This window comes from Triticum dicoccoides, chromosome 2B, assembly GCF_002162155.2.
Source record: "Triticum dicoccoides isolate Atlit2015 ecotype Zavitan chromosome 2B, WEW_v2.0, whole genome shotgun sequence".
NCBI lineage: Eukaryota > Viridiplantae > Streptophyta > Magnoliopsida > Poales > Poaceae > Triticum > Triticum dicoccoides.
The window spans coordinates 603,831,634-603,903,722 of NC_041383.1; the positions used below are offsets into that span (position 1 = coordinate 603,831,634).

At 45.8% G+C, this 72,089-nt stretch overlaps 1 protein-coding gene and 1 pseudogene across 1 annotated transcript; both read left to right on the forward strand.

Moving 5' to 3' along the window:
- Nucleotides 1-36,839: 36,839 nt before the first annotated feature.
- Nucleotides 36,840-39,591, forward strand: LOC119368100 (SUMO-conjugating enzyme SCE1-like). Its single transcript, XM_037633448.1, has 5 exons — nt 36,840-37,041; nt 37,155-37,238; nt 38,835-38,981; nt 39,077-39,190; nt 39,299-39,591. Exons 1-5 carry the CDS (start codon nt 36,970-36,972, stop codon nt 39,359-39,361), a joined length of 480 nt encoding a protein of 159 aa, XP_037489345.1. The 5' UTR covers nt 36,840-36,969; the 3' UTR covers nt 39,362-39,591.
- A 2,117-nt stretch (nt 39,592-41,708) lies between these two features.
- On the forward strand, nt 41,709-52,209 carry LOC119361043 (annotated as a pseudogene).
- The last annotated feature ends 19,880 nt before the right edge of the window (nt 52,210-72,089 follow it).

Here is a 72,089-nt window from a genome sequence, read left to right on the forward strand (position 1 = left end):
GTATCTGCAGCAAAGTATTTAGTAGCAAAGTAGTATGATAGTAATGGTAACAGTGGCAAAAGTAAAGATAATAGTTTTGTAGTAATTGTAACAGTAGCAACGGAAAAGTAAATAAGCAAAGCACAATATGTGAAAAGCTTGTAGGCATTGGATCAGTGATGTATAATTATGTCGGATGCGATTCCTCATGTAATAGCTATAACATAGGGTGACACAGAACTAGCTCCAGTTCATCAGCTCCAGTTCATCAATGTAATGTAGGCATGTATTCCGAATATAGTCATACGTGCTTATGGAAAAGAACTTGCATGCCATCTTTTGTCCTACCCTCCTGTGGCAGCGGGGTCCTAGTGGAAACTAAGGGATATTAAGGCCTCCTTTTAATAGAGAACCGGAACAAAGCATTAGCACATACTGAATACATGAACTCCTCAAACTATGGTCATCACCGAGAAGTATCCCGATTATTGTCACTTCGGGGTTGTCGGATCATAACACATAATAGGTGACTATAGACTTGCAAGATAGGATCAAGAACTCACATATATTCATGAAAACATAATAGGTTCAGATCTGAAATCATGGCACTCGGGCCCTAGTGACAAGCATTAAGCATAGCAAAGTCATATCAACATCAATCTCAGAACATAGTGGTTACTAGGGATCAAACCCTAACAAACTAACTTGATTACATGGTAAACCTCATCCAACCCATCACCGTCCAGCAAGCCTACGATGGAATTACTCACGCACGGCGGTGAGCATCATGAAATTGGTGATGGAGGATGGTTGATGATGACGACGACGACGAATCCCCCTCTTCGGAGCCTCGAACGGACTCCAGATCAGCCCTCCCGAGAGAGATTAGGGCTTGGCGGCGGCTCCGTATCGTAAAATGTGATGAAACTTTCTCTCTGATTTTTCTCCGCGAAACGGAATATATGGAGTTGGAGTTGAGGTCGGTGGAGCATCAGGGGGCCCACAAGACAGGGGGGGCGCACCCAGGGGGAGGGTGCGCCCCCCACCCTCGTGGACAGGGTGTGGGCCCCCTGGCCTTGATTCTTTTGCCAGTATTTTTTATATTTTCCAAAACTTATCTCCGTGGATTTTCAGGTCATTCCGAGAACTTTTGCCTTCTGCACAATAAACAACATCATGGCAATTCTGCTGAAAGCAGCGTCAGTCCGGGTTAGTTTCATTCAAATCATGCAAGTTCGAGTCCAAAACAAGGGCAAAATTGTTTGTAAAAGTACATACGTTGGAGACGTATCACTAAGCTAATGAATGGGTCTTGTCCATCACATCATTCTCCTATGGTGAAAGGATCGAGAAGAGGTGTCTAAAGGGGGGTGAATAGACTCTAAGTAAGAAAAGGTGCAGTTTTTAATCTCTTTAAGTTGAAGTGGAGTTTTGGCACAAGTTTAACATTCACAATACATATCAAGCAAGCTTGACAAGAGTATATGAGCAGCGGAAAGTAAAGCATGCAAATTGCAAGAATGTAAAGGGATGGGATTGGAGTATGCAAATGCAATTTGGAGACACGAAGATTTTTTATCCGTGGTTCCGATAGGTGGTGCTATCATACATCCACATTGACGAAGACTTCAACCCACGAAGGGTAACGGTTGCACGATTCCACGGAGGGCTCCACCCACGAAGGGTCCACGAAGAAGCAACCTTGTCTATCCCACCATGGCCGTCGCCCACGAAGGACTTGCCTCACTCGGGTAGATCTTCACGAAGTAGGCGATCTCCTTTCCCTTACAAACTCCTTGGTTCAACTCCACAATCTTGATGGAGGCTCCCAAGTGACACCTAGCCAATCTAGGAGACACCACTCTCCAAGAAGTAACAAATGGTGTGTTGATGATGAACTCCTTGCTCTTGTGCTTCAAATGATAGACTCCCCAACACTCAACTCTCTCTCACAGGACTTGGATTTGGTGGAAATAAGATTTGAGTGGAAAGCAACTTGGGGAAGGCTAGAGATCAAGATTTATGTGGTAGGAATGGAATATCTTGACCTCAACACAAGTGTAGATGGTTCTCTCTCAGAAAATGTATGTTGAAAGTGTAGGCATGTTCTGATGGATTTCTCCACAAATGAAGAGTGGGTGGAGGGGTATATATAGCCTCCACACAAAATCTAACTGTTACACACAACTTACCAAACTCGATGGGACCGAATCGTGAAACTCGGTTAGACCGATTTAGTTCATAATGTGACCGTTAGGCATTTCGGTGGGACCGATATGATCAACTCGGTAGGACCGATGTGCTAGGGTTAGGGTAAAGCCTCAACTCAGTTTGACTGATTACACAAACTCGGTGGGACTGATTTGGGTAATAAGCAAAATAGAGAGTTGGCCAGGAAAACTCGGTGGGACCGACTGTTTATCTCGGTGGGACCAAAAATATTGCAATAGGAAACATCGAGTTTGCAAGCCCATCTCGATGAGACCGAGATCCCATCGGTGAGACCGACTTGATTAGGGTTTCTGGCAGTGGCTATGTCAAGAGAACTCGGTGGCGCCGGATAGAAAGATTCGGTAGGGCCGAGTTTGACTTTTGGTTTGCGACATATGTGGATGTGAGAAAGTGGTTGAGGGCTTTGGAGCATATCACTAAGCACTTTGAGCAAGGAAGCCATTAAGCAACACCTCATCCCCTCTTAATAGTATTGGCTTTCCTATGGACTCAATGTGATCTTGGATCACTAAAATTAAAATGTAGAGTCTTGTCCTTTGATCTTGAGCCAATCCTTTGTCCTTAGCATCTTGAAGGGGTTCCACATCCTCTAGTCCATGCCACTCCATTGTTGAACTTATCTGAAACATACTAGGTAAGAGTATTAGTCCAACAAAAGATATGTTAACATTAATTACCAAAATCACCCAGGGAGCACTTGTGCTTTCAATCTCCCCCTTTTTGGTAATTGATGACAACATACATCAAAGCTTTAGATAAATATATAGAGAATAACAAGTAAAGCTTTGGAAAGACATGTAACATGCATAGGCTCCCCTACATGTTTGCAATCATGTAAATATGGAATATAGGAGCATGTGAATGCATAAGCTTGATAGAGTAAGCAATGTGTTACATGTATCTTGGCTATATGCATCAGAGCAAATGATGTGAATATAGGAAATGTACCTTCATGCTCATGAGTCCTTCTTGCAAACAGTATGTACATCAGCAAGAAATCCTCACACACATAACTATGATGCATATACTTACCTTGTTGTCTTGAGTTGTCTTAGGAAGGAATGAACCTGCGTAAACAAGGTTAGATAACACAGATACACCTACTAGCCGGAGCAACCAAAAGAAACCACAAGAGTGCCAAGACTGGGATGACATGTAGAGAGTGAGTACTGAGTACCCCATTGGACATAGACATGTCCCCAAAGGTAAAGATGTGCAATGAATTCAAGGATTTCCTTCCCTTAGATGTCTTGCTCCCCCTGAATCTAGCATGGGATACTGGGAGAAGATAGGGAACAGAAAATCAGAGCAAAGAAAAGAAACAGAGCTAATGCGAACAATCAAATATGAACATGTCTTTCCCCTCTTAAAGACATGTGAGTTCTCTCCTCTTGAAGACCAAGCATCTAGGGTCTCTCTCTCTCTCTCCCTGAGTATTCTCTCCCCCAATAGAAATGATTAAGCTTTGATGTGATCTCTCTATCCCCCTTTGACATCAACTTCCAAGAAGGGTTCTTCTGGATTTTTGTTACAAATGGGTTTGGTCCTTGAGTTGCAGAACAAGGCAGCAAGTCAAATATGATGCTGGTAGAGGACACGAATCATTGAGTGGAGCTGGATTAAAAAGAATGCTGGAACAAATGGCAAGCTGTCTTTCCTGCAGTGAAATTAGTGGTACCGAGTTGTGTGCTTCAGTTGCACTGAAAGATTTCGGTTGGACCGAAGGCAACAGACCGGTGTGACCGAGTTCATCACAGAGAAAACACTTGTCACCGCAGCTCACTACTCAAGTAAGATCTCACAAGGATTTGCAAGGAATTAACTGAAAGATTTGCAAAGAATTGGATGCAGGGAATGCAGAACAAAAAGAAACAGAAAAGAAATCTAGATGAAGTTTTTTTTTTGAAAGGGGAAACAAATATGCATGAGACAAATGCAAGAGCACAGAAAAGAACACAAGAGAACTTCATCTAGAATTGGTCGGCGATAATGTCACCTATGTTAGAGTATATTGACTTAGGAGTCAAGTGATATCACTTGATCATAGGTCATACTCATCGTTTAAGCTCAAAATGGGGTTACCATTTTTCTTTTAAGCATTTTGATGTATTCACATCTTGTTGGATTGCTTTGACTCATGACTTGGAGTAAAGATTCTCTAAGACGGAATAACATACCTTGGGTGGTGGTGTTGATCGTGATCATGTAGTTAAACTTTTGTGGGTTGCTCAAGGTTGATGTAGCTCATCAAGAGTTGGGAGCTCCACTTGGAATTTGAGTTCATCTATCTACATGGGTTAGTCTTGAAAGGAAGAGCACTTGTGTATCCAAAATGACAATCATGAAACTCAATATAGAATTTGTCAAAGGATATGTTTGAAGGGTTTCGTGCTTCCTTGTCTTCAGCCACCATTGTGTAGAGACTTGGTGATGTAGAGATTTGCTCAAGATGTAAGTGGGTTGCAATCTCATAGATTTAGATTCATCCAAGTACCTACAAGGGTTAGATGACATGCAAGGGTGCAAATATACCCAAAACATATAAATAGCAACATGAAAGAATTATCAAGGATTAGTCAAAGGCTCATGCCTTGCATGTATCCAAATGGAGTTCCTACTCCAAGTGTGAAGCATCAATGATGTTCAATTCACCTCTCAAATGGCAAAAGACTTTCTCATCAAGCGGTTTGGTGAATATATCCGCTAATTTCTTATCGGTGCCAACATGCTTAAGATTAATGTCCCCTTTGGCAATGTGATCTCGAATGAAATGATGACGAACTTCAATATTCTTAGTTCGAGAGTGTTGCACAGGATTGTGAGCAATCTTGATAGCACTTTCATTGTCACAAAGCAATGGAACATGTTTCACATATATCCCATAATCTTTAAGAGTTTGGGTCATCCAAAGTAATTGAGCACAACATGAACCAGCGGCAATGTATTCCGCTTCGGCGGTGGATAAGGATACCGAGTTTTGTTTCTTGGAGGACCAAGATACAAGAGATCTACCAAGAAATTGACAAGTACCCGAAGTGGACTTTATATCAACCTTGTCACCGGCATAGTCCGAATTAGAGTAACCAACAAGATCGAAAGAAGACCTCTTAGGATACCAAATGCCAAAATTTGGTGTGTGTATTAAGTATATCACTATCCTTTTTCACAGCCTTAAGATGACATTCTTTAGGAGCCGCTTGATATCGTGCACACATGCACACACTTAGCATAATATCGGGATGAGAGGCACATAGATATAACAATAAACCAATCATGGAGCGGTAAACCTTTTGATCAACCGGTTCACCATCTTTGGTCAAATCAAGATGTCCGCTAGTAGGCATGGGTGTAGTCATACCTTTGCATTCTTGCATATTGAACTTCTTGAATAAGTCCTTGGTGTACTTTATTTGAGAGACAAAGGTACCTTCCTTAGTTTGCTTGATTTGCAAACCGAGAAAGAATTTGAGTTCACTCATCATAGACATTTCAAACTTCTCCGACATTAGTCCAAACTTCTCACTAAAGTGAGGGTTACTCGAGCCAAATATAATATCATCAACATAGATTTGGCACACAAATAGTTTTCCATTAACCCTTTTAGTAAAAAGAGTAGAATCATTTTTTCCAATTTCAAAGCCTTTTTCAATAAGGAACTTGGTCAAGAATTTATACCATGCTCTAGGAGCTTGTTTAAGACCATAAAGAGCTTTATGAAGTTTGTAAACATGATTAGGTTTCTTAGGATTGACAAAGCCGGGAGGTTGCTTAACATAAACTTCCTCCTCTATTTCACCATTTATAAAAGCACTTTTAATGTCCATTTGGTACAAGGTGATATCATGGTGATTAGCATAGGCAAGTAACATGCGAATGGACTCAAGTCTAGCAACGGGGGCATATGTCTCACCATAGTCCATACCTTTGACTTGAGTGTAGCCTTGGGCGACGAGACATGCTTTGTTGTGAACTACTTGTCCATCTTCATCTTGCTTGTTGCAAAACACCCATTTGGTACCAATGATGTTGTGGTTGTTGTCGGGCTTCTCGACCAATGTCCAAACTTGATTTCTCTCAAAGTTGTGTAGCTCTTCATGCATGCACTACTAGGGAAAAGCCTATACACGGAAAGTTACTAGTAGCGAGGCTTAAAAACCCTCGCTACTGCTACTTACCAGTAGCGCAGGTTTTTAAACCTCACTACTACTAAGTTGATAGCAGTAGCGCGGGTTTTTAACCCTCGCTACTACTAAGCGGTCTCTACCGTGCCCCCCGGGACATGCCATAGTAGTAGCGCGGGTTTTTAAAACCTCGCTACTACTAAGTTTGATAGCAGTAGCGTTGGTTTTTAGCCCTCGCTACTACTAAGTGGTGCCATAGTAGTAGCGAGGGGGTAAAAAACTGCGCTACTACTAAAGGTCCCATTTTCAAACTCTACCCCCCCCCCCAGTGGATCGCCTTTTCAGTTTTAAAAAAAATAAAAGAAAATGATGAAAATGTCAAAAAAATAAAAGAAAATAAGTTTCCCATGTGATATGTGGTCTAGTTGTTGGGAAAATTTGCAAATATGAATTTCGACTTTTTTTGCAAAATCTCTCGAGAATTTGTAAAAATGGGCATAACTTTTGCATACTAACTCGGATGAAAAAGTTTTTTATATGAAAAATCATCTACTCGAAAAGTTACATCCAAATTTAATCGGGGGAACCCCGTTAAACATTTTCAAAATCCTCAAAAACCTAACAGAAAAAAGTTACGGGGCTTTTAAGATCTAGAGTGGAAAAAATCGAAAAAAAATTCAAACTGTGTGGTCAAACTATGGTCAAACAATGGTCAAACTAATTATTCTAGAATATTAGTGTTACTAAATAATTATTTTAGTTTTTTTGAATTTTGGTCAAATATGGTCAAATTGTGGTCAAACTATGGTCAAACTATGGTCAAATTGTGGTCAAACTAATTATTCAAGAAATATTAGTGTTACTAATTTTTTAGAACAATAGTTTCAAACTCAAATAGTGAAATGTGTGACTTCATGCTCAAGCTAAATTCCTGAGGTTAATAGGATTGACATCTTACTATTGTCAGGAAAACAACAAGTGTAGACTTGGAAACGAGGGAGAATAGAACCCGGAAGTTAAGCGTGCTCAGGCTAGAGTAGTGAGAGGATGGGTGACCGTCTGGGAAGTTAGATGATTTGGAATGATGAGGGGTGATTAGAGATTAAATTGAGCAGCCATGAGGGGTGATTAGAGATTTGAGGTTTAAATAATTCAGAAATTTGAAAATTAGGGAAAAAACTGAAATATTTTGTCGAAAAAATTCAAAAAAACCCGCGCTGGTAGTAGTAACGCGGGTTTTTACCCACGCTACTACTAAAGGACGTAGTAGTAGCGCCTTATTAGTAGCGTCGGCCCCCGCGCTGCTAATAGGCCCAAAACCCGCGCTGCTAATAGGCTTTTCCCTAGTAGTGATGGCATTTATCCAATCCAGATCTTCCAATGCTTCTTCAACCATCATAGGTTCAATGCTAGAGATGAATGAATAATGTTCACAAAAGTTAGCCAAACGAGTTTTAGAGCGAGTGATTCTCCCGGTTTGGATATCATTGTAGATTTTCTCGACGGGGTGGTCTTTGGCGACTCTTGCTCGAACTCGTGAAAGCTTTTGCTCGGATCCGGGTGGAACATCTTATTCATCTTGTTCTTCTTCTTGGCCTTCTTCATTGTTGACGTTGTCGTTCTCTTGTCGTGGCGGAGAAGGAGGTTGTTGATGTTCATCTTTGTGTACTTCCTCGTTTTCTTTGTCTTGGTGTGTACCACTTGTGGATGCTTCTGTATCAACTCTTGGTTCACCTTGTCGTGAGGTGTAAGCTTCCACTTGGACGGACGAGGTACTCTCCTTCACCTCCGTTGGACTAATCTTGCCAATAGACAAGTCTTGCATTGCTTCCGAAGGGTCTTTGTCTCCTACATCAATTGGCAAATGCTCTACTTGCGAGCCGTTAGATTCATCAAACTTCACATCTACCGTCGCTTCAACCTTTTGGGTGAAATTATTGTAGACACGGTAAGTGTGAGAATTTGAGCCATAACCAAGTAGGAACCTTCATGAGATTTAGGAGCAAATTTAGAACGATGATGCTTATCAAGAATGTAGCACTTTGAGCCGAATACTCAAAAGTATCCAACTTGGGGTTTGTTACCGGTGAGGAGCTCGTATGCCATCTTGCCGAGTAGCTTTTGAAGATACAAGCGATTTGTTGCATGACAAGCTGTCTCAACCGCTTCCGCCCAAAAGTGCTTTGGCGTCTTGTATTCATCAAGCATCATTCTCGCCATTTTGATGAGAGTCCGGTTCTTCCTCTCAACAACTCCATTTTGTTGAGGTGTGTACGTAGCCTAGAATTCATGTGAAATCCCTTCTTCGTCAAGAAAGGTGTCCACATTTGCGTTCTTGAACTCCGTTCCGTTGTCGCTGCGAACCTTCTTGATCTTCACTTCAAATTGATTTTGGGCCTTCCTAGCGAAGTTTTTGAAGATCTTTTGGACATGCGATTTATCATCGAGAAAGAACACCCACGTAAATCTCTAAAAATCATCGACTATGACTAAACCAAAATAATTTCCACCGAGACTTTTGTAAGCATTGGGACCAAAAAGATCCATGTGAAGTAGCTCGAGCGGCCTCCTTGTGGTCATGATGTTCTTCACGGGATGCCTTCCTCCAACCTGTTTAACTGCTTGACAAGCGCTGCAAAGTCTATCCTTATCAAATATGACATCGTTAATGCCGAGGATATGATTACCACCTTTAATAATCTTGTCAAGGTTTCGCATGCCCACATGACCTAACCGTCTATGCCACAACCAGCCTTTAGAGGATTTAGCAATTAAGCAAGTTCTGGGTTGAGCCTTTTTAGTGAAATCAACAATGTAAAGATCACCTCTACGTATACCGGTAAAGACCATTTTATGATTGTCTCTTTGAAACACTTGGCAATCTACTTCAGTAAATAGGACATTGAAACCGAAATCAACAAGTCTAGATACTGAAAGTAAATTGTGCCAAGAGATTCAATGAGCATGACATTTTGTATGGAGCTATCATGTGAGATGGCCACCTTACCGAGGCCAACCACCTTACCCTTTGAGTTGTCACCAAAAGTGACATACTTTCGAGGGCCGTCGTTTTCAGCAAGCTCACGAAACATATCCTTATCTCCGGTCATGTGATCAGTACATCCACTATCAAGAACCCATTCCTTTCCTCATGCCATGTATCCCCGAATATTTGCCATAGGACCAAAGTGTCTCATTGCATCATCAAGATCAAAGTCACTATCATCATCCTCATCATAGTATCCATGTTCAACATCGTCATGTGATGGATCAATACCTAGAGAGGGTGATTAATTAGAATGAGTTTGACAATGATCTTCTTTATGAATTCTAATAGCTTCGGAAATAATATTGCTAACAATTCCAACATCTCCTTTGGCACGCATAAGATTTGTAAGCTCAAATAGACAATCACCAAACTTAGGATCATTGGAATTCATCTTACTCAAGGCAATAGACTTATGGAGAATTTCATATAGATTTTGCAAGGAATAGTTTGGAAAACATTCCTCAAGAAATTTCCATATGGTGTAGGCACACTTAAGAGTAGGCAAGCAACCTATCAAGTTTCTAGGCAAACCTCTAGTGATAAGATCAACAGTTCTAAGATTGTGAATCATGTCAATTGACTCATCAAGGGTAGGATGCATAGGATCAACATGAGGTGCACAAGGGCTAGTAATGTACTTGTTCAAATGATATTCATTGAAAATCACAAGCATCTCATTTTTCCACTCATGAAAATACTCTCCATCAAGTATAGGAACTCTATGTCTAAGACTCCCCAAAGTAGACTCATCCATCTTCCTCCAATGGTATTTAAACCAAAGCAATGGAGACCAAAGCTCTGATACCAATTGAAAGGATGGAGAAGAGGTGTCTACAGGGGGGTGAATAGACTCTAAGTAAGAAAAGGTGCAATTTTTAATCTCTTTAAGTTGACGTAGAGTTTTGGCACAAGTTTTAACATTCACAATACATATCAAGCAAGCATGACAAGAGTATATGAGCAGCGGAAAGTAAAGCATGCAAATTGCAAGAATGTAAAGGGATGGGATTGGAGTATGCAAACGCAATTTGGAGACACGGAGATTTTTTATCCGTGGTTCTGATAGGTGGTGCTATCGTACATCCACGTTGATGGAGACTTCAACCCACGAAGGGTAACGGTTGCACGTGTCCACGGAGGGTCCACCCACGAAGGGTCCACGAAGAAGCAACCTTGTCTATCCCACCATGGTCGTCGCCCACGAAGGACTTGCCTCACTCGGGTAGATCTTCATGAAGTAGGCGATCTCGTTGCCCTTACTAACTCCTTGGTTCAACTCCACAATCTTGATGGAGGCTCCCAAGTGACACCTAGCCAATCTAGGAGACACCAGTCTCCAAGAAGTAACAAATGGTGTGTTGATGATTAACTCCTTGCTCTTGTGCTTCAAATGATAGACTCCCCAACACTCAACTCTCACTCACAGGATTTGGATTTGGTGGAAAGAAGATTTGAGTGGAAAGCAACTTGGGGAAGGCTAGAGATCAAGATTTATGTGGTAGGAATGGAATATCTTGACCTCAACACAAGTGTAGGTGGTTCTCTCTCAGAAAATGTATGTTGGAAGTGTAGGCATGTTCTGATGGCTTTCTACACGAATGAAGAGTGGGTGGAGGGGTATATATAGCCTCCTCACAAAATCTAACCGTTACACACAACTTACCAAACTCGGTGGGACCGAATCGTGAAACTCGGTCCGATTTAGTTCATAATGTGACCGTTAGGCATTTCGGTGGGACCGATATGATCAACTCGGTAGGACCAATGTGCTAGGGTTAGGGTAAAGCTTCAACTCGGTTTGACCGATTACACAAACTCGGTGGGGCCGATTTGGGTAATAAGCAAAACAGAGAGTTGTCCAGGCAAACTCGGTGGGACCGACTGCATATCTTGGTGGGACCAAAATTATTGCAATCGGGAACAGAGAGTTTGCAAGCGCATCTCGGTGAGACCGAGATCCCATCGGTGAGACCGACTTGATTAGGGTTTCTGGCAGTGGCTATGTCAAGAGAACTCGGTGGCGCCGATAGAAAGATTTGGTAGGGCCGAATTTGACTTTTGGTTTCGGACATATGTGGATGTGAGAAAGTGGTTGAGGGCTTTGGAGCATATCAATAAGCACTTTGAGCAAGCAAGCCATTAAGCAACACCTCATCCCCTCTTAATAGTATTGGCTTTCCCATGGACTCAATGTGATCTTGGATGACTAAAAGTAAAATGTAGAGTCTTGTGCTTTGAGCTTCAGCCAATCCTTTGTCCTTAGCATCTTGAAGGGGTTCCACATCCTCTAGTCCACGCCACTCCATTGTTGAGCTTATCTGAAACATACTAGGTAAGAGTATTAGTCCAACAAGAGATATGTTGATATTAATTACCAAAATCACCCAAGGAGCACTTGTGCTTTCACATGGCTATGGCTAGGAAAATTGTCCATCACATCATTCTCGTTCATCAAATGACAACAGATGTCTATGGCTAGGAAACTTAACCATCTTTGATTAACGAGTTAGTCAAGTAGAGGTATACTAGGGACATGGTGTTTTGTTTATGCATCCACACATGTATCAAGTTTCCGATTAATACAATTCTAGCATGTATGATAAACATTTATCATGAATAAGGAAATATAAAATAACAACTTTATTATTGCCTCTAGGGTATATTTCCTTCATTTATCATTTCAATCTATTTGTAGAATCAACATACCCCACTTGAATATAAGCATTTTCCACAACCTTTTTAAAAGAATTTTGTTGAAGCCATAAGTTCTCAAACCTAAAAACTTGAGCTTTTTTTCAAGAGTTGTATTCAATGAGTGAATGAGTTTATTGTATTTGTTGGAGATATGCCCTAGAGGCAATCATGTATGATGATATTTCCTATGTGTTTATGAATAAAGATAGTCCTTGGACATTATCAATGATGTGTATTAGCAAGTACGTGACTTGTTTGTGGGACTATGCATTGTATGATGACTGTCCTAAAAGGTCCCTAGTAGAAAGGGCTGTGTGGACGCGCAGCCGACTAAGACTAGCAGATGACACGGTCGATGGCTTGGTCTCACTAGCCATGGAGCATTGGATGCTAACTGGATAATATGGACTCGGAAGGATCTGGTCGGACTCGATGTAGTCGAATAGTCGAGATAAGGTCCGAGTCAGACAGACCCAACGATGAGACGCATCGATATGTCATATGTGAGTCTCTAGTACAACATATGTTCTATGTTCTAAGACCCGAGCTGACGCATGTACTCGGGATGGTGACAGACTTGCTTTGGGCCAACCAAACGCTACTCCATGACTGGGTAGTTACAAAGGTAGGTTTCGGGTTTGTCCAGTCACATGCTACGAGACATGGTCGAGCAAGATGGGATTTACCCCTCCGAACAGGAGAGATATACTCTGGGCCCCTCGTGTGATCCGACCAGGATAAGCATGGCCATGCGACAAGGATTATGAGATAATCCGGATAGTGGTCGGTATCACTGGAACGAGAAAGAGGTCGGGCTAGCACAATGATGACAGTCTCGCCTTGAGCTCGACAACATATATCGTGTGGCAAAGGGAACAGAAGTATGATGTACAGGTTCGCCTAACCAGCTTCATGGTCTGCTTGGTGTTCGGCATGCCTTGCTAGAGGCCGCTACCAACCATGCAGTTCGGAGGTGATCCGAACTGCGACCAAGCTGACTTGAACCTAAGGGGTCGCGCGCTTAAGGGAAGGAACCTACGATGTCGGATCCGAGGACACTGGTTGGATGTGATCCGAGCTATATTTGGATTGTGGCCGAGTAGACTTGTGGGCTTTAGGGTCCATGTGAGGCCCAAGTGTTAAGCCCGCGACAGACGCCTATATAATGTGGAGGCGCGGCACACTCCTGCGGTCGATTGCTTTGGCGCTGTCACTAGGGTTTGCATGTGTTGCGAATAGCCACCTCCACTCGTCACCGACTGTGTGATCGGACCTAGCAGTCCGCCGCACGGCGTTCCTCCTGCACGCGCGAATACCATTAGAGGCGGTGCACTTGTGCCGCTCCGGCGAACTTGTATGTGGGATCGGACGACCAGCTGTTCGAGGGAGATCGGACGAGGAGGAGATGATCCGCGCGGACGCGCTGCCTCAACTCTACTTCCACTGCACGGCACTGCGCGTCTAGTGGTAACGATCTGTGATCCATCTCCCGTAGCATGTTCTTGGTTGTTCTGCGTGTAGGAATTTTTAATTTGCAGTCAACGCACCCTACCGTAGATCCCAACAATGGTATCAGAGCCCGTGCTATAGGATTTGGATTCAGATCGTATGTGTGGAGGATATAGCTACTGAGTATAAACCGGCCAGGAGGGTCCGGTTCACCCTTGACTATGTTGAAGCCCATGAAGATCCGGAAGATGGCGCTTTACTAAAAGAAGCATAGAAGCCCAAAGGAGGATTAGGTCCCATAGTGGTAAACCTCCATGACTATGTAAACTTGTAGTATAAGTTAGGAAAGGAGAGACCGAGCCGGACACTTTGTATGAGTCGGCCTCGGGGCTCTGTAAACCGGCCGGGCGTCAACCTGTGTATATAAAGGGGCGACCCGGCGGTGATTCAGGGACAACAGACAACAACTCGAGACTCAGGCAAGCGTATTCCGCTCCCTGATCATCGAAACCCAATCAATCCCATCACAACTAGACGTAGGCTTTTACCTTCATCGAAGGGGCCGAACTAGTATAACTCCCGTGTCCCTTGTCCGGTTTAACCCCTTCAAGCTAACCCGTTGCGATGGCTCCACGACTAAGTCCTTTCACAAGGACATCTGACGTGATAATTCCACGACAGTTGGCGCCCACCGTGGGGCTATCGCACGATGATGTCGAGTTCTTGAAGGGCTGCTCTGAAGGACTTAAGGGGTACGTGATCAGCCGGATGACCAAAAGCCGTCGCGGCAAGCTTTACATCGACGACAAAGGATGGGGCCCCGAAGTCGGCTCAATTGAGTATGGGTACCGGGTCCCCTTCGGCGGAATTCATGTCTTCATTGGCAAGATCGGCGAACCAGGCCCTGAGCCAGACATCTGCACCGACCTCATCGAGATGGCTCAGCGTGCGAGTCCAGCCCGGGTTAAGCCCGCTGTGAAGCGTGCGTTCGTAGGATGTGTCCATGGGATCGGACCTGAACCGGTGTTTAAGGGCGAGACGGCAGTATATTCCGATGGCGAGTCATCCACTGGCGAAACCGAGTCCTTGTACCAGATTCATGGCGGTATGCTCGAGGGACATTCCGATGGCAACAGTATTCTGGACCTCCTTGAAGCACCGAGCCGGGTCGCTATTTACATGGCCGGCACGCAGCCTGTGTTGCAATCTTCATCTACCACAGCAATGAGTACCGGATCAGCGGCCGCGGCAGGTACCTCGGTGCGCCGGCCGGCGCAGGTTCTCTCCGGTTTAATGGATGCTTGGGTGACCTTGTTAGCCGCGACAGTCACCCCGGATACGCAGGATCAGCACAATGCGGAAGTTGCGAGACTGAAGGAGCATATTACGCAAGCTAAGGAGGACCTGGTGGCTGAGGATAATAGGATGGCTGAGGAACAGGCCACTTTGAATGTTCAATCACAGCAGATACAAGCACAGAATTACCGGCTCATGCTAGATCGGACCGCATCAGAGGATGTGTTACGAAGGAAGTATCGGTCGCGCCTGTCGCCGGTTTACGAAGGGTTAAATCTCTTTCAGACACCAGGCGCTGGGCCGAGCAATCCGGCAGCTGCAAACCGGGCCGAAACACCTAGGATCGCCCCGGATCAGCCACGAGCAACGGAGCTACCCCGACGGACAGTTAACCCACCACAGTATGTGCCTACACCGTCGGGTCACTTTTCGAGCCCCCTGGATAACATGATTGCTGCGGCCTCACGCTTGGCAGCCATTCCAATGGAAGTAGATTCAATAGAGTCAGTTGAGACACGGCGGGCGAGAGATCTTCTTCAAACCACCGTAGTGCAGCAACAGGCTTATTCATATAGCCAGGATAGAATCCATTCAACCCCTCATCCAAGCCCAAGTTATAGCAGGCGGATGGACGAACCAGAGGTGTCTAGCAGCACGCGGTGTCGCAATGCTCAGGAGGTAGTGGACCATGGCAGGGCACGAAGGGATGGCGCTTTTGATCGTTATCAACCCACCCCGGTGCAGCCAACAGTGTCGGTTTACAGAGGCATAGGGCTTGCTTTCAGTTCCTGGGGAGTACCGTGCCTTATTCCGGCTCTCCGTAATGTGCGTCTGCCCAAGGATTTCAAGGGACCATGCAAGGTGCCTAACTATACGGCGGATCAGCCGCCGGAGGCGTGGGTCGAGACTTATGAGATGGCAATGGAGATGCTGGATGTGGATGAAGCAGCTTGTGCAAAGTACTTCACGATGATGTTGGAAGGACCAGCCCGCACTTGGTTGAAAAATCTGCCAGCTAACTCCATCGAGTCATGGGATCAGTTGAAGGCCCGGTTTATAGCCAATTTTAAGGATACGTGCAAACAGCCCATGTCCATTGTAGATCTGGATGCTTGTGTTCAGGGTGAGAACGAGTCCACAACTCATTGGGTGCGCTGGGTCTCAGAAGTTTTGCACTCGTCCGACCGAATTAACGCTGGCCAAGCAATTATCACGCTGGAACGTAATTGCCGGTTCAAGTCACTGAAGGAGAAGTTGGGACAGCTCAAGCGCCACTGCAACGACCTGGGAACCCTCAGCCTTGGTAAAATATGCCGATTCTGACAATACCAAGGTTCCCGATTCTGATAATGAGAAACCAGAGAAGGGAAAGAGGAATGGCGGTGCGAAGGGACAGCAGCACAACCAGGGAGGCCATGGGAATAATGGTAAGCGTAAAGCGGATTCAGATTTTGTGGCTAATGCTAATGTGCAGCGTCGTAGGGGTAAACCGCCCCAGCGTGGTGGGACGATGAATCTGAAGCGCTTGTTGAATCAGCCCTGTCCAAAGCATGGACCAAAGAGGTCCCTGCAACACATCTCTGGAAGGATTGCAACATTATGAAGGAGTTCAAAAACTCTGATCTCTTCCCGGTATGATCAGGGCTCGTCGGGCGGTTCAGGTCCAGGTTTTCATGGTGGCGGCGGTTTAGGCTCTGGGTTTCAGAACAATCACAGTAACCAGAACAAGCAAAGTGGTAATAACCAACAGAGTAGTCAAGGGAATCAGCAGCAGTCGGGTTACCAGAGTCATCCGAAGCAGCTGAATGGTGGACAATATCATGTATTCACCACTAGTCTGTGCAAGCGTGATCTGAAGCTGCATAAGAGGGCGGTCAATGCGGTTGAACCGGCAGTTCCACGCTATCTGTGGTGGTCGGAACAGCCTATCGTGTGGAGTAGGGAGGATCATCCGCCCCGGGTTGATAATCCGGGTCAGCAAGCTCTGGTGGTGGCACCTCAGGTAGGAGGATACAAGTTCACCAAAGTACTCATGGATGGAGGAAGCATCATTAATATTCTGTATTATGAGACATTCCGCCGAATGGGGTTGACAAATAAGAATCTTAAACCGTCCAATACTGTTTTCCATGGTGTGGTACCAGGAAAGTCGGTATATCCAGTGGGCAAGATTTCCTTGGAAGTTGTGTTTGGGGATGAACATGATTCCCGGTCTGAGACATTAACTTTTGAGGTGGTGAGAATCCAGAGCCCGTATCACGCACTGTTTGGGCGACCGGCTTATGCAAAATTCATGGCCAGGCCTTGTTATATTTACTTGCAGCTCAAGATGCCGGGTCACAAAGGAACCATCACGGTTCATGGAAGTCGGAAAATCGCTTTGGATTGCGAAGAGAGTGATGCGGCTTATGCTGAGTCGGTTTGTGCTACAGAGGAGTTAAAGTTTTACAAGGAGAATGTTGATCCGGCAGATATGACCCCTCTGAAGAAGCCCACCACTGAGCATGACCCAACCCTACACTTCAAACCGGCTGACGAGACAAAGCTTGTTGACTTTGTACCTGGCGATTCATCCAAGCAGTTCAGCATAAGCACCAATCTGGATCCAAAATAGGAAAGTGCGCTCATCGAGTTCATCTGTGAGAACCGGGACATCTTTGCATGGAAGCCTTCTGACATGCCAGGTGTACCGAGGGAACTCGCTGAGCACACTCTTAATATTGATCTGAAGTTTAAACCGGTCAAGCAATTTCTTCGTCGCTTTAATGAAGAGAGACGCAAGGCAATTGGGGAGGAGGTAGCCCGGCTGTTGGCTGCTGGGTTTATCGTTGAAGTGTTTCATCCTGAATGGTTGGCTAATCCGGTGCTGGTTCTTAAGAAAAACGGGACTTGGCGTATGTGTGTGGACTACACGGACTTAAATAAGGCTTGCCCGGCTGATCCTTTTGCTCTCCCGCGTATTGATCAGATCATTGATGCGACGACGGGTTGTGAGCGCCTGAGTTTTTTGGATGCTTATTCAGGGTACCATCAGATTAAAATGGCAGTTGAGGACCAGGAGAAGACAGCTTTCATCACTCCCTTTGGAGCCTTCTACTATGTTTCTATGCCCTTTGGGCTCAAGAGTGCTCAGGCAACTTATCAGCGTTGTGTGCAAAATTGTCTTCACACGCAGATTGGGCGTAATGTTCATGCCTATGTGGATGACATTGTGGTGAAATCCAGGGAAAAGGAGACATTGATAGCTGATCTCAAGGAGACGTTTGACAACCTCCGGGTTTACAAGATGATGCTTAACCTGGATAAGTGTGTCTTTGGTGTTCCGGCAGGCAAGCTGCTCGGTTTTCTTGTGTCTAACAGGGGCATTGAGGCTAATCCGGAAAAGATCAAGGCAATCACATCCTTGGCTAAACCGACATGTATCAATGATGTTCATCGTCTAGTAGGCCGGATTGCAGCCCTCAGCCGGTTTATCAGTCGTCTGGGTGAGAAGGACATTCCCTTGTATCAGATGCTGAAGAAGACGGATGATTTCGTCTGGAGTGATGCGGCCAATGCGGCCTTTGAGGAGTTAAAACGGCAGTTGATTGAACCGCCAGTTCTTGCAGCCCCAGTTGATCATGAGCCTTTACTATTATATGTGGATGCTAATGCCCGAGCGGACAGTGTGGCAATTGTGGTAGAATGTAAAGAGGCTGGGAAGGAGTATCCGGTTCAACGGCCGGTATACTACATCAGTGAAGTTCTGATCGAATCAAAGCAACGCTATCCGCATTGGCAGAAGTTGGTGTATGGGGTTTTTATGGCCAGTCGAAAGCTCAAGCAATATTTTCAAGGTCACCCCATCACAGTGGTTAGTTCTGCTCCCTTGGGCAATATCATCCAAAACAGAGAAGCAACTGGCTGGGTTGCAAAGTGGGCAATTGAGCTTGGTCCACATGGTTTGAAATACGTACCTCGAACAGCCATCAAGTCTCAGGCTCTTGTGGACTTTATCAATGACTTGATCGAGTTGCAAGCACCGGAAGAGAAGCCGGATAATACATACTGGACTATTCACTTCGATGGATCAAGGCAGTTGGAAGGCTCGGGGGCTGGAGTTGTCCTTACTTCCCCTCGAGGTGACAAAATTTGCTATGTCCTCCATTTGATGTTTCCTTGTACTAACAATGCAGCTAAGTATGAAGCTCTACTTCATGGTCTCCGTGTGGCTAAAGAGATGAACTTAACTCGAGTTCGTTGTTTCGGAGATTCTGATCTGGTGGCTCACCAAGTTTCTGGTACTTGGGATTCTAAGGATCCACTCATGGCGGCTTACAAGCGTGAGGTAGATATTGTGGCGGGTCACTTCAAAGGATATCAGGTTGAGCATATTGATCGGCGCAAAAACGAAGCAGCAGACGCTTTGAGCCGACTTGGATCTCAGCGTAAACCGGTACCTCCTAACACCTTTTTAGATATCTTGCATAACCCGTCTATTAAATTGCCAACGGAAGAGGATCTGGCTGTTCCTGATCCGGAGGCGCGGCTGGTGGCCGCTTTACACGTTGTGCCGGATTGGACGGTTCCATATCTGGCATATATGAGCCGGGGTGAGCTACCAAATGATCAAGTCCTGGCCCGACAGATAGTCCGGCGATCCAAGTCCATGGTTATTCACAATGGTGAGTTACACCGCTGTAGCGTTTCAGGCGTATTTCAGCGTTGCGTTTCTCCGGAAGAAGGCCAAGTGATCCTCCGGGAAATTCATGAAGGGGATTGTGGTCATCATGCCGGTTCAAAGTCCCTGGTTGCAAAAGCTTTTCATCATGGGTTTTACTGGTTGACAGCTCATGCTGATGCGGAGGATCTGGTAAAGCGATGTGATGCTTGTCAAAAAAATTCACGCAGAGCTCATGTTCCGGCTCAGGAGCTACGGATGATTCCCATCACTTGGCCTTTTGCTACTTGGGGGCTTGATATGGTGGGACCCTTTAAACGTTCCCAGGACAAGAAGACCCACCTGTTGGTGCCAGTTGATAAATTCACCAAGTGGGTTGAAGCGAAGCCTGTTAGCAAGTGTGATGCGGCTACGGCGGTTCAATTTCTCAAAAAGATTATTTTCTGTTTTGGCTATCCACACAGCATCATCACGGATAATGGTACTAACCTTTCCAAAGGTGAGATGGAGGATTTCTGTCAGAGAGAGCACATCCGGCTTGACCTAGCATCTGTGGCACACCCTCAATCCAACGGTCAAGCAGAACAAGCTAATCAAGAAATCTTAAAGGGTCTTAAACCCCGGCTCATGATTCCCTTGAAGCGGACGCCGGGTTGTTGGGTGGAAGAATTACCTTCTGTGTTGTGGAGCATCAACACCACCCTCAATCGATCAACAGGATACACGCCTTTCTTTATGGTCTACGGGGCAGAGGCGGTTCTCCCAAGTGATATACGTCATGATTCGCCCCGGGTTGCTAATTACGTTGAAGCAGACAATGAGCAAGCCTGCCAAGAGGCACTGGACTTGCTCGATGAGAAGCGGGATATGGCTTTGGCACAATCGGCGGTTTATCAACAAGACCTGCGGCGTTATCACAGCCGCCGGGTTAAGACAAGAGCCTTTCAAGAAGGTGACTTGGTGCTCCGGCTTATCCAGGATCAGACCGACATCCACAAGTTATCCCCGCCTTGGGAAGGACCCTTTGTGGTCAGCAAGAATCTGCACAACGGATCATACTACCTCATTGACGTTCGAGATGACTCACGCAAATCTGAGGAGGAGACCCGGCGGCCCTGGAACATAGCTCTCCTCCGGCCTTACTACACTTGAGCCATAGGCTCTTTTTTATGTACATATTTTGACAATGTATATATTATCATCAATAAATGAATCAGCATCCTTGCTTTAAAGCGGGGCCTCTGCTGTTTTTTCTCAAATAATTCTTTGAGCTACATGGGGGCTTCAGCTGACAAAGTGGAGTACTACCTGTTAAACCGACTATCACGCCACAAAAGCTTGGGAGCTTCACACCCAAAGGGCCAAAGAGAGTTTTCGATGCTATGCACAACTCAAACATAGACACCTAATGAGCACAGCTCATCATGTTACTTGGGGGCTCCTTGGTCCAATACCAAGAAGTTTGAATGGACCCTTGTAGCTGGGTATCGACCCACGGCTTGGAAGCCTGGCATATTTAACTAAAACCCCGGGTTAACCTGCCTTCATCAAGTAAGACACTCCTATCCAGGTCATCCTGGCACGGCCCTCCGAACGTTTGACAGTTACTCTCCTTGAGACCCTGCACTTGTCAAAGTTAAAACGGTGATTGGTTAGTTGGAGGTCCATCTTAAAAGGCTTTGTTAAATGGTCCAACTCAGTGGCCTGGCAGCCCACAAAAAGCCTCGAATTTGGGCCTGGCAGCCCCTCAAAAGCCTCAACTACACGGTTTCATTTGAGTTTTGGCTGAATTTTATGTTAAACCGATTTTTTTGGCTTGATCAGTCATCTTCTTAGCCCGGTATTCTGTAAACCGGCTTGGTTTGCAACTACACGTTGACAGACCTTAATTTTAAACCGGAGTTTCTTAACCCAGCTTGGCGTTGACTCCCTGTCAACAGCCCAGATCATCTGGTGTGAATCATCACCCGGTATGACTTAATCTACGACATCAGAGAATGATGGAGATACAAATAATTCGGATTTGGGTTTTTCACCCTTATTTCAATTCACATTGGCCAGCCAACTAACCAGGGATCTTATATTACCAGTATGTATAATTTCATACTTTTATGATTTGATTATCAATCCGGCCTATTTTGGGCATTATGACCCGTCCGACGGTAAACCGCCAGGACCCTTTGTCTTTTTATGCACACAGGAGTTGCATATTATGATAGTTGGAACAAAATTGGCATTGATATGGCGGATCCACGCAAAATATCTCCTGCACGATGGCAGCAGATCATCATAAGTTTTTGCTATCCTATTACACGGCACTCCGAGGCCCAAAATATGGAATTGTTCACATGGATAGTTTCTGATATATCAACCGCCTTGACGGATTAAGCTTCATCATCGGGTTGATGTGAGGTAGATGGGTCATCTGGCGTCGGTTCAGCCTCCTCCTCATCCAATGGCTGGAAGTCATTGGTGGTCCAATCAATTCGGGTCAAGGCCTGAAAGACATCCTCTTCACTTGTAAGCTCAGCCGGGTCAACGTCAGGGGCGTAAGTATGCTTACGGTTTGGTGGAATAAGGTTTTGCACTTCAGGAATCACAGCTTCAACCCATCTATTGTTTGCATCATAGAAAGATCGGTGAACCGTTAGGTTTGCCTCTTCTACTAGTTGACTCGCCAAAGGACGCATCTCCCTTGTTACCCGTTTGAGGGCGTCATTGTCAAATTCTTCGCCATTTTCTTGTGCAATGGGGAAGCCTTTGGCTATATCAGCCGGATCAAGATCAGCTATCCATGCCTTGGCTCGAGTCAGCGCCAGCAAAGCGCCTGCCCGAGCAGCGGATCGCTTTAGCTCTTCTATTTGCGCTGGCGTCATTGAGAGGCGATCCAGCGTGTCCTTGATAAGCGTTGGTGCCGCATTATCATATGAAGTTGCGCATATAACCCGTTGAGCGCCGGTATACAACTGTGCAATCAGTGTATATGCAGCCTTGAGCTTCTTCCGCATGTCAGAACCTAGATGAGCAATGCGACTACCTATATCGGTTCAGGAAATGCATGTTAAAACGATGAAATTTCAAAGAGATACAACTTTGGCAACCACTACTTACCAAATATGGCAGAGGTCATGGCATTGATTTGGCGCTTCAATCCAGACAGTTCTTCTTTCACCGGTTCAAGAGCTGCTTCAGTAGTCTCCCCCCGCTTCACCAATCCAGCCTTTTCGGTGTCCCAGTTGGCCTGTTCAGCCTTAAACCATTCTTTAAGCTGCTCCATGGTGGTCAAGGCGGTTTTCAGATCATCCCTAGCCTTGGTGGTTTCTGCTTGTTGGGTTTTCAGATTTGCTCGAAGATCAGCAATTTGCAACATTTGTTGATTTATTTCACTCTGCAACAGTAAGAGAGCATGTCAATATCTTTGTTCAAAGTCCCAAGCATATAACCAGTTATACACTCAGCACTCGGGGGCTAATGCGGATCATTTTTTATGCGGGTACTTGAAGTCCCAAGGATTAATACAAGTTTTAATCACGGCACTTGGGGGCTAATGTGTGTTTGATCAGACAAAGAAAATTTCACAAGTTACCGCATGGAGTGTATAAAGTCCCGGTTTGACTTTCTCAAGACAAACTGGCCCTTGGGGGCTACAATGCAATGAAGGTACAGAACAAGAAGCAATAATGTTTACCTCATAGCGCTCCTTCATCAGATTTACTAAACCGGCTTCGTAATCACGGCTTGTATACATCCGGTTTAGGAAGCCGGAGTGAAGATCGGCATAAGCAGACAAATCAGTTTTCGCCTTCCCCTTGCTTATGGCAGCAAATTCATCCTTGGCAGTGTGCTTTGATAGAGCAACCGGGTTACCAGGGGCGTTATACGCAGTGCCCGTAACAACAACGTCATCATCCTTGGCCGGACTGGAAGAATCAATATTCTGAACAGGGCTTGGTGCTTTCATGGAAGGGCTTGGCGGTTTGATAGTTGGACTTGGCGGATCAGCAGTTGAGCCCCGTTGTTCCATTGCTGGACTTGGAGGAGCAGGAGGATGTGAAGTGTCAGCCTCTGCAGTCGGTTCAACTTCTGGCGGGTTAGCATTACCATCTTGGTTCTGCCCAGCAGAGCTGTCCATGGCAACTTCCGGGTTTTCATCATGATGCTCGAGCGTATTTTCCGGATCAACTTCAACAGAAGGGTCGCTGGTCTTGGTCTTCTTGCTTAATCGAGCCTTGGCGCTACAACATCAAAGGTTAGAGTATGGTAAACAGACAAATAAAGTTATAAACTATGTAATACTCACCCAGCGACAACTTTGAGAGGAGGCAATTGGGTGGTTGACGAACCGCCAGATGAGTTGGAAGAAGCCTGGTAATTCGGGTCAGACGGATTGAGAGGGCATCGGAAGAAAACTTTTAAAGGATACTGTTTTTCAGGAAAACAAATCACCTCTGGACGGTGTTTCCGGGAGGGCGTATCAGCTAAACCGGATGAAGTGATTTGTTGACCACTATGCCGGGTTGTGCGACGTTCTTCGGCTTGCCGTGTCTTCAAAGAAAATTTTGGGTCCAAATGAGCAAGGGGGTGAGATTGTTTTACTTTCCGGACTATACGGCGAATTCTTTGACCCGGTACAGGATTTGAGTCGGAAGAAAGAAGAATTACCTCAACATGATCTGCATGGCTGGCCTCATCGTCATCCTGAAGATGGTCATTGTCAATAAGATATACGAAAAAGGAGCCAAGTGAGTCAAGTTTTAACCTCAGCGTCTGATTCTTCCTCCGGCGGATCAGAAGACTCGGCGGTTTTCTTCTTTCCAGGCTTCTTGGTGGCCTTGGTTTTTTACACGAGGAGCACGGGCCGGTTTAGTCCGTTTCCAGAAAGAGTTGTTGGCCTAAAATCAAGGCAAAGAAAGGTTAGTAGACAGTCAATGCGGAAGCAAATCAGTAAAGTATGTACATAAACTTACCGCCGGCGGTTTGTTGGAAACATAAAACGGAGCCAAACCGGTTTGGCTGCATGCAGAGACCGGTTCATCAAGCATCTTCTTTACACATTCGGTGATTTCAAGGTCGGTCATTACTACTTCATGAAATCGTTGAGGGTCTTTTACATTGCCGGTATACTCATGCATCAATCCGGGGCGGCGGCTCAAAGGCAGAATGCCCCAAGAAACCCAGCAACGGACAAGATCAATGCCAGTTAAACCGTTGGCCATCAGAGCCCTTAGTTTGGTAAGTTGAGGAGCAAAATTCTTCCGTTCTGTGGCGGTTAAACGTGGAGGCAATGGGTGGCCATTGCTAAGCCGATGAGGGCGGTAGCCCGGCAAGGGATTTTCTCCATCAGGAGCAGTGTTCCAGCAGTAACCAGGTCTGGTTCCAATCTTTAGGATGGCTATGATGTTTGGCATGAGGGAAGTCAGCCTATTTCCTTTTTTGAATTGACACGCCACCAAGCTTTGTGTTGGGACCATCTAAGAATTCTGTGCGGCGGTTCAGATGAAAGAAATCCCGGAACAACTCCACAGTTGGCTCTTCTTGAAGATAGACTTCGCAGAATACTTGAAATTTGCATATATTTGGCACAGAGTTCGGACCAATATCTTGTGGATGGAGTTGGAAGCTTGCGAGGACATCCCGGAAAATTTTTGATCCGGGCGGGCTGAATCCCCGGTCTAAGTGTTGCATAAAAACAATCACCTCTCCTTCTTGAGGTTTAGGTGGACATTCCAATTCCGGAACTCGCCAGTGGAGAACCCTCTTTGAGGCTAAGGCACCAGTGGTGACATAACCATTGATCTGTGTCTCTGTGACCCGGGACGGAACCCAATTGCAAGCAGAAAATTGCTTCGACATTCTGGAAGGAGGAACTGAAAGTAAAAGTGCCGGTTTAAGGTGTTTAAATTCAGTGTTAAACCGGAGAAGAATACTGTGCAAGTTCAGTTGGCGGTTTAAGAGAGGGCTAATGCTATATGACGGATTGACTATTAAAGGGTTAAACCGCCTGTAGGCAAAAGGGCCAGAATTCGAAACTTCTGCTAAGTATTGACAGAAACAGTTTTCACACAATGGTCAAGTTTATTTGGATCTACCGCACGTCTGTAAAGCAGTTTTTATCTGTGAGTTCTAAAGGTGCTAAATAGAGCAGGGAAGGCCATGTACTCTACAGAGGTAAAAGAACGATCTGGTAGCATTAAAAATGGACGAAGGGTACCTACCGCATGAGATCTACACTATTACTGGGTCAAAACTTGTCGTGGCAGGTGGAAGAACAAAGAAGGATGAAGAACTGTGCGGAAGAGCTCGGGAACCCTAGAAACAGATCTAAAGATGGAGGAAAAAGGAAGTTTACCACTGCAGATCTACTGTGGAAGAAGGATGACGAAAGTCTGGTCCATTTCAGGTTGATGCAGTGGCCTTTGTTGATGTAGATCTCGAAGGTCGCGGACGGCGGCAGAGCTCCAGAGCTTGGGCGTCGCGAGGAAGAAGAAGGCAAAAGGGGAAAAGAGAGAAGGGCCCTCGGGCCTTATTTATAGAGGAGAGAGTAAAACAGCAGGCGCGGGAATCAAGGGGCCTGAAACGGCAGAATAAGTGCGCCCGTCGCCTCGATTTCCGAGATAACCATTAAATGAAGGGAATCTTTTTTAATTATTGTTTACAGAGACGATGTCATGATGGACCGTTGCTGCGTTCAGAGGATGACGTCACGGCGGTTTACAAAGTTTCAGGAGAAGACAATGTGGCGGTTTACGAGAATACAAGAAGATGCCCGCAAGGGATATTTGAAGTATTGAAGATTGACATGAACAAATTCAAATCAATCTGGGGCCTAATGTGGAGGATATAGCTACTGAGTATAAACCGTCCAGGAGGGTCCGGTTCACCCTTGACTATGTTGAAGCCCATGAAGATCCGAAAGATGGCGCTTTACTAAAAGAAGCATAGAAGCCCAAAGGCGGATTAGGGCCCATAGTGGTAAACCTCCATGACTATGTAAACTTGTAGTATAAGTTAGGAAAGGAGAGACCGAGCCGGACACTTTGTATGAGTCGGCCTCGGGGCTCTGTAAACCGGCCGGGCGTCAACCTGTGTATATAAAGGGGCGACCCAGCGGCGATTCAGGGACAACAGACAACAACTCGAGACTCAGGCAAGCGTATTCCACTCCCTGATCATCGAAACCCAATCAATCCCATCACAACTAGACGTGGGCTTTTACCTTCATCGAAGGGGCCGAACTAGTATAACTCCCGTGTCCCTTGTCCGGTTTAACCCCTTCAAGCTAACCCGTTGCGATGGCTCCACGACTAAGTCCTTTCACAAGGACATCTGACGTGATAATTCCACGACAGTATGCATATTAGATATGTGGAGGCAGCAGATGAAATCTGTTGTCCTTGATGAGATCGGCTATATGCACGGTTGATGAGATCAATTGCACATGGGGATCTAAGAGGCTATGTTTATGATGATCGGAGACGATGAGGTCGTGACACAACCTACCCCTACCGGTCGGTATCCCCCATCGTGGTTAACAGTGAAACGTAAACCCGAATCGGACTCGCGATGATCGATGAGATCGGTCAGATCAGAAAATTCGGCGTGATCGGAGTTCATATGTGATCTGTGATTTCCGAAAGCACCGGGCGCTGCTCGCACCCGCGAGGGGTGCTGCCCCTTCGAACCCCGCCCGCTAACCGGCTAGTGGGACCGCCGTGTGCGTAGCGCCGTGTATTTCGTACCCGACACACAAACTGGTAGAATGCGATTCTATGCATAACTTTGTTTTGCAGGTTTGATGTGAATAGTATGGCTCATGTGTATGTGATGCATGTGTGTAATTTATACATGGCCTGCATGTCATGTTTGTCAGCCGGCAGGAGCCAAAGTGCTGTCATTATATTGTATAATGACCTGCATGTCGACTTGTGACTCTATGTAAAATTCTTTACTAGTTGTAGTAGTTGGATAATAGAGATCAGGTTGGTGGCTTGGCATCCCGACATGACAAACAAGATGGAGTTCGTAGATGGTCATCGGAGTCGGAGCCGACCTGGAAGAACGTCCATAAAGGAGCCATACTATTTCACAATATGTGTTTATTTGTGATTGTTATGCTTCTTTGTTTCTATGCATGTTAGAATGGTAGAAAGATGCCTCATGAATATCAAGTAAATTACCATTCCCGATGTTGCACCTTCGCACGTCAAGTATGTCTAGTAGTGGACTCATAAAATTGGGGTGCTTCTAGGTGTCCTTGAACTGAAGGGTTCGTGTCAGACACGGACATGCACTGCATCAGGTTAACTTGACAAGGCTATCAAAACGGTTTTGGGCCTTGTGGCAAAGAAGGTTGGGAGCCGGGATATGAGATACCTTCCCGACCGACAGGAGCCGTATAGAGATACAATTAGCAAGGAGTTGCTTACCCGATAGGTATGTTGGCTAGCAGTGATGTTAAAGCTCACTAGTCGCATGCGCTAGTCGGATCCTGAATCACTGAGAGTCTGCGGAGGGATGCTGACTTCAGTGGGAGTATTTCTGTTTAGGCCTAAATTACTCTACATAAACACATTTCTTAGTGATTGCATATTTTCTGTTGTAGATCAATGGCACCACCTGCTCAACCCAACTTTGCATTGAAATCAATTCTGGAAAAGGATAAACTGAATGGAACAAACTTTACCACCTGGTATAGAAATCTGAGAATTGTTCTCAAGCATGATAAAAGGAACATGTTCTAGAGGATCCACTTCCAAAGGAACCTACCGATAATGCTAACGCCACAACTAAGAATTCCTACCAGAAACTCGTTGATGAATCAACGGAGATCAGCTGTCTGATGCTAGCTTGCATGGAGCCCAATTTGCAACAGTGCTTCGAAAATGTTGAGGCTTACGATATGATCGCGAGTCTCAAGAGCATGTTTCAGACACAGGCTAGGACCGAAAGGTTGAACGTCTGGCGATCCTTGATGGATTGCAAGCTAAAGGAAGGTGATCCATTGAGCCCACATGTGATCAAGATGATCGGATATGTGCAAGCTTTGGATCGTTTGGGCTTCCCGCTCTTGGATGAGCTGGCTACTGATGATGTTCTAGGTTCTCTTCCGCCCAGCTATGGGATGTTCATCTTGAACTATCATATGCATGGCATGGATAAGAAGCTCCCTGAATTGCATGGGATGCTCAAGGTGGCAGAGCAAGATATTAAGAAAGGCACGCATCAAATGTTGATGGTGCAGAAATCGGCTAAGTTCAAGAAGAGTTGGTCCAAGAAAAAGGCTAAGGCAAAGGGCACGGAGACGGTAACCTTCGCCACTGTGCCAAAGTCTGAACCGGACTCGAAGACCGTTTGCTATCACTGCAAGGAGACCAGTCATTGGAAGAGGAACTATAGCAAGTGGCTTGCAGAGCATGGGAAGAAGGCCGGGAATGCTGCTTCAGGCAAAGGTACGCTTGTTGCATATGTTATAGACATTTACCTTGCTGACATACCTAGTAGCTCTTGGGTATTTGATACCGGATCGGTTGTTCATATTTGCAACTCGATGCAGGGGCTGGTAAGAACTAAGCGTGTGGCACAAGGGGAGATTGACATCAGGGTCGGCAACAAAGCAAGAGTTGTTGCGTTGGAGGTCGGCACGATGTAGCTCCAGCTTCCTTCCGGATTCATTATGGAATTGAATAATTGTTATTACATTCCTGCACTTAGTCGGAACATTATTTCTGCCTCATGTTTAATGAGTCAAGGTTATGAATTCAATTTAAAGGACAATGGTTGTTTGATATTTTTGAATGGTATGTTCCACGGCTATGCACCCATTTTTGATGGGCTATTTATATTGAATCTAGAACAGGAACCGGTCTATGACGTGAATGTCAAGAGGCATAAGCCTAATGAGATAAATTCGACATACTTCTGGCATTGCCGGCTTGGACACATTAGTCTGAAACGCATGAAGAAGCTCCATGATGATGGGCTCCTAACTTCGTCCGACTTTGAGTCGTTCGAGACATGCGAATCATGTTTGCTCGGCAGGATGACTAAGTCTCCTTTCGCAAAGAGTTGCGAGAGGGCGTCTGAGCTATTGGAACTTATACATAGTGATGTATGTGGTCCAATGAGCACAACTGCCAGAGGTGGCTATCAGTACTTCGTGACTTTTTCCGACGACTTGAGTAGATATGGATATATCTATTTGATGAGGCACAAGTCAGAAACTTTTGAAAAGTTCAAAGAGTTTCAGAACGAGATTGAGAATCATCTTGGCAAGACAATAAAGCTTCTACAATCAGATCGTGGAGGTGAGTACATGAGCCAGGAGTTTGATGATCTCTGAAAAGCCGAGGTATAGTACCTCATTTGACACCTCCGGGTACGCCACAGAGAAATGGCGTGTCGGAACGGAGGAATAGGACCTTGTTGGACATGGTCTGGTCAACGATGAACAAATCGGATTTACCCTTGTCATTCCGGGGATACGCTCTAGAAACTGCAGCCTTCACACTTAACAGGGTACCATCAAAATCCGTAGACAAGACACCACATGAGATGTGGACCGGGAAGAGTCCCAGTTTGTCTTTTCTAAAGATTTGGGGTTGTGAAGCATTTGTCAAGCGACTTATGTTAGACAAGCTTACACCTAAATCAGATAAATGCATATTCATGGGATATCCGAGGGAAACCTTGGGATATAGCTTCTACAACTGGGAAGAGAACAAAGTGTTTGTTGCTCGGAACGGGGTTTTCCTTGATAAAGAGTTTCTCAATCGGGAGGCCAGTGGGAGGACGGTTCGACTCAAAGAAATTTGAGGACCACTCGGGGACAGTTCGGCTGGTGATGAGATCATACCGGAGTCAGTCAGGGAACCTGTAGTGGAAGCGGCACCGGAACCACGGAGGTCGGAAAGATTGCGCAGAGTGTGTGATGTATTGTTTCTAGAAAGCAAAGAGCCGGCCACATATGTGGAAGCGATGGTGAGCCCAGATTCCGAGGCATGGCTGGAGGCCATGAGATCCGAGTTAAAGTCCATGGATGAGAATCAAGTCTGGGACTTGGTTGATCCGCCACCTGGCGTAACTGCCATTGGTTGCAAATGGGTCTTTAAGAAGAAAACCGATGTGGATGGAAATGTTCAGATCCACAAAGCTCAGCATGTCGCTAAAGGTTATGGACAAGTTCAAGGAATTGACTACGACGAGACTTACTCGTCGGTAGCGATGCTGAAATCGGTGAGGATCGTACTAGCTATAGCTGCATATTTCGATTACGAGATATGGCAAATGGATGTCAAAACGGCTTTCCTTCACGGAAATTTTACCAAGGACGTGTATATGATACAGCCCAAGGGTTTCGTCGATCCGACTAGCACTAGTAAGGTATGCAAGCTCAAGAGATCCATTTATGGGTTGAGGCAAGCATCTCGGAGTTGGAACATTCGTTTTGATGACGTCGTCACTGGTCTTGGTTTCATCAAAAGCAAAGAGGACTCTTGTTTATACAAGAAGTTAAGTGGGAGCTCGATAGTGTTTTTGATCTTGTATGTGGACGACATACTACTGATCGGAAATAATGTTTCAATGTTGAACTCGGTCAAGGGATCATTGAATGGCAAGTTTTCGATGAAAGACCTTGGTCGGTTTGGAAACTAGCATCGACGTAACCCCTTAAGACGAGCTCTTCCTCACCTCCATAAACTAGGAACATATCTTTAGTCCTTTTCAGGTACTTCAAAATAGTCTTTACCGCTGCCCAGTGACTCTCACCTGGGTTGGCCTGGTATCTGCTTGTTAGGCTTATTGCAAAAGCAGCATCAGGCCTTGTACATATCATGGCATACATGATGGATCCGATTGCCGAGGCATATGGAATCCTACTCATCCTGCTTCGCTCATCAGATGTCAAAGGACTCTGAGTCTCGCTTAGCCTTATACCATGTGAGAGTGGCAAGAACCCTTTCTTCGCCTCACTCATGTTGAACCGCTTCAACACTTTATCTACGTACGTGCTCTGGCTTAAGCCGAGCAGCCTCCTCGATCTATCTCTATAGATCTTAATGCCTAAAATATAGATTGCCTCACCAAGGTCCTTCATCGAAAAATTGCCATTCAATGACTCCTTAACCGAGTTTAGCATCGAAACATCGTTCTCAATCACCAATATGTCATCCACATACAAGATCAAAAACACTATCGAGCTCCCACTTAACTTCTTGTATAAACAAACGTCCTCTTTGCTTTTGATGAAACTGAGACCAGTGATGACCTCATCAAAATGAATATTCCAGCTTCGATGCTTGCCTCAACCCATAGATGGATCTCTTGAGCTTGCATACCTTACTAGCACTAGTCGGATCGACAAAACCCTTGTGTTGTATCATATACATGTCCTGGGTTAAATTTCCACGAAGGAAAGCCGTTTTGACATCCATTTGCAAAGGAAGGTGTTTGGATCCGGCATTTTCTGGATGATCTTGGTATTTTCCCAGCCTCGGTAAAATTGTTGGACCTTTATTGTGATAATTCTGGTGCCATCGCACAAGCCAAGGAGCCGAGGAATCACCATAAGGTCAGACACATAGATCGGAAATATCACCTGATACGAAAGATCGTAAAGAATGGTGATGTAGAGTTATGCAAAATTCACATGGATGCAAATGTTGCAGATCCGTTGACTAAGCCGCTTTCACAACCCAAGCATGAGGGGCACGTTAGAGCTATGGGCATTCGATGTCTATTTGATTGACTCTAGTGCAAGTGGGAGACTGTTGGAGATATGCCCTAGAGGCAATCATGTATGATGATATTTCCTATGTGTTTATGAATAAAGATAGTCCTTGGACATTATCAATGATGTGTATCAGCAAGTACGTGACTTGTTTGTGGGACTATGCATTGTATGATGACTGTCCTAAAAGGTCCCTAGTCGAAAGGGTTGTGTGGACGCGCAGCCGACTAAGACTAGCATATGACACGATCGATGGCTTGGTCTCACTAGCCACGGAGCATTGGATGCTAACCGGATAATATGGACTCGGAAGGATCTGGTTGGATTCGACGTAGTCGAATCCGAGTCGAGATAAGGTCCGAGTCGGACAGACCCAACGATGAGACACAACGATATGTCATATGTGAGTCTCTAGTACAACATATGTTCTATGTCCTAAGACCTGAGCTGACGCGTGTACTCGGGATGGTGACAGACTTGCTTTGGGCCGACCAAACGCTACTCTGTGACTGGATAGTTACAAAGATAGGTTTCGGGTTTGTCCAGTCATATGCTGCGAGACATGGTTGAGCAAGATGGGATTTGCCTCTCCGAACAGGAGAGATATACTCTGGGCCCCTCGTGTGATCCGACCAGGATAAGCATGGCCATGCGATGAGGATTATGAGATAATCCGGATAGTGGTCGGTATCACTGGAACAAGAAAGAGGTCGGGCTAGCACAAGGATGACAGTCTCGCCTTGAGCCCGACAACATATATCGTGTGGCAAAGGGAACAGAAGTATGATGTACAGGTTCGCCTAACCATTTTCATGGTCTGCTTGGTGTTCGGCATGCCTTGCTAGAGGCCGCTACCAACCGTGCAGTTCGGAGGTGATCCGAACTGCGACCAAGGCGACTTGAACCTAAGGGGTCGCGCACTTAAGGGAAGGAACCTACAAGGTCGGATCCGAGGACACTGGTCGGATGTGATCCGAGCTGTATTCGGATTGTGGCCGAGTAGACTTGTGGGCTTTAGGGTCCATGCGAGGCCCAAGTGTTGAGCCCGTGACGGACGCCTACATAAAGTGGAGGTGCGGCACACTCTTGCGGTCGATTGCTTCGGTGCTGTCACTAGGGTTTGCATGTGTTGCAAATAGCCACCTCCACTCGTCGCCGACTGTGTGATCGGATCTAGCAGTCCGCCGCATGGTGTTCCTCCTGCACGCGCGGATACCGTTAGAGGCGGTGCACTTGCGCCGCTCCAGCGAACTTGTACGTGGGATCGGACGACCGGCTGTTCGAGGGAGATCGGACGAGGAGGAGACGATCCACACGGACGCGCTGCCTCGACTCTACTTCCGCTGCACAGCACTGCGCGTCTAGTGGTAACTATCTGTGATCCATCTCCCGTAGCATGTTCTTGGTTGTTTTGCGTGTACGAATTTTTAATTTGCGGTCGACGCACCCTACCGTAGATCCCAACAGTATTCACTTTCTCTATCCTAAGCTTATTCAAAATAGTGCATATCACTTTGTTGGTGACATGGTGACTTAAAGTTGGATTGAAAAACCATTTTATGACTCAATGTTGACTAAAATGGATGACCTTCTGTCCTCGGAGCTAATCAAGTTGACTCTAATTGATTGGTTACCAAAACTAGCAGCCTACGTCGTAGTGTTACATTAGAAAAGCCTTTCAATCTCAAATTGTTGTACAATAGTCTTCTGACAAACTTATTCTATAGTCTGTTACTCAAATAACATCACATGAATAAAGTACATTGGTTCGTAAATTATGCAAAAGCTAGTTAGATACACAAAATTTTCATAAAAACACCAAGCTACCACAATACTTAAGGCTCAATGTTTTTGATCTTTAACTATACATTCTAAATTTTCCCATTATCATTTAAAAAACTTCCCATACTCCCTATTTTTGTTATAAGAAACAAGTAGGTTTTGATACTATCTAGTACTTCTATTTAATTATTCAAAATTTACTACTGTTGGAATGACTTAAAGGATAAACCTTGTTTAATGGATGAGATGGAATGGCAAGTTTGAGAGGTACACTTTTGAAGATATAGATGAGATCATGGGAAATGGTAAGATTGGTGGCTGATTGAGAATAATATTTGCACAACAACCCATACTAGTTCCGGGATAGTTTTTTCAATGACTCGGGTAATTTATTTAAGGGGGTCGAGATTCATAATGGAGAATTAAGATATACCAATTATCAACGGCAAGACCTAATTCTCACATCGACTAAGAACAAAAACTCTCCCACGAGTAACATGACAAGCAACGAGTAAACAACTTTGCCCATAAACATGCACACGAGCTATTGGTAGAGGCCATTTTGCGCTTCAATAGCTTCTACATGGGCGAGCCACCGGCACATCACATTTATGCTATAACATTGTAATTATGTACTTTTTGAAATGTATTTTTACAAAAAATGTTCAAATCAGCTTATAAAATAGATTTTTTCATACGCTATAAAAATGGGCAATTGTTCATTTACCATAATATAAATGTTAATAAATTTGAAACGAAATTTCGCTCATGTGTTACAAAATGCTCTTGCTCGCGGAAAATGCATTCTTGCCTCTTGAAAAAATAATTCGTACATTTGAAAAGAGTTGTTAATGCACATCTAAATATATTTTCGTATAGAAAAAACATTGTGGGTTTCACCCAAAAAGGAAAAAAGAGAAAAAAGGATGAAAAACATGACATGGAATTTTAAAATAAACTTAAATACAAATAAAAACACGTAAGGTAGCATAAAACTTGAAGAAAAAACAACAAAGAGAAACCAAAAAAGAAAAAAAAGAAGAAAAAAAGTAAATCCTAGATATTAGCTGGCATACTCCGCCCTTCAGATGCTTTGCCCACTAAGGCTATGTTCGGTTACTAGAGATTTGACCCCCTAGAGGATCCAGTCCACGAGGGTGTTGGGTTGACCCCGCACCGTCACCCATTCCCTGCAACAACGGAGGGATTAATTCCACGCATATGGAGGAGAGGTTGATTTCCTGGTCAAAAACCGCAGGGCTGCAAGGGGATTTGACATGGTTTCTAGCCCCGCCAGGTATAACCGAATGCATTGTATGAATCAAACATGGATAAGTTCCCGACCGCGACAATCCCGGCCGATCCACAGGGTTTTGACCCCCAATCCCGTCCGAGGGCGGGATCAACTGAACGAAGCCTTAGTGTGAATAGTATTCGCCCCTTTGAGCTAATTGGGTTGCACTTGTATGTAAAGAGAAGGAGAGGCACAGTGAGCGCTCGCCTCTAGCGACGTTGTAGTGGGCCAGCCCATTAGTTTCTACGAATGTTAGTTAAGTTGTCTCATTTTATTTCTTTGTTTTCATATTATTTTTATTTTCATTTACCTTTGTTTATATTTCAATGGATTTATTTTAAAACAAATTCATAACATATTTTAAAATGTTAATAAAATGTACATAATGTTTTTGATAATTCGTAACAAATGTATGTACTTTATCATTCAGAAAAATGTTCATGGTATTTAAATAATGTTCAGGCCTTTCAAAACAAATATTTGCAACATTTAAAAAAATATTACATATTTTTTGAAACATCATATCATTCAAAAGCAATTATGCGATTTAAAAATGTCATTAATTTTACAAAAAAATATTTGTAACATTTATAAAAATGGTTATAATATATAAAAATATTCATGTAAATTTTAAAGTGTTTCATAATATTCAAAAGCATGTCAACATGTATTTGAAAAATGTTAAACATGTGTACAATAAATGTAACTTGTATTTGAAAAAAATATTCATCATGTATCTAAAAACATATTTAGTGCATATAAAAATAATATTCAACATGTCTTAAGAAAATATTTTGTGTGCATACGAAAAATGTACATCGTTTACTAAGAAAATTTGACATGTATTTAAGAAAGTAAAAGGAAAAAAGAAAAACGGAAAAGAAAAAAACCAACGAAACTGCTAAAGAAACACATAGTAAGAATGAAGAAAAAGTCCTGCATGGGAGGTTCTAAAATTGATCCGAACCGATCCATAAAACCTTTCAAAACCAGTTCAGGAGCTATTAGTGGGTCGCCAGAGGTGAAACGAGGTTACGCCTCGCTTGCCATAAGCGACACATAGGCCTCGTGGAGCAAGGTTTTTATTTGCGAAAAAAGCAATGTCTATTGAAAACTGATTAAAATAACAATACCACGACCAAGGCTTTTTTGTGTAATGTTAAAAATCTAACGTCAGTTTTTTTAAGCATGAAAAATCTGGCGTCCCAAATGACAATTTGGTATCGCGAGTATGGCACATTTCTTCTCTGTTATGCGGGAATGGCAAATTCCTTCAGCAAGCATGGGAATTCCATGCCATGCACAGCTTTTTGCCAGGATTTACCATGTTTACTTAAGAAAATTACCATGGTCGCGGTATCATAATTTGCCATAACGTCAGATTTATTGTGCTTAAAAATCTAACATCAGATTTTGTTCAATTTGTATTAGGTCGCCTTTCGTACAAAGAAAAAAACTAATGTTATGGTTGTCCGCCTCTTCGGTTGCGGCAGTGCGTGCAAGTCGCTCATATATTCATTGCCATTTGCCCCGACCGACCGAGAGCCGAACCAAAGAGACAACCTAATAAAGTAGAAAACAGTCCACGGCGCCGCGGCACCGAGCGACCCCGCGGGAGTCCTTGGAAGAAGACGAAGCGGCGGCGGCGACGACCTAGGCAGACCGCTCGCTCGTATTGGAGCCTGGATGGCGTCCGGAGGCATTGCCCGCGGCCGCCTCGCCGAGGAGCGCAAGTCGTGGCGCAAGAACCACCCCCATGTGCGCGCCCGCACCACGACCTAGCTACTTCCTTTTTTGGCCAATTTTCTTTGTTTTTTCTCTGGATCTACGCAAGTGGTAATGGGGACACCGGGGCTTCTTGTCTATTTCAGGGCTTCGTGGCCAAGCCGGAGACCCTGCCGGATGGGTCCGTCAATCTCATGGTCTGGCGGTGCATCATCCCCGGCAAGCCAGGGGTAAGAAAATAGATACTGTGTCCTTTTTTACTCGCGCTGTACCGTGGTTTGCAATTGTAATAAATCTATGCTTCCTATTTATTTTCTCTGAACCTGCTCGTGGTTATATGGTTTGATTTTGTCACACATTGAAACTCGAGAAAAATCTCACCATGATTTTCTCAGAGTTTCTCTGAACCTCTTTGTGCTTCTTTACTAACAGAGGAGGGGTTTCAGACTTTCAGTAGGTGCAGGGTTTTGCAATCCTTGATATGCAGAACTCTTTCGACTAGCTGAACATTAGACGTTGGTAGCACAAAACCCTTGGCCCCTTCACTACTGCAAGTGGAACATTGCATATTGTTATTGAAAAAGCTGGGCATGAACGGACATTGTCATGCAAACATATTATATCATATCCTAATACAATCGAATCTGAGTTTGTTCTCTTGCATAAAAGAACCAAACCAATGATCCATCTTTCTTAATTTGATGCTTCATTGTAATGCTTTTGTTTTTTTATCTCTGCTACTGTATTATTTTCTTGCAGGATAAAACTTGATTTAATTTTACAGTCTTACGGATCAGTTTGCCAGTCCGTGTCCCCTTATCTGACCCGAATTATGATGATACGACAGTAACTATTTTAAGCTTATGATAGTGTTGGGCAATTGATCAACATATAAGGATGCATGTGAGGTGTCAGTAAATGTAGACACCATTTTAACTGTTTCTTATGTTAAAGTGTGCATAACATACATTAAGCCCATCAAGCAAATGATTGCACAATCCTGTCTCTGTTCGGTTGGCATAGTACTTTTATTGAAGGTTTAGCATGACCACCTTATCAGGACATAGCATTTCGATTGACCTTGTTTGGTTGTAACAAGGGCCCCATACAGGACAGAAGCATCACCAGATAATACCAAAGTCTGAATATGGAATGTTGCACTGCTGATTAATTTCTTTCGCCTTCTCGAAGATGAAACCAAATAAGCGGCACATCGAATATTCATTTCGCAAAAACATGTTTTAGATATTGAATCCTCTCTTGTAAACATTTTTAAATGTTATTCTCAAGGCCAGACTGACAATTTCGACAAAAATCTTGTAAGCTACAATTTACTTCAATATTCTGCTGTCTTTGTTTGTGATGCCCGCTTTTACTGCTTCACAAATCACAATTCAATAATGATGACCACGAGCCTACGACCTGTTTCATTCTAGTCATGCAAACAACCCTAATTGATGTTGGACTGTTCACCTCTATTGAACTACCATTGTTGATGGTCCTTTGTCGAATATGGGTGCATTAAGCCATACATTGAGTCTTTTGTCGATGAGAAAGACAAGATAGATCCCCATCCTGTGGGAACTGAATTGAACTTTTCCCTTAAGATCCCTATGAAATTCGAAACAGACACTTGGTGTATAAAATGCAGCACTGTAAGTCTGTAACTTATTCTTATCTGATACTTCTTCAGTTCTTTGTGTGTGAATAGTGTAGTACCACAATATTCTTTTACGACAGATTTGTGCGCTCTCGAGCCTCTCGTCCATGCCGTGTAGCTCAGCAAACTGATCTTTTCTAACCGCACTAACTTTGTTTTTCTGCAGACTGACTGGGAAGGTGGATATTACCCGCTCACTATGCAATTTGATGATAATTACCCAACCACCGCTCCTAGCTGCAGGTTCCCAGCAGGTTTCTTCCATATCAATGTCTACGATTCTGGAGCAGTATGCCTATCGATCCTGGGTGGTGTGAGTGTAGACTGACTGAAACTTTCCTTCCAGCATGTGTCTGCACCATGCCAATATCCCCGCTAATCTTTCATGACTTTCCTCATCCTTTTCAGGCATGGAAACCTTCAATTACAGTGAAGCAGGTTTTGGTAGGCATCCAGGAGTTGCTTGATGACCCAAATCCTAACTCATCCGCACAGCATCGATGCTATGAACTCTATAAAAAGGTTATCTTCCGTAACTAGAACTTGCATAACTTGATTGCACGTCTCCTTTAGTTTTAATACAGCTGTGCTCTCTTAACACGCCCTGTTTGTTTGTGTCTGCATTTGCAGGACATGCCAGAGTACAGGAACAAAGTCCGTGAGCAGGCCAAGCGCTACCCTTCACGCATGTAGCTAAGTGAACTTGCGTCGGCTAGGCTTTAGTACTTGCATAATATCAGTATATGCATTTTGGTGGAACTGAAGTCCAGAACTGCGCTGCGATGGGGCGTAGTTAGCGCAATGGTAGTGTATCTGTTGGAACTGCTGAACTGCACTTTTGAGTACATCTTCGCTAGGAATTGTTCCGGGCCTCGGTAGCTTATCTCAATGTAGTTTGGGTGAGCTTTGCTGACCCTTTTTTACTTTGTGATGAAAAGAGACGTCCTTTTCTTCCAAGTGATTCCTCCTACCTTGCCATTATTCATGCAAGAAAGATGGGCGCATCAGCCCAAATGATTGAAGTTAGGCGCGAGTTTACTACCACGCTGCTCTTCCTGGTTAAAATCCGCATCTGGGTTTTCCCCAAAGGAGAGATACAGAGGCTTCCGAACTCGATGTCGACCCATAAAGCCCGGGAAGTAAAAATAGCCTCTCGCTGCTGTGTCCAGCCTGCCTGCTGTGTTGCGTCTAGGGCTGCAAACGAGTCGAGTTTAAGCGAGTTGGATTAAGCTCAACTCAACTCATACTAAAATTCGAGCGAGCTCAAACTGGGTGAAGCTCAAGATCGAGCGCTAGAAAGTGGCTCATGCTCAGCTTGTAACGATCTCGAGTCGATCTCGAGCTAGTTTCAAGCTAAATAAGATGATATTTTTAACAATCGAAGGCAATTTTCAAACAAGATTGGCCACAACACAACATCAGAAACTATTATAGAATATTATTTTAATCGAAACGGTGATAATATATCTTTTTCAAGGTAGTTTGCTGTATTCTCTCAATGAAGACAAGTAACTAATAGCAAGAGATCCTTGATGAATTGCCAAGAGAAGAAAACAAAGTTGGATCTACTCCCAAACGTTGACAAAAATAGCAGGATATTTAACACGCAGCTAACCATGTACCAAATTAAGGTCTAATTTTTCTCCGTGCTTAATTAAGCTCCCTAGTTTGCTAGTGGATAAAATAAAGAGAAACCATACACCATATATATGATAGTAAATCATCCTATTTCCTTTTAATTTATACCAGGGTTATGTAATATAATTGTATTATATCGAGCTATGGAGCTGAAATCGAGCGAGCCATGGTTGGCTCAAGATCAACTTGTTTCTCGATCGAGCTACAAAAAGGTGCTCATACTCGACTCATTTCTTATTGAGTCAATCTCGAGATGAGCCAAACAATGAGTCGATCTCGAGCGGCTCATGAGCATCGAGCTTTTCTTGCAGCCCTAGTTGCGTCAATTAACAAGAGCACCTGATGAGGGGAGGACGATAGCGATAAGGAGAAGTGAATGATTTCGTGAGGACAGAAAGATAAAACATACATACTCCTCTGATGCATTGAATTCACTGTCTGATGTGCTGCTGCGGGTCAATTCGGTTCCGTGCTTCGGGTTCATGAGGCCAACTCCACCGCGCGATCCTATCCTGTCCGGCCCCGTCCGTTTGGGGTAAAACGGACAAACGAGGCGGTCCAGCGCGCGGGAGCAAACAGACTTTTGTCCGTTTTGTTTCCGTTTTCGACCCATCCACGGTCCAAGTTTATGCCGCTTTTGGGGCGAAACGGACAGCGCGCGGACGGGCGGGACGTGCGCGCTTGTCCGCCCCTGGCCCGCGTGTCGGTAACACAGAGCAAAACCCCCTCGCGGCCCCTTTGGCGCCATCCCCCCCTCCCCAAACCCTCCCACGTCCCGCCCGTCTCACTCCCTCTTCCGTCCATGGCCGACGCCCAGCCGAACTCCGGCGGGCTGGCCGTCGAGCGGCCTGGAATGGCCAAGAAGAAGAAGGGCAAGGCGTCAAGGAAGCCGCGGTCGGAGTGCACGTCGGAGGAGATCGCCAAGTTGGACGCGGAATCGGCGAAGAGGAGGAGCCGGAGGGCGGTTGCCAAGACCAACATCGCCGCGGCCAAGAGAGCCGCCGAGCGCGCTGCGATTAAGGCCGTGCGGCACAAGGCCGAGGTTGAGGAGAAGAAGGCCATCGTCAGCAAAGCGCACGCCATTCTCATGGCCGGCATTTGTCGCCCTCCCGGTTTCTCTGGAGGGGCCGTCGGTCCTGCGAGGACAGGGTCGTCGGCCGCCCGGCCTCCGCACTGCCAGTCGCTGACGTCGCGGACCACACCCTTGTCGCCCGGCTTTCCTCCGCCAAGGCACGACGGCCAGACCCGTTTCGGGGGGTCGCCGGACGTGAACGTGATCGCGCCGTCCACACCACGCCCCTCGGCCGTCATCGACCTCAATGTCACCCCTGGGTCCAGCAGCGGCGGGCGACCGTCCGTCGAGATGCATAGAAAGCAAGCACGACCGTCGTTTACTGGCACCATGCCGTCCCCCCGCGTCTTGTTCGACGGAATGCCAACCCCAACGGCACCGGTCGACGACCCCTACTACGACCAGTTCATGGAGGAAGTGATCTACGAGGGTGGCCATGCCCCTACCTTCGACCCCAAGGAGACCCAAAGTCAGGATGGCCGCGGCCAGTTCACTGCCGATGAAGAGGCCGATGACCGTGCTGACTACGACCATGGTGACTCGTGGCATGAAGACGATGACATCTATGTCGAAGGTGATGGTGATGAAGAAGAAAGCAATGACGTTGACATTAGTGGCGAGCCATTGTTCATTGACGAGTTGACACAAAGAGCGGAAGCACAAAAGAAGAGGAAGAGCATTCGCACGGGTTCAAACACACAAGATGAGGACAAGTTGATTTGCCAAGCTTGGATGGAGATTAGCCAAGATCCAAGGACCGGCGCGCAACAAAAGGGTATTGTTTTTTGGACGAGAGTCCACAAAATATTCCATGAAAGGAAGTTGTTTGAGCCCTACCAATTTGAAAGCAACCGCGGCGGCGGCTCGATTCAAAAGAGATGGTTGTTCATCCAACAAGAGTGCAACAAGTATCAAACCGCATTTGAGAGCGTTCAAGCACGGCCCGTGAGTGGTACCGGCGTTGGAGACATGGTATGCTCTCCTTCTTTTGCCCTTTCCTTGCTACAGCCATGACACTTCGGCCTTGTACATGTTTGCATGGTCACTTGTTGTTCATACGGTGTAGGCATTTTAATCTTTGGAGGCATTCAAGGCCCGGCACAATGACAAGCCGTTCACTCTTACACATTGTTGGACTATGATCAACAATTACCCTAAGTTCAAGGATCAATACCGTAAACTTCAAAGGAAGAGAGGCCTGAAGACGGCCAAGTTCGCCGGAGGTGTAGATGGCGAGGCGTTGAAGAGGCCGAGGGCAAGACCAACTCCAAGGTTGATGACATTCGTGATGCCTCATCCATGGCATTGCATGACACTTTGCATGGCATGATGTCGCAAAAGGATGTGAGGGACGAGAAGAAGCGGCAAAGCAAAGACGAGCAAATGAAGCAATACCTAGAGCTTCAAATGAAGAAGCTTGAGATGGAGGAGGCGGCCAAGAGAAGGAAGCTTGAGATGGAGGAAGCGGCCCGGCAGAGGCAGCTCGACATGGAGGAGGCGGCCCGGCAAAGGCAGCTCGACATCGAGGCCGAGAACGTCAAGGCCAGGCAAAGGCAGCTCGACATCGAGGCCACCAATGCCGCCACCAAAGCGAAGGAGGTGGCCCTCGCGATCATGAGCGTGGACTTGTCGAAGATGAGCGAGAAGACGAGGGCCTGGTTCGAGGCCAGGCAGAAGGAGATGCTCGACGCCGACGGCCTGAACTAGGTCGTCCGATCGGCCGTGGCCGTTCTTTTTTGGAGGCTGGCATGGGTGCCGCCGCCCGCTGGGCCGCTGGCCGTGTGCCGGCGAGAAAAACATTCATTTTGAAGGCCGGCTGTGTTGCCGGCCGCTGGCTGCTGGCGAGGACAACCATTCATTTTGGAGGCTGGCTGTGTTGCCGGCCGCTGGCTTTGTTGCCGGCTTGCGTGCTGAACTAGGGCCGTAGGGGCTTGGCATTTGAAACGTTTCTCTTTTTATTTAAAATGGACGCGGACAGAATGGGGTAAAGGATGCGGCCGCGCGCTGGACGCACGGCCACCGCATCCCAGGACAGACCCGGACACGATCCCATCCCCCTGTCCAAATGGACAGAATTCTGACAAAACGGACGCAGGGCCGGCCCTGAGGGGGGGCAGGGGGGGGCGACCGCCCCGGGCCCCCGATGGTCAAGGGGCCCCTCGAGGCACGCACGTAGGCAAGGGCCCTTGCCCAGCGAGGCACCAATGCCAGGGACGCAGGGATCGCGCAGAATCAGCGGCCTAATTTCCTTCAATCTCGCACACAAGTCACGCGTGCAAACGCAGCTTTCCTTCTTCTATACCATGGATATTCTCCCCAACTAGTAGTTCTGTAGGTGTACGTCGTCATATACAGACGTACTCTATTCACCCTTCCAAATTTAGATCTTTATTCCATATCCCAAACCCTGATCTCGCTCTTCGTGTTTCTCTCGCCGGCAGCGAACACTGAATCGATAGGTTGCTCAAGGCCGAGGCGATCCTGTTCTGGGCCCCGATCGCCGGAAATGAATGCACACTTGAGCGCCTCCCGCCAGAGCCAGGCACCAGTCCACTTTCCGTCATCGTCGAGCGCCCGTCGTCGGATCACCCACGCTGATCCAATCCAACCGATCTTAGGTACATCATATCACCGCTTCTCATTTATACTGCTAACTAACTAATGTAGTTTTCTATACACGATGCATATCTTCCGTCATTCCATCTATAAAATATTCTTTTTGGGTTTGTCTAAGAATCTGTTCATACCGTTTTATATTTGGGTATAATAATTAAAATCGAAATATAACGCGACGTCTGTACTACATGCTAATTATAGACCTCACAAGAGATCAAGTTGCGGTGGCAACTATATGAGCGAAAGCGAGTTATAAATCACATATCTACTATTATTGTTATAATAATTTTTCTATATTATATTTTTTAGAGAATTTTTTTCTATATTATATAAGGGGCCCCGAGTTTTTGTTTCGCCCCGGGCCCCCAAAATCTCAAGACCGGCCCTGAACAGACGTCCGTTTGGGGGCGCGCGGTGGAGTTGGCCTCACGGACGGGAGCTGTCCGTCCGGGCGCAAGTTGCGGGGGCACGCAAGCGCGCATGTGCTGGTGCATCTCAGTGTGTGGACACGGGCTGCCCTCTTCTCTTTGCAGTTCAGGGTAAGAGCGAAGTATGGTCCGAGATATTGCATAGGAAATGAATCTACCAGCCAATCAATGCAAAACAGGACGTCTGAATTTAACCTTGTTTTTCTCTTTTCTTCTTCTGAAAGGGGCAGAGGAGTGGGAAGGCCTACTGCTTGACCTGCGACGTGCTAAATTGATCAGAACTAATGAGTTTACGGCATTATTAGCTGCCGGTATAACTTACTTTGAGCTTAACCACATACTCCTACTTGATTGTTGTGTATGAAACTATGAAAGCACAATCCTGGCAGATACTCTTCTTTTTTGCTTGAGTTCTGGTGAGAATCTTTAAGGTAGCTACTGGAAATAAGGCAAGGGGGTACTGGGTGGTGCCTTTCCAAGTTTCCAAATTCTGCGAGGCATTTCCTGAAGAGTGTGCATGGGATCATCTTCTGGGCACCTTTTGTATAAGCTAATTCCTGCCAAACAGCTCCACGCTAAGCGAGACCTTGATCGCTTCGCCTCATCATTAGCATGCTATTTCCAGGAAACCAGAACATAGATCCCAGACTTATGTTCGTTAGATTTACCAGGAGGACCTTTTCTCCGTTCATTTCAGGTGTGAGGTGGTAGCATGGCTGTAGTAAAGTTTGCACCCCCTTTTCTTAGGTCTATTTCTGCTCAGGTATTGGCCTGGCTGGTCTGTGTGATTTGGGCCATCCGTGCAACTTGTCAAACATATTACTATGTCAGTCCTGCCTTATCATCTCCCGTGGGCCATCTTGCAAATGTAAAAGGAACATTGCATAGTGGTGGAGCCTACCAACTAGTGGCTGCACTATACGGAGTAGTACTGTTTTAGACGAGGGGAAGACAGCTTCCGACGAAATCGGAGGAGAGAATCGTCTGTGAGCAAGCTACTAAGCAGGTTTTTTTTTCTTTTCGAAACCGAAGCAGAAATTTACGAGTAGTACGTACTAGGGAGAGACTCTTTCCAAAGCACCGGCCGTCTAGGAATAGTTATTCGAGCTTCTCGATCAAATGGCTGGTTGACGCCGTCGACGAACGGTAGAATATCCTTCCCGTGTCCAGATCACTCTCACTGGACCAATTCCTAATTCCTACCGGTACTTGTTCTGCCAATGGAAACGAGTCTTCCATTGGACCCTCCTGCGACCTGCCCGATTCGAGCCTCGTCGCTTCCGCCCCCCTTCGCTTCTTCTTTTCCAGGTTCCATTCCACTTTTGATTAACCGGACTAGGCGTCGACGAATCCAGCGATGCCCGCCACAAGATGCTCCGCTCCACTTTCCAGTCTCCGGTGTGCATGCGGCGTCACCATGGCGGCTGCGTTTGGGCGGGAAGAATATTATCACTCGCAGTCGCGGCCACGGTCCAGGAAGCAGCCGACGGTCGAATACAAGCAGGCGCGTGCTTGATGAGAAACGTACTCTACGTGAGTAACGTGACGGCACACTACGTCGTCCGAATACAAGCAAAGGCTGTGTGGTTTTCTCTGGGTCCACACCTTTAATGCTCGAACCGTACACTGACGGGGACTGCTCGAAGCTCGCGCGACACTTGTGTGTTGGTTGTGTGTGTGTGTACCAGCTCACCGGCGGCAGAGGCCACTCGATGGAGCTGGGCGATGGCCAGTTGCCGTTGCTTCGCTTGCGCTGCCCCGGGCCCTGTTGCGGCGGCCAAGTTGGGTTCGATGTTGCCTATACATAAGGCTCGTCCGTTTCGACCATTATAGTAGTGGTACTTTCCCTGCTAATTAAAACTACACAGCCTTTTTCTCCATGGATAGATGTGATGCTTCCACGGCCAGGGAGGGCCAGCATCCACTTGAGTCGATCTGACATGTTTTCCTTTCTCGGCGCCTAGGAATGGGGGTCGTCAGATCAACCAAGGGCGGCGTAACCGGACGGCTCCAGAGTGGTGACATCAAGGCAAGTGCAGAAGAGTCAGAAAGTGTTTTCACGCATTCAGTGGTGTATTTCAGCACCATCAGCAGATTCAACACAGTTAAAAAAAGACGCGGATAACCACCACACGTGTGACATTCAGGGGGTGCCGCACGCCCCGTGTGGCATAGACACGAATCAGCCCGCACGACGGCGTCCGGGCGCTCCCATCCGCAGCCCGCACGTCTGGTGAGTGGCGGATCGCCCGCACGTCCGGGCGAGCGAACCCGCTGCCCGCACAACCTCGCGCACCCATCGGCCGAACCCTCGCGTTCGATCCAAATTGCCACTGCCCGTCGTTGTCTGCAACCTCTGCATCAGCAGATCTTCCCATACCTCCGTCGGCTTCCTTCTCTAGTTGCCATGGCAACCAGATCAGATCCCTAGCGCCCACACCCCCCATCGACGGAAAAAGACGGCAACAAGCTCACAGGTCAGAAAACCTGTCTCCTCCTCCTTCCCCAAATCCCACCCCACTCCCCCCACCCCGCAATAGATTGCCCATGTAGATGGCGACCGGATCCACAGTTCCGGCCGCTCCTGTTTATTCTCCTCTGCCCTCCAACGATCGCAAATTTGCCATGTTCTATCATGGATCTGATATAAGAAATTAGGTTCCAGATGCTATCAGCGGGAGTTTGGAAAAGGATGTTTGAGATTCACTAAGAACAGGGAAGACACAGAGCAATTTGGGGCAGGTCATATGAAGTGAAAAAATATTTGCCACCTACCTATGTCGTCACTTGCCACCTATCTATGTCGTCAGTTGCCATCATATTATATTGTCAGTTACCATCGGTTCAACAAAGTAGTTGCCATCCATATTGTAGAAAGAGGATGAACATGCATGCCCTATCGTATGAAAAAATGCATGCCTACGATGATTCCTACTTGCCATGCTTTAATAGTTGTTTACGACATAAATGTGATAAGATTGCCATGTTTCCTTTTATGTGCAAATATCAAACAAATGGAATTCAAAAAACCGAGTAATGATGCGTTCTTATTCGTGCAGTGACCGAAAACACAGTGTGAAAAGCAGAGAAAAATGATTCACGAAGACATGGCTGATCCTTGGTTTTCTGGAAGGCCGCAAGCGTCGTTTTGGGATGCAACAGAGTACAGTCAACTCATTTCTACATGACCATTACTGCCACTACTAGACCAATACACAAGCTTAGGTACGATGCATGATCAAAAAAGGACAGTTGACATGTTTGTGGACTTCAAAATGGTATTCTACTTATGTAGTACTATGACGTTGTTTGCAGGTTCTTATAACATGAACACACAGGCAGGGGTATCGTGGCAAGTTGGAACACGAGGGAATATCGATGATATATATACAGGAAACCAACTTCATGTAGAAAATGTGGCAAATCAAGGTAATGAAATAAAAAAATAGCATATCCATGTGGCGAATATAACTTGCAAAGGATGGCAAGACTTGCGAGTATTTTGCAAAAACACAGGACCATCATGCAGCACGTGGCGACAAGTGGCAATCGGATACCTGCCATCAACGTCTTACGGAGGTGAGACATATGAAACTAATTTTGCGAATAGTGTATCAAGAAAGGAAACTAGATGACATTGGTGCTTGCATGGTGTGACGATAAAATGAAGAAAAAGATGGCAACTCAAATTTGTAGTTAGAAATGAAGAAAATGATGCAAAGTGCAAATGACAAGCATACACAGCTGTATTTGCCAAATGTAGACAAATGTGTGGGTAGTTTCCATGTCTCAACAACTACATTTGCCATGTCTAAACAACTGCAGTTACCATGTCTAAACAACTACAGTTGCCATGATTGAATAACTACATATGCCATGTTTTAAAAAGCTACAGTTGCCATGCCTGACCCAAAACAGTTGGTCAATCCTTGTCAATTGTAGTTGCCTTCCTAGGTGGACTATGTATGACATGATTTCAAAGTTAACTTCCACATGATCGTAGGTTATTATGATGCAACCACACCAGCAAATGTCTTGTGGCAAGCTTCACCATTGCAGGCCGTCGGTAATGCAGATACAGCGCACCAAATTGAAGTGTCACACCAACTTCAATTATCACATGTGGCACGTCAAGGTAAAATATCTGAACCAAGAAAACATCATGCATTTGCTTTGTGCAAAAACATTAGGAACGGTTCATTTGTCATGGCGGGGGTGGCAAAATGCCACCAAGTGAATATGACCATTAGTAATCTATGATCATCTGGTCTGTGTGTATTTGCTATTTTTGATTATCTGTATTTGCCATTTGTGATTATCTGCATTTGCCATGTAGGATCATATCTAGAATGCAAGTTTTGATGTTGAGATGTTGGTTGCCATGACCTGGCAACTGCAACTGCCATATTAGGTCAACTACAGCTGCCATGGCTAGAGAACTGCAGTTGCCCTGCATGGCAAAATGCAGATGCTCAAGAATTGCATATATATGAATGATATCATGCCAAAAAAAATGATAGGTTCCAGTTGCCATGATTTCAAAGATGCACATTCCAACACTTTATACATGTAAAGTTATACAGCTGCAGTTGTGTACAATGTTTCAGATGCAGTTGCCATGAACAAAATCAGATGCAGTTGCCATTCAAGCAATACTGCTTACACACGTACCTGATTTTTTTGCAGGAGCTTCAACTACAATCAACACTGGCAAAGGAACATCTGCTGTGGGAACCTTAGAGCACACAAAAGGAGCATTCCACGAGCAAGTCACCGATGCTGCCACAAACAATGCGGAATCAGTGTCAGAAATGGCAATCATTGCAGCAATGCCGACAAGCATGCCTCTGCACACCAGCACAAGCAACACTCAAGCAGATGAAATAACCACCATTATTGAAGTAAATGCTGAAATTGATGACGAAGCGCAAGGGGAAGAAGAAGATGGACAATCAGAAATCATGATACCTCAACCACCATATCTTGGACAGAGATTTGATACTTTTGAAGATGCCAAGGAGTACTACCGGAGATATGCGATGTTCCATGGATTTGCGGTGAACACAGAATACCATAGGAAAATTAAAAAACTAACGAGTACAACAGAGGTGAGATAAGGTGCTACAAGGCACGGAAGAACAAGAAAGGAAAAGGTGTTGTGCTTGTCATGCCGGAACGAAAGAGAGGTATCATTCTCAAAATGGGATGCCCTATCCGGTTGAAGCTAAACACAAATGGAGCATGGTGGGTGGTCACCGAATATTTCGAAGAACACAACCACGACCTCATAAAGAAGTTTAACCTAGTAAAATTTCTGAGCGCCCACAGAGGATTTAGTCCCATCGAGAAGAAATTCATAAGGTTGCTACATGATTAACATTGGTCCATTAAGAATGGTCCAAATACTGTCACTGATGCACAACGAAGATGGGAGCCTGAGTAGCATGCCCTACATACCAGCAGACGTCAAAAACCTAAAGGCAAAGTACCATAGAGAGAGCAGGTTGGCTGATAGAGAAGCCACGATAGCCTACTTCAAAGAGAAAGCAAAAGCAGATAGCGATTTCTTCTACAGGATAAGGTTGGATGATGAGGACCGTGTCAGAAACATGTATTGGGTGGATGGTGCTGCAAGAAGAGCCTACAAACATTTCCGTGATTGCATATTGTTCGACACAACATATCTCACGAATATGTACAAGATGCCATGTGCTCCATTCATAGGAATAAACAACCACAATCAGTCCTTGCAGTTCGGTTGCGATCTTGTTCGGAACGAAGATACCGATGGTTACACTTGGTTGTTCAAAACCTTCTTGGAGTGCATGGATGGACTAGATCCGATGAACATAATAACGGACCAGGATTTTAGCATGCACGCAGGCATAGAGGAGGTCTTTCCATTGGCAGTGCACAGGCACTACAAGTGGCATATTATTAAGAAGGCTGAAGAGACGCTAGGACCATTCTTCGCTGACCGTCTAGAGCTGTAGAAGGCATTCGAGTTGTGTGTGGACCACAACTTGACGGTGGAGGAGTTTGAACGGAGCTGGACGACTATGATTGAAACGCACCAAGTCCAAGACAACGAGACACTAAAAAGCTTGTGGGAGAAGCGAATGTACTGGGTGCCGGCCTACTTCATGCAGTGCTTCTTCCCATTTCTGCAGACTACACAACGCAGCGAAGGGTTCAATGCTGTTTTGAAGTGTTACGTGAGCCCTGGAAACTCATTGCTGCAGTTTTCCAAGCAGTATTTAGCTTTGCAACAAAAAATACTGGGATCTGAGCTACATCAAGAAGCAAATACCGCACTCAAGCAGCCTAAATTGCTAACATACTTACCGATGGAGAGGCATATGAGCAAGATATACACCAGCAAGATGTTTAACAAGTAAGCGATTGATCTTACGATCTTATTTGCCATGTACATTCAACATTGAAAAATGATTAAACAAAAGTAAATAAATATGTTTGCCATATCTGGTGATTTGAAGCTGACATTTGTAGTCAACACATGAATGCAAAACAAAAATAAAAAAACTATGTAGTTGCAAAAACAAATATTAGCTGTTGCTTGTTGTGAAACAAAGTATAACTACCACTTTGAATGTGCTGTGGGTGCCATGTGGGATGTAGTTTAATTGCCATGTATGATGCAAGCTTTATTTTCACATGGCAAATGCATTGAGAGCAGCATGATTCAGTTGTAGTACCATTAAAGTTGTTGCCATCTTTTGACATGCTGATTGTGTGAAAGACACTAGTTGCCATGTGAAATAAACTGCAGTTGCCATGTGAAATACAATGCAATTTCCATGTGAACTAACTGCAGTTGCCATGTGAACTAAACTACATTTGCCATGCGAAAGAAACTGCATTTGCCATGTTAATACTCTGCAGTTTCCATGTGGAAAACAATCATTACAAATAAGTTGTGTGGAAAATAAAAGCTTTCTTTGCCATCTTTGATTTCAATACGTTTGCTATGTGGTGACCTACATCAACAAAATGTGCTAAAAAGGATATATTAATTTAACGAGCACAAAACATGCAGATTCCAGGAAGAAATAAAGCAGGCCAGCATGTACACAGATTACGAGGTTGATGAACAAACCTTCAAGGTGTGTACTCTCATGGGCATGTCCGATTCAGAACCTGAAGACTCGGACAAGGGACGAAACTACTTTGTTAAGGCCTCAATAACCGAAGGTGAATACTATTGTCAATGCTGCAAATACGAATGAGACGGGATTGTGTGCTGCCACATACTCAAAGTAATGGACATGTACGCGGTCACGCAATTGCCCCGCCATTTCATACGACGGTGGTGGACTTGGGACGCTCATGATGCATTGGGGCCACAAACATCAACTACAATTTTGGCTGTACATGATGAGAGACCAGAGGAAACCATGGAGTTCATTAGGCACATTGTATTGTCAAGGAACTATGCTGAGCTAATAGATGAAGCATGCAAAAGTGATGAGACAGCCAGGGTGGCAAAAAAGCACAGGAAGGCCCTGAAAAGAGAGCTTGATGAGATCAAGAAGAGAAAGGCTGAAGAAGCCTTGCATCGGTTCCCCCGCACCTCAAGTGTGCTTTCGTCCACGGGTCCATCCTCTGAAAACTCGGAGGTAGGTTCTGGAACAGCAAGCACGCAGACTCAAGTCAGGAATCCACCCCATTCCGTCACAAAAGGCCGACCGAAAGAGATACGGTACAAATCGGGGTTGGAAATTGAAGCAAAGCACAAGAAGGCAAAGAAAGGGGCGGGCAATCCATAAAGCAATTGCGCAGGATTGTAACATGGATGTTGATGACAATTTTGTAACGGATAGATGATCAAGGTTTAAAAAATGTGAGAGTGAATGTTGGTGGACAACAGAAATTTGAAAAAATGCCATGTATGCACAACTAAAATTGTCGTGTAGTTGCTACTAAATCTGCCATGCAACCTGCACTGAATCTGCCATGTAGTTGCTACTGAAACTGGCATTGCGTATTTTACCATTTTTCAGCCCACGCATTTTTTGTTTCACACTTATTCAATTGTATAGATACCCTATACAAACTAGTTGAAATGACAACATGCAAAAACACGAGAGATAACAGTTGCTACTGAAACAACCGTGCTGACCGAAAACAGTTATCAAATGCAAAAACCCGAAAAAGAAATGAAGTGATTACTTGCGCTAACCGTGCGTGCTCAACTATATTTGTCGTGTTTCAGCCATCATAAACACACTCAAAACTCTCAAATTGGTACTCACAATCACAACCACATACTAATAGTTAACATATAGTAGTTCTTGTCACACCTAAACATGTTGAGGACCACACTTATATTACAAAATATTCAACGCCACATACACGCCACAACTATATATACTACCACAAATAGGGATGCAGTCATAACATAGCACACATGCATAGTTTCAAAGAACAAAGTGATACCTTACATTCCTCAGCCATAGAATGTAAGGTAGGCATGTGTGTGAAGAATCATGCGATCACTTGTACTTCTTGTTTGCGGATTTGATAGCTGACTCTAAAAATTCTTGTGCTAAAGCCCGCCTATTGAAATCTTCATTCATCAACCAATTTCATGTGTATATTCTACGGAGCTCAACAACCATTGCACATGTGATCACTGGGACCCGTTGACCTTCCCACTTTGCAAGGTATTCCAACATGTAAAACCCGCAATCATGCCTAGAATGAAGCAATACATGTGAACACATGCAAGCAGAAACATAATAAAAACATTGATGAAGACATGAAAAGGATGGTGAACACATGAAAAAAGATAGTAATTACCCGTTTTCTTGCTTCTCAGTCGTGACATACTCAATTGGGAAGTGAATGATCTGGACCTTTGAGTTTTCGTAATGACGGATCCAGGTCTCCTTCAGGTTGTTGATAAAGAATTCAACATGAGTATTAAGGTCTTCATCAGCTCCTCAACGGATTGAATCGAGCACCTCGGAATGTTGGTTCTTCAGGTCAAGGCAGATGGCATAGTGATGACCACACTTGTCATCTAGGTCTTCTGATGCAAGCTCCTAGAACATGGGGAACATGACCTGCAAAGTAAAAAAAGGGCAGTAAAAACAGAGTTCACATCCAAAACAGAATGATGTAGTTGGAAAAATGATATGTATAAATATTGCCACATGCAGTAAGAGATACATAAGAAAGGCAAACCATCAAAGTGGCCAGGTACACGCATGGAAGAAGGTTCATTTGCCATGTATAAATATGAGAAGTTGCCATCCATGGACAAACACAGTTGCCCAATATTTATAGTGAGTTTGCCACATAAGTTGAATTAACAATTTTCACGCTAATTTTACATGGCAGATGTTGCCGCATGAAACATCTGTCATGAAGAGTATGTAACCCACATATGAAGTATAAGTGCTGACAAAAACATAGCACGGAATAAAAGATGTACAAAGAGAAGAAACACTCACATATTTCTTCACTGTGAGCTTAAAATCACCATGCGCGGCAAAATGCTTCCTCGGGATTTTATGGTGGAAGTCACCATCCCATATTTTGCAGGTCATGCTATAGTGCATGATCGTCTTGTCAGGACAAATGTACACATATTTGTTAATGAAGTCAATCCCACAAGCAACTACATTCTTCGAAATTTTACCAGTAGGCCTCACGAACTCAGCAAGATTGCCCAGGTCAACGTATGTCGCGTCGCATTGTATGATCTTGGTTCTGTCCAAACATGAGCTATATGAAAATGATATAACATGAAAGAATCATGTGTACTAAAAAAATAAAAATTGGAAAGGTAAACAATGCATGGCCAAAAGCACAAAAAAGCAAGTACACGGTAGTGGGTGTGTGGACATTATGCTTTGAGCTCCTTCATGTGCTTGTTGTTCGACCTCGCATTTCTAAATCGCTTGACAATGTCGTATAGTTGGGTCTGCTCCTTTGTAGCCTGAACATCAGGCTCAAAGTCATCCACTGGTGGTGCATGAACTACCCTGGCCTGCCTCACAGATCCAGGGTTGCACTTCTGATGGTATCCTCCGATACTACCTCAGCAGGCACATCAGAACTTGGTTGGTCCCGATTCCGTGAGGACCTGCTGTGCAATGCATCCTGCTCAACCCTGTGGTAAGCTTCTTCAAGGGACGACAAAATCTCCTCAGGGGTGGCAAGTAGAAATAAAACAGTAGCAATAGAGACTTGGAGATAGCAAAATGTTGTGCATGAAGTTCAAAATGTGAAGTGAAAAGTATCGGTAAGAAAGTATCAATGTCAACTGGTAGTTTGTAAACAAAGTTTGGCATGTGGAAAGTAAAAATACAGTTGCCATGTACAGTGCACTGCAGTTGCCACATGGCAACAACTGCATTTGCCATGTGCAGTGCACTGCGGTTGCCACATGGCAACAACTATGGTTGCCATGTGTAGTGCACTATGGTTGCCACATGGCAACAACTGCAATTGCCAAGTGCAATGCACTGCAGTTGCCACATGGCAACAAGTGCAAATTGCTATGTGTGATCAACTACAGTAGCCATGCATCAACCTCTACAGAAACAAAGAAATGACAACTACATGTGCATCGCATGAGATTTGCTATCACAGTTGAGAACCCCCAAAAAAATTTACCTTGCACTATGGGATCTGCAAACTTGATAGCCTTCCTACCATCATTCAATGGTTGCACCATCATTGGGTCCGTGCCTGCTGGGAAAGAAAAAAGCAACATGCATAGGATCGTGCACTTGTACATCCTGAGAGTTGTCGATTCCTAGACTAAAGCTCGGTGGGGTGAAAGCCATGGGGTGCCTCTCCTGTCTACAAGCCGGATTGCGGACAAATTGATTGGCAGAGTCTAGAGGGACAGATCAACAAACATGTCTCCCTCGTCTGCTGCAGGATCATTAGGCTTGTTAGTAGGTCGGGCCGTGCTGTCAGCGATCTCAACCACAATTTTCTTGCCTATCTTCCTATTTGAGCTGTAGGGTACACCAACGTTGACAGGGAGCTTGGAAGTGCACAAATTTAAGTTCGTGTTCTCCATGGCGGTGAAAGAGGTAGTCTGCTCTGAATGCCCACCTCCTTCAGTAGCGCACGGCTTACCAGTTGCATCTGTTGTACTACTGACTTCCGTATTATCGGGTACATTGCTTTTGGCAGACGATGGGAATAGAGTGGAAGCAGGCACGTAGAGTCATCTCTGCTGCCCTTAAGTACCTGTGGTGCATTGGATACCTGTGCAGGAATCTTACGGGGGCTACGCCGCCTAGGTGGCAGGCCAGGTCGCACAACGATAACAGTACCAGCCTCTGGGCCACCAGACACTGGAGCCGTTGTGACATGAGAGTCAAGTATGGATGGCATTTCATTCTGAAGTGTGGCTGCATCCCCTTCTTTTGTGGACACAGAAGTGCCACTAGCCACACACTTGGAATCCGTATCAGATGATCGAGAATCTTCCTTGTTTAGGGTGACCTCGGGAGCATCCACTTCAACACTTGATGATCGGGTGGCATGAGTGAAAACAACATCTCTCATTGCCACCAGTGTAGGCAATGTCTCAGCAATCCTGGTAGATACAGACTCATCACTCCCACATGTACGGATGCCTGCCATTGTAGTCTACACATGTGCAACCGGTAGAGATGCGCGGCCCCTTGCATCAGAGCTAGCAGAAACAGTGGGCGGTGCAGCAGCAGATTGGTCAACTGGCGGCTCATGAATGTGTGCAACATCAGATGTCGACAACTTGGAGTGAATGCGTTCAAGTGGGTCTCTAGTAGTACGACTGGTCAAGCGTGTAGTAGTCTTCTGGACCCTGCAAAAAAAGGAATGTGTCGAATGATAAACGGCCATTCAAGAAAACGCATGAAGAGAACAAAAAAGGTGAGCGCTAGGAACAAAAATGAATTGCCATGGTAGTCGTCATAAAAAATGAAAATATGAGTGATGTGCCAGAGCTGCCATTTGAAAACAATGTAGGATGAACACAAATGAAGTGCAAAAAAAGCAGTTGAAGTAAGTGGAAGCTACCAGTTGCCATATGAGTGGACAAGATTTGCCATGTGATCTAGTAAGCAGTTGCCATGCAGAAGAAGCAGGAGTTGCCATGAAACAAATTTAGATCATAAAACAACAGTTGCCATGTGGGACAGACATGATTAGCCATGTGTCAAGTTAGACAGTTGCCATGAGAGGCAGATAGTAGTTGCCACCAAAAAATGGGAGAAGTAAAAGGTTGTATATGATTTAGAATGCATCAAAAAAAATTACCATCAGCCAAATAATGACTTGGCAAGCTCATCGCATGAAAATTGCCGTGAAAAGAGTTCAAAGAGGATGCAATTCCATATCGCGACGAAAACAAGATAGCTGAATCACAAAAAAAGGTAGATAAAAACAAATAGGGAGAACCCACTTCTTGGTTGTCTTCCTCAAGTCTTCCAGCACAACAGGATCCCCGGTGTTGGACGTTGATGTGCGAGGAAACGACCTAGTGGAGGTGGTGGCACCAGCAGAGGGAGCCCCCTTGTTCAACTGGGCAGAAACATGGGTTGGCGTAGGTGCTTTCTTTTGCTTAACCGATCGTCCACCAGCTGTCGCCTCACTGCACGTACAAGAAAAATGGCAAAGAGTGAGCAAAAAAATGCAGAATATAAACAAGTGTGAGACACAAAAATAATGGCGCACATAGGGACGACAAAAGTAGGGCTGTTAAAAAGGAAGAACAAAATAAGATGCTAAGTATACATCAAACCTCCTCCTAGCAGCTACAGGATCAGCCCTACACCTCTTCCCAACATTGCCTTGGTCAGCATCCTCTGGAGCCCTGCCCCTCTTTGAGAGAAAAACCCCTGTGTCTCTCGCAACATTTGAATCAATGCCTCCCTCCGGTAGAGGAACTTCCGGTGCAGCCTTATCCTTCTTGCCCCTCACATGATCTTCGTGATGTTCGTCGTTGTCACTGTCATGCGGCACATTCTCCATGTCATCATCGCCATCCTTGTCAAGACCAGCGTCAACACCACCAAAACCATCCCCATCTAGCTCATCTTGTGTGTCAGGAAGCTCCTAAGAGATGTTGTAGTCATACCGGCCACGACAACCAGTTGGACGATGTGTCCGTTCTCCAATAAATGATGTGAAGTTTCTCGCAACCGCATCGCCATCAGAACCATTTAGTGTTGTCCAACCCTCGACCAACTTCCCAAGCAAGTTGGTCATGCCAGAAGCAAACTATCCAACTAGGTGCTCAACAGGTGCCCTTGCCTGATCAGAAAACAAAAACTAACAAATTACAAAACATATTAGAGACACATGATTAGGAAAAATAAGGCAGAACAACCATAAAAAGCAATAAAAAATGCAATATAAAAAGTAATTTCGGAAAACAAATAAACATGCTTGACTACCTCAGTGGGACAAGATGGAGCTGAATGCACATCCATCCACTTGCCAAAGTTTTGTGACCCACCAAACACATTGTAGTCTATAGCATGCTTGGCCATCAACTGGAAAAAAAATATGTAAAACAACTAAAGAAGTCAAAAATGAAAAATAAGAAGTAGTGACTATAATTATGGATTGCAAGGAAGAAAAAGGAGTTTCAACGGGGAACGACAGAGTTGCCGTATCAAGACAATTATGGTTGCCATGTGCAATCAACCATGGTTGGCAAGTTCTTTATGACTCGTCAACCATGATGGAAGCGGTTAGGCGGTGTAAAAGATGACACAACTAAGCTGTAGTTTCCCATATTTTGTATCAGAAGCCCTGTTTGCAGCAAGTACAGCCTTGATAACATCGTACGTCCATGCAGAGATGACAAACTTATGTGCAGGCGGCTGGCCTCCTATCCCAATAAAGTCGACAGTGGACAAATCAAGACTACCGACGTACATGAGCTGGCTTGCACAATAAAGCGAACAAGTAAATCAAAATATGACAATGATCAAATGTTGTCCAGGAAAAAGAAAACATATAGAAATGTGGGGGAAAAGGAAAAGGAAAATGACCACGGTTTAAACGTCATTGGTAGTACAATACCCCTTGAGTCACAAGCTTTTTTTAAAAATTAAAACAAAGAGATTTGCCATCTACATATGTTCTTAGTTTTAATCTACATATATTGTTAGTTGAAAGCATGTTATGTTAGCAGTTGACATGTTATTATATTCTTAGTTGCCACCAGTTCAACACTGTAATTGCCATCCAGATTGTATAAATACAAATGAACATAGGAAGTGGTTCACTATGTGTACTATAACTAGAAAAAAATTGAAATTGCCTTGAAAACACCAACTACAATTGCCATGTATCAAACAAACATCAATTTGGCATGAAGAAGTCACAAAACAAAAGTAACAAACGGTTGTCACGCACGATCAACTATGATTGCCATAAAAAATCAGATAAAAGCTCTATCAAGAACTATGGTTTGTTCAAACTATGGCCAAACAGAGATAGTAAAATGCAAAAATAGTTCGGTTGCCACTTATTAACAACTGCAAATGTTGATTTATGAAAAGAATGAACCGTGATAAGAACATTTGCGTAAAGAGTAGGGGGGGGGAGATAACATTAGATGCAAGCGACATCCCTTTTGGTACATCTTATTTGAGAATGCATCATGCAGGAAGTCGGCAATGAATTTACACCAATTAATGTTATTAACATCTTTCAGCTTCGCCTGCACAAACACAATTTGGGACAGAAAAGATGTCGCGTCGGCATTCAATAAAAACATTAAAACTGGTAGTGACTAACTTCTGCATGATATCAAAAACAAAAAGATTGTATGTAAAAGAATAAAGAGAGTGTATTCACCAGGATAGGAAAACACTTGTTGCTTGGGTGAAGAGATGTGGTAGGCGCAAATACAGCCGAGATCAAGTACATGAGCAGCTTCATCTTCAAAACCTCGCCATGGGTTGTCATCTCCTCCAGCGAAGTTGCCAGAACATTCATACTAGGCATGGAAGCCATTCCAGGAAACAAATGGGTAAACAAAGCTTCCTCAATCTTATTGTTCACTTCATAAGGGACTTTGATTTCTCCACGGGGGACACCCAAAGTGCAGAACACGGATTCCTCATTCAAAGGCAATCTTCCACGTCCTCGAATCACGAATTCCCTAGAAGCAGGCTCATATATCTCGCCGAGCCAGTCACATACAGGATTTACTAGGTTTGTGCATCGAACCATCATTAGAGCCTGCATACCCATCTCACCAGCAGCTGCATTCTGATCATCAGTATATCACTGTGTCAGTATAGTCAGGCGTTCTTGTGAAGCTCTATTGCACACACACTTCTTCTTCTGCATAACACAAAAAGAATCATTTTGTTGCCATGTTGCAATGTAGTAAAAATTAGTTCTAACAGAAGAATGAAAACTTGGTATCATATTAAAACATAGGAGAAGAGTGACCTCATCCCCACGATTCTATGGCGGTGGCTCCATGAAGTCATAATCATCATCTTGATGGTCACCACGAGCCATATTTGCTACAGTAAGAGCAAAAACTTGTTAGTGTGAAATGAAAACACATCATACAAATGCAGAAAGTGATACACTAAGTAACGGATCACTTGATATCATCATTAACAGAAAATGAAAACTGCCACATTTACCCCACAGTTTTAGCATGTGAAAAGGTTGTAATTGCCATGTGCTGAACATGCACAAACAGGCAAAAAATAACCAATTGGACAGTAGGTGCGAAAACATGGAAACTGGATATGTGTTTGCTTCTTAAGAATGCAGTTGCCATGTAGGAGATTCAAGTTGCCATATTGGTAAAATAAACAATGTGGCAACTGAGGGAAGTACATTGGAACACCAAACTACCATTGTCTAACAATCAGTGTGGCAACTAACACATTGGCTTAATAAAAAGCACATGCCACATCTACTAAGTTCAGGTGCCATGTTAACAAAACAAAAAGATGTGGCAACTAAGACACTGATTGATTGATTGATTGATTCAGTTGATCGAATATACACAACCAACACCATGGGAATTAATGTGTTTGTTGGCTACCAACAATACATGACAAGAGAAGACAATAGATTAGATGGATACATACTCTACTTTCAGAACTCTGAATATATACCCTGCTCAGTGCGGAGCCCAAAAACTGAATATAGATGGGGCCAAGACATGTCATATAATGCTAGCGGGGCCCAAATCTCCTAAACGTAGCTAGTTTTGTCTGACAAATGGAGGATTAGGAGTACATATATGTGTACTATTGAGAACATAGGGGAGGCCAAGGCCCCTGCCAGCACCCCCTGCCTCCGCCACTGACTCTGCTTTGCTCTGCTCTGAATATGTATAGAATGAAGAATGTGCATGAGAAAATCATGAATAGCAGATTTGTGCCGGTCCACAACATGTAATGTGGAAACTCACACATTGGCCTCGTGAAAAAATGAGTTGCCATGAACTGTAGTCAAATATGTTGTGCTATCACAGAACAGTATGGCAACTAAGTGAGTACATGGTACATACAAAACTGCCATCACTCTACATATGACATGGCAACTGTCATACTTGATTTTCAGAATTAGTAGCCACTTAGAAGGATAGTTGATTCAGAAACACAACTATCACTCCCTGAATTTGGATCTCATGAAACTACCATTATCCTACACAGGACATGGCAACTAACATAGTTCATTCAGAAAATTAGTTGCCATCAACTAACAGAGTTCATTTGTTGAAATTGCCATGACTGCCACGATCCTATACATTGAAATGCACCTACCTAGATCTAGGGTTCATACACAACTATCAAACCCCTCAATTCGACAACAACATTGCTCTGAAACACTAAAGATCGTAGCCTTCGAGACAAAAATCACAACTAACAAATGGAAACGGAATCCCTCACGCATCTAATCGCATCAATCTAATTACCCCCCCCCCCGGGCGAGCCTCACCGGCTTGAGTACTACCGTGACGGCGACGGGGCAGCGCAATGCTGCCATAAAATAGCACACACACAACTCCCCCCATCGACGGGGACGCCGAAGCGGCCGCAAATCTGCCTAAATCTTCGGGAGAGGGGGAGGGGGAGGGGGGCTCGAGAGAAGTGAGATCAAGGAGGAAGGGGAGAGAGTATAGAAGCTTCCACGATATTACCTCCTCACTTCGGCTGCTTCGGCGATGCCGCTCTGGTCCGGTGAACACAAGCAACGGCCACGAATGCCGTTGACTCTTCCGTCGGCGCCGCCGCCTCCTCTTCTTGTCTTCTCCTTCAGTCGAGCAGAACTGCTCTGTAATGTTGGTTGGGGGAAATGAATCAGATGGGCAGAGGCAATGAGGGGGGAGTGGTCAGTCGAGGGAAACGGAGACAGAAGTCGTGTGCCACGCATGCGGGCGCGACGGCGGTTCCACCACACACCTCCGACTCGCAACCGTTGACGACGGAGTGGTAAACGTGTGCGGGCGAACTACTGCATACACCACACGTCGCCCATGTCCTATGTGGCAACAAAAAATTGTGTCATCGCGCCAAGATTCGTACAAGTTTCAATGGACGGTGATAAAGGCGTGTGGGCGGGTTGGAGAAGTGCCACACGTGTGGCAGTTAGTCTTTTTGTAAAAAAAAAGAGCTGGTTCAACACGGATTCGAAGCTTTTTGATGAAAACTCCAACGTGCATCACCAAACCTCTCGCAAATGTCTTTATCGGACAATCTGAACACTTAGAAAAAACATCAGTCAACAAAATTGTACAGACCAATCCAAACATTTGAAATTCCGCAAACCGGTACCAATCTAATGACAACTCCAACCTGGGTCACCAAATCTGCCTCAAATGTCCGGACCGAACTGTCTGGACACTTTTAATCATCCAACTACAGTCAACTAATGTCCACGAAGAACGAACAGTGGCCATACAGTTTTGACGTCCAAATTTTCTCAAGCCGGCACCAAACTGAGGGAAGGTTTGGGGGAATCTGGATGTTTGCCTAGCACATCTCCCCACGGCAACCAGGGCAGTGTCGGACCATGATCCCAGAGCGACCACTTGAGCTGATATGGGTACTCTTCGCCCGTTCGCGCGGCCTCGTTGTCATTGGGGATCGCCACCTCCTCCTTGACAGTGGGCGCTGACGGAGTGGTGGATGTTGACGGGCCTGGAGACTGTGGCAGGCGGCACCACGATTCGGTTGACTAAGGGGATCCACTTGCCGGTACCAAGAACCAGGCGGAGCCGCTGCCGGACTTGTCCATCTCAGTAGTGTGCAGAGGGAGGAGAGGAAGGAGGAGGAGGAGGTGTGCGGAGTGGAGATGTGGTTTGCCGGCGAGGTCGTCCTGCTTGAATAGTCCGACCAGGTGAACTGGCGCCGCTTCATTGCGGGCGAGCCGTCTGGCGACATCGATCTAATCGACGTGAATGCAAGTAGGCAACCGTCTGGTTGAGTCCTCTTTGAGTGACAGTGAATGTGCGCCGAGGGTTTTTGATGGGACCGCTCAGCCAGGCGTCTACATGACCAATGTTCAGATGAGTGGACCTCCTACTAGTATGCTTCTGGTACGTGGGATTTCAACCGGTCCACGGACGTTTGATGCATGGCGATGGATGATAAACAGTATTCTGACTATATCGCTCAAGTATTTAGGGGCGTTTTGCTGCATGATGGTGGAATATGCTCCGCATACACCTAATTCGGCCATTCAAACGTGCACGGACGCGCCCGAGCGCATCCTCGGACAGTAATCGGTCACCCCTCAAATTTCGCTTTCACAACTGGGTACCTCATGGCAAGCCCTAAATCTAGTCGATCACATGCATCATAAACTATCACTATGATCCAACACAAATCGTCTAGTCACTACATCAATACATGCACCCAGACTACCAAAATGGGCATGTTGTACGTACATACTCCCTTCGTCCGGAAATACTCGTCGGAGAAATGGATGTACCTTGACCTATTTTAGTTCTAGGTACATATATTTTTATCTATTTCTCTCACAAGTACTTTCGGACGGAGGGAGTACTAGCTATGGACAAAGATCATCCACGGTTGCACTTGCTCTTCCCCTTCTCGGCGGCCTTGGTGTCTTTGTCGCAGGCGTAGCGCTCGAAGACGTAGAATGGATCAAGCCCGAGTTATCCAAGCAATCACCATCCTCATTCTCCTCTTTGTGGGCAGTCCGACCATGGCACAGACTGCCCAGTTTTGGTCTCGAGGCGAGGGCGCATGGGTTCCTCATCTGCCGCTTGTGGACGATGCGGGCACAGACGACTTCCTCATCCAAGGCAGCACGCGACGCCGCATCCGCATCCTCTGCCTCCGCCTCCGCCATGTCGACAGCGAGGCGGGCCTCGGCCTCCCGCGCCCTCTCCTTCCCACGGCGGTCACACCAGTCCCTGTAACATTCATACACCTCCGCACCAGAGATAGGGCAGCACGGACCTCGAGCCTCCAGCCCCGGTGGATCCGGGAGCCAGTTGCGCCGACACAATTGATTCCCGCCGGATCGAATCCGACCTCGGTCGGGCACACTCCTCCCGGTAGTGGCGGAGGGCCATGCAGACGGCCATAGCCTCCTCCGAATGGGACGATGCCATGGTCCACAAATCTGGAGTAATTGAAGTCGGATTCGCTGTCCGCCATGCCGGAGAAGGCCAAAATTGTCAGAAGAGATTGGGGGCGAGTGGAGTGGCTTGGGTGTGGTCCTGAATACAGATGAAGACGAATATATGTGGGGTCAGGGTGGCCGAATCCAATGTGGCGGGTGCGTAGGGAAACTCTGAAGTCTCTTTATATCCTTTCATATTTGGATTGAATACAATGTGTGTCGGTCAACCCGGACGTATAGGCTGACATGAGGCGCTCGTGTGGTGGGGATTTTACAATTGATCAGTGACTTGACCGTCCGCCCTGAGTGAGCGGGCTTGGGAAGTCCAGTTGTAGATGCTCGTATACTGTGCGACGTTGGTGGGAAAAAGAAGAGGAAGCGACTGGCCGGCCTGGTGACGAGGAAGAGAAAAGAACCTTTAAAAAAAACGAGGAAGAGAAAAGATGCTGACGGCGTGAGGCGCGTCTCCAGTGTGGTTGGGAGTGGGACTTGGAATGGGTCCGCGGAGTGAGACAGACCCATACCCGATCGATCGACCCGGTCGTGCCAGGCTGTAAAATGTTCCCCGTCATTACCATCACACAGCACCGATGCGTTTTCACCGGCCGCACCGGAACGCGCCTCAACCGAACGGACGCGACCGCCCGGTTTAATTCCTCCAACGGCGCGTGCAGAGCAGAGGCAATGGCAGCAACTGCACCACAAACACCACCGCTCCAAGTTACTGTAGCAACACAGTATGTCCAATGGTGCAGGAGTACGCGTCCAGGACAAAGATGCTGGTGGCCTTGCCTCGTCGCGTACCGTACCGTTTATACGCCATACAGTTCTCGTTTTCGCCTCCCGCCGTACGCCGCCTGCCTACGCCCGTACGCCGCATGTGCAGATACCGGGTGCGGGATGGTGTAGATACCGGAAGAGGCATGCATGAGCAGTGGCGTGGAGCGCAGCGCAGTGCATGGGCGCTGTACGTTTCACGTCCCAGTGGTAGTGGAAGAAGCAGAGAGAGAGAGGGAGAGATACTGACAAGAACAGTACGCCGTGCACCGAAAGAAATCCAGCCAAGGATTCCCTGCGCTGGGCTGGGCAGCTCGTTGAATGAGACCGCCGTATACATGCATGCACCTCTCGCCCTGTCTATGCCCATATACACAGGAGTGGGGCTTGCATTTGGTCACCAGCACATGGCAGGGAAATATATAAAACAAAGAGAAACCTCGCCGGTGCCTGTGGCTGCTTTCTGCCGGTGAAACCGAGTACCATTCGCCAAAAAGGCATCTGATCCTTTCCAATATACTGTTTGCAAGTAAAGTGACAAACTTGCATGATAATTGTGAGTATCATTGTAGTGCTCCTAATTCTTTCCGTTCCGAGGATTAATAACCCGTGGTGGCGCTAGCTTTTTTTCTTTCAGGAATACGCAAAGCTTGCGTATCATTCATTAATAGGTACAAATGAATAGAGATCCAGGGACGCACAAGGAGGCATTAAGCGCAACACCTCAGCAGCAAGAACAAGATGGGGGCTGCTCAACCCAAAGAGAAAAGAATCAGCCTATGCCTATGATGTTGTGCAACGGAACTACTCAACACACGATCCGATGTGTAGACGACAGGTAATCAAATGATTCTGCTGCATCTTAATCTTGTCATGGACGGTTTGATGACCTGTCTTGTCCAGGAGTCGGCCAAAAAAAGTCGTCTGCCTAGAAACGCTCTTGTGCAATCTGTTGGCTTCGACACGAGCCCAAGAATAACCTCCTGTCGGATGGTCTCGAATAGGCTGATGCTGGAAGGGCGAAGCCCGTCGAAGACACAACGGTTCCGATGCTTCCAAAGCTCTCAAGTTGTGAGCATAACAAGAGTGTTGAAGCCTTTGCGAGCGCTCGCAGGAAGCATGTCGCACGATTGCTCCCACCAACGGGTAAGATCCGCATCAGGGCGCGGCGGGAAGATGGGCAGCCTACACCAGGAGATGACCTCGAACTAGATTTGCCTTGAGAAGGTGTAGCGGGCCAGGATGTGCTGGATGCACTCGAACTCTTGGTCGCAAAACATGCAAGAGTCATCATGAGGGAGGTTATGTCACGCAACCCTACCCGCCGTCCAGCAGCGGTCAAGGGCAGCAAGCCAGAGGAACACCTTCACTCGGAGAGTTTCCCATGATTTCCAGATTGGGCGCCAATGAGGGTCATGAATGGAGCGAGCAAACATCTGCTCATAGCAGGACTTGGCCGAGTACTGGCTAGAGTCCGTCCAGCGCCAACGGATCACGTCTGGGGAGTCAGACAGGTGAACGAGCTGCATGTGACATCAAAGTTTGACATACTGAAGAAGCGCCAAGGGACTGTCGTGGGAATGAGTCTGACAATAGAAGTAGGGGGTACGTAGGAAAAGGGTCAGGCCCTAGCTACGACGAGGTTGTACACACAAGTGTACGAGTTCACGCCCCTCGCGGAGGAAGTAATAGCCCTACGTCTTGGTGCCGCGGAGGCTTGTTGACTGGAGTGTGGAAATAGTTACAAGGGGGTGCAAACCCGTGTGCCAGAGGGGAGGGGTGGCTTATATAGAGTGCATAAGCCCCTCGCAACCCTCAGTTACACAGGGGTTCAATGTGAGTTATGTCGTGAACGTTAGTGGCAACGCCCGTATTAAATGGTCTTTATGACGACAGGGTGAATGCCTGACCGTTGCCATCCCGGGGTGACTCTAGGTAGTCTGTACTCCGAGTGAATTCCTACCTTCCGAGTGGGATGGTACTCGTCGAGTGGAATTGGCTTATCCGAGTGGAATTATCTGTCGAGTGGATTACACCTCATGAGGGTTTTAGTCGGTATCTTTTGTTCAGCTTTGTAGGCCTTGGCTTCTTGTGTGATGTCCTTAGGAGGGGCATATAGGTCAGGCCTAATACACTACCCTAGATACATGTCACCATCGTTAGCCCCCCGAATGGATTGAGGGTTGAGTGAAGAAGGGTTGGAGTTGTCTTCGGCCTGGTTGAGTATCCTGGAGAAACTTTCTCAGGAGTGCTTGACAATAAACTTGACATTTAATCCTTCGTCAGTCGCCTCGATCGATTCTGGGTTCCGGAGTTTCCGAGTGAAGTATGCATCATGACTCTGAGCAGATTGAATTTGGATATCTTCTGCGCGATCGACTGATTTGCCGCATCTGGATTTCATGGGATTCGAAATTTTGATAAGCGTGCGGGGCTGGGCGCGACATGGTAAGCGGTGCAGGTGGATAGGGACTCCTCGCTCCTCGCGCCACCTTTTTCGCCACGTATCAGGACTGTGTCGGTTGCAGGATGCGCTAGGATCGCGTTGGCCCACAGGGCAGTCACTCGGCTGTGAAGTCATAAAAGGGGACGCGGCCGATGCGTGGTACAGTGCTTCCCCATTTGCCTCTTTTCTCTCTGCTTCTCCGCCTCGTCTCTCCCAAGCGCCTCGCCTTGCAACCAACTCCTCTTGAGCTCCGCATCAATGGCGAAGGACAAGACTGCGACTCTAGAGCGCGCCAAGAAGTCGACGACTAAAGGCAAGAAGGCGGCAAAGGGGTCGACCTTGCGGTCCGCTCTTCCGCCTGGTTGGATCTAGGGGGATTGGATCCCCTCCACCGTCTCGGGGGAGGATCTGGAGAATCTCACTGCCGACAACCTGTTGCGGAGGGGTCTCAGATGTTGCTAGAGGGGGAGATCGAGCCTGCGCCACGTGAGGGCGAGCGCGTTCTCCTCACAACACATGTCGACCGAGGTTTCTCTCTGCCTCCTCACCCGTTCTTTCGAGGTTTCTTGAACTTCTTTGGTGCTCATATCCATCATTTTCCTCCCAACTCCATCTCTTATCTTTCTCCATATGTTTCGATGTGCGAGAATTTCTTGGGGTGTCAACCACACTAGGGATTGTTCAAGCATATTTTCACTTACCGATCTCAGTCGGTGAAGAAAGCTAGCCCGACTGACGAAAGGACGCATGCGATCCAAATGTGCAGGGGGTTAGGAATCCAGATGAGGGGTAGCAACTCTTTTCCTGCTATGACTTTCCCTGAATCTGTTAGAGGGTGGCAGTCGACCTGGTTCTATTGTCAAGATGTCCTGACTCCTGGTCAGTCGACTGGTCTCCCTCCTTTTTCTCTGGAGAGGCTCCGCGCCCCTTGCTCAATGACTGTAGAAGCACATGAGAAGAGTGAGGTGGCCATCTTGGTCGAAGCAGTTGTGGCACTGATCCAGGGCGGAGTTACTGGCATGGATCTGCTGGAGGCGTTTCTCAGTCGATGTATCCAGCCTTTGTAAGCCCGCGACCACCCCATGTGGATGTACTCAGGCCCAGAAGACACCGCTCGGACCCACCCAGAGGAGGTCAGAGAGGAGACGGTGGCATAGTGGCGTCGGAGCATCACTAGGAATAAGGACAACCCGCGTGGAGCGAAGCGGATCTTACCATTCGATGTTGAACATCCTCCTGGAGAGGTCTGCGTGACTTGTCAAGTGTTTTTCCTTTTTGCCTTTCAATATGTAACTGTAATGAAATCTGACTGAATTGTGTAATCTGTGTCTTTCAGGCATTCAAAAACATGTACTCGCCAGTGCCGAACGGAGAATCACACCACGGGGGAGCGGAGAGCGAAGGCAGTGACGATATTGAGTATGCAGACAATAGCAGTGATGACGTCAGTGATGATTCTAGCGATGATGATGAGGTTGAGTCACCACCACGCTCCGAGCATTGATACAAGTAGTCACAATACCCTACAACTGATCATGGCAAGGCCGCGGCATCAAGTGTGAAGACCCAGAAGCGCACTCAGACGACCACTCCTAAGCCGAGTGAGAAGGTTGACAAGTAGGTAAAGGTCGTTCCTCCTAAACCTCGGAAGGCTCTGCCCAGAATCAAAGTTGTCGCGCCTGTTGCTTCGGCATAAGTGTTTCTTTCTTTCCTTTATTGTTGCTGTGGACCTTTTTTTGTGTTTGCCGAGTGAGATCTTAGACTTTTAGGGGCGCAACTTTTGGGGCGTCCTATTGGGGAACGTAGCAGAAATTCAAAATTTTCCTATGTGTCACCAAGATCTATCTATGGAGAAACCAACAACGAAGGGAAGGAGAGTGCATCTAAATACCCTTGTAGATTGCTAAGCGAAAGCGTTCAAGAGAACGGGGTTGAAGGAGTCGTACTCGTCGTGATCCAAATCACCGGAGATCCTAGTGCCGAACGGACGGCACCTCCGCGTTCAACACACGTACAGCCCGGTGACGTCTCCCACGCCTTGATCCAGCAAGGAGAGAGGGAGAGGTTGAGGAAGACTCCGTCCAGCAGCAGCACAACAGCGTGGTGGTAGTGGAGGAGCGTGGAAATCCTGCAGGGCTTCGCCAAGCACCGCGGGAGAGGAGGGAGAGAGGTAGGGCTGCGCCAGGGAGAGGTGAAACTCATATGTTGGCAGCCCTCAAGACCTCAACTATATATAGGGGAGAGGGAGGGGGGTGCGCGCCCTCTAGAGTTTCCACCCCAAGGGGAGCGGCTGCCCCCAATCCCATCTAGGGTGGCGGCCAAGGGGGGGGGGGAGAGGGGAAACTTGCCCCCCAAGTTAGGTGGGTGCGCCCCCTCCCCCAACCCTAGGCGCCTTGGGCCCTTGTGGGGGGGGGGTGCACCAGCCCACATGGGGCTGGTCCCCTCCCACACTTGGCCCATGCAGCCCTCCGGGGCCAGTGGCCCCACTTGGTGGACCCCCGGGACCCTCCCGGTGGTCCCGGTACGTTACCGATAAAACCCGAAACTTTTCCGGTGACCAAAACATGACTTCCCATATATAAATATTTACCTCCGGACCATTCCGGAACTCCTCATGACGTCCGGGATCTCATCCGAGACTCCGAACAACATTCAGTAACCACATACAAACTTCCTTTATAACCCTAGCATCATCGAACCTTAAGTGTGTAGACCCTACGGGTTCGGGAACCATGCAGACATGACCGAGACGCTCTCCAGTCAATAACCAACAGCGGGATCTGGATACCCATGTTGGCTCCCACATGTTCCATGATGATCTCATCGGATGAACCACGATGTCAAGGACTCAATCAATCCCGTATACAATTCCCTTTGTCTAGCGGTATTGCACTTGCCCGAGATTCGATCGTCGGTATGCCGATACCTTGTTCAATCTCGTTACCGACAAGTCTCTTTACTCGTTCCGTAACACATCATCCCGTGATCAACCCCTTGGTCACATTGTGCACATTATGATGATGTCCTACTGAGTGGGCCTAGAGATACCTCTCCGTCAATCAGAGTGACAAATCCCAGTCTCGATTCGTGCCAACCCAACAGACACTTTCGGAGATATCTGTAGTGCACCTTTATAGCCACCCAGTTACGTTGTGACGTTTGGTACACCCAAAGCATTCCTACGGTATCCAGGAGTTGCACAATCTCATGGTCTAAGGAAATGATACTTGACATTAGAAAAGCTTTAGCATACGAACTACGATCTTTGTGCTAGGCTTAGGATTGGGTCTTGTCCATCACATCATTCTCCTAATGATGTGATCCCATTATCAACGACATCCAATGTCCATGGTCAGGAAACTATAACCATCTATTGATCAATGAGCTAGTCAATCAGAGGCTAACTAGGGACATGGTGTTGTCTATGTACCCACACATGTATCTGAGTTTCCTTTCAATACAATTATAGCATGGATAATAAACGATTATCGTGAACAAGGAAATATAATAATAACTAATTTATTATTGCCTCTAGGGCATATTTCCAATAGTCTCCCACTTTCACTAGAGTCAATAATCTAGTTCACATCGCCATGTGATTAACACTGATAGGTCACATCGCCATGTGACCAACATCCAAAGAGTTTACTAGTGTCTAAACCAGTTCACATCATCATGTGATTAAGACTCAATGAGTTCAAGGGTTTGATCATGTTTTGCTTGTGAGAGAGGTTTCAGTCAACGGGTCTGCAACATTCAGATCCGTATGTACTTTGCAAATCTCTAGGTCATATTGTAAATATTGCTTCCACGCTCCACTTGGAGCTATTCCAAATGGTTGCTCCACTATACATATCCGGTTTGCTACTCAGAGTCACTCGGATAGGTGTTAAAGTTTGCATCGACGTAACCCTTTACGCCGAACTCTTTATCACCTCCATAATCAAGAAACATGTCCTTATTTACTCCAAGGACAATTTTGATCGCTGTCCAATGATCCCCATTCCTGGATCATTCTTGTACCCCTTGACTGACTCATGGCAAGGCACACTTCCAGTGCGGTACACAACATAGCATACTATAGAGCCTACGTCTGAAGCATAGGGGACGACCTTCGTCCTTTCTCTCTCTTCTGCCGTGGTCGAGCTTTAACTCTTAGCTTCATACCTTACAACTCAGGCAAGAACTCCTTCTTGACTGATCCATCTTGAACACCTTCAAGATCATGTCAAGGTATGTGCTCATTTGAAAGTATTATTAAACATTTTGATCTATCTTATAGATCTTGATGCTTATTGTTCAAGTAGCCTAATCCAGGTTTTCCATTGAAAAACACTTTTCAAACAACCCTATATGCTTTCTAGAAATTCTACATCATTTCTGATCAACAATATGTCAACAACATATACTCATTAGAAATACTATAGTGCTCCCACTCACTTCTTTGGAAATACAAGTTTCTCATAAGCTTTTGTATAAACCCAAAATCTTTGATCATCTCATCAAAGCGTACATTCCAACTCCGAGATGCTTACTCCAGTCCTTAGAAGGATTGCTGGAGTTTTGCATATTTGTTAGCGTCTTTCAGGATTGTCAAAAACTTTCTGGTTGTATCATATACAACCTTTCCTCACAAAAAACTGGTAAGGAAACTTGTTCTGACATCCATATGCCAGATTTCATAAATGCAGCTTATGCTAACATGATTCCAACGGACTTAAGCATCGCTACGGATGAGAAAATCTCATCGTAGTCAACTCCTTGAACTTGTGAAAAAAAACTCTTCGCCACAAGTCGAGCTTCATAGACGGTGACATTACCGTCCACGTC

Coding starts and splice junctions, on each gene's coding strand:
- LOC119368100 (XM_037633448.1), top strand. CDS start 36,970: ATGGCGTCCGGAGGCATTGCCCGCGGCCGCCTCGCCGAGGAGCGCAAG. Junction 37,042..37,154: donor GGCGCAAGAACCACCCCCAT/GTGCGCGCCCGC, acceptor TGTCTATTTCAG/GGCTTCGTGGCCAAGCCGGA. Junction 39,191..39,298: donor GCTATGAACTCTATAAAAAG/GTTATCTTCCGT, acceptor CTGCATTTGCAG/GACATGCCAGAGTACAGGAA.